The following is a 72,089-nucleotide window of genomic DNA, read 5'->3' as shown; positions in this document are numbered from 1 at the left end:
GTGTTACAGTTGTCCTACCTTTTCATTTTTCAGCTCATGAAATATTCTTCTTCTGTGGCAACATGTGATTGTTTGGAGCAATCAGTATGTGTAGGCTGGGGTATAGGTGTTGGATGTGAAGCTGATGCCCCAGAATTAGCCTGTGCTCTAGCTTCTTGGACTCTAGCTATTCTATTGAGTGAAGACGTTATGTCTACATGAATTTCTATAATCTTTACATTTAAGGCTATGATTGTTGTGACATCTTCTCTCATGCCATTCACTGTATCTGCAAGATTGCTTATCATCTAGTTGGATTGTGAAGTCAGCTTTAATACATCATTACTGCTTGATGGAGACGTAGTTGGGTCCAGCATGTTTTTTTTACTGTTGGTCTCCATTTGTTTATTTATTGACAATAAGTCTTCATGTATGTCCATGAGGGAATTGTCCGTACCACCGAAAAAGAAATACAGACCTTCTATTTTGTCAGCCACTGACTTGTTTGGATTTAGATATTCTATCATATCCTTGACAACATCATGTAATTCTGAGAATCCTTCCTGCACTGCTTCAAGTGTTTGAACCTTTGATCTGTGTATTCATCCATTTCCGATATTCTGTTAGATGTCTGTCTGCTGGTCCTTCTTGTCCTTTGTGGACTGGGTTGCGTTTAATCCTGTGTGATTCCAGCATCGTCAGTTTGGGCAACAGTCTGCGGTGAGGTAGTTTGTAAGCAGTGGCGGCTGGTGACATTGTAAAGTGGTAGGGCGGAAAAAAAGTTCAGGATGAGGGCACTATGGCGAGTTTGACCATCAAGGGGTTTGGGGGGGTTATCCCCCCTGAAAAGATGTAGAATAAAGAATGGGCAAATGGTGCATTTTCAAGCAAATTTGAGACATCAATAAAGTTAATAAGGAAATTGTGAAAGTGCAATTATGACATCAATAAATAGATTTCATATGGTAATGACGCAGGTACAGCCTGAGGCCTGATTTTATTACTGTCGCACAGCCACAGTCTCAAATTTTCATTACAATGCAGGCTACCCTACCAGTACAGTGGCAATTGTTTGCATTCCAATAGAAAGTTCATATTGAGCTACAATTTCAATGTCAGAGGACGATGGAGGACATCCGTTACACATTCATGCCTAAAACAACTGCCAATGTAATGCTACATAATTAAACCACCTATGGGCGGTATGCAAGCACAGCAGCAGTCTAAAGTTAGCTGTATTATTTTTAAACAGCATTCTAATATACTGTTGAATAGCGCTCACACTACTGTTTCGTGACGTTTTAAATATAACCCAAAACCAACCTTTACAATGCACAACTTTTCAACCTCGGAAGGTTCAGTGGTATAGTGCAGCCTGGAATCTGCCCGTTTCCTGTATACCTTATTATGAAATATGGTGACTTAAAACAGCGCTATCTACTGAGTCGATATTTTCAGTGAAACCGAAATCAGGCAACTGTTCCAGGTGAAACTTGTCTCTTTGCTCCAGCAGACAAATCCTTTAAGCTGAGCGTGCCTGTGGAACCGTGATGTACATTAAAGAAAATGGCGCGCTTTGTTCCATATCGACCTTTAGTGTCTCCTAAACCACCTTTAGACCTATGCACTGCTGAGGGCACATTAACTACGTAAAAGAAAACTGCCTCGGCAACTCATGAAGTACGACCGCAGATAAGCACATTCCTGGAAATGTAAAGTTGGAGTGTGAACGTTTTGGTTGTCCATATAGTTTACATCTTTGTCGCAAAATCCTGATTTCAATCCCAATGTGTTTAAAAAGGCAACACCACTTCCATTCGTACTACGTTTACAGATGCATGCACTTTTTAGACCTGACTACGGAAATACTTAAGCCACCACCACACCTAATTATTATTATTATTATTATTATTATTATTATTATTATTATTATTATTATGTTTGCACTTGTAAAGCGCGCTGCTACCCGGAGGTTTCCTGGCGCTGTGCAATGCTGGGGAACCCGTCCTGGCTTTCCCTGTGGGATGGTCCCTGCTGGGAGTCCCCAGGGTGGAGCCAGGCATCCCCAGCGTTGTGGAGATTAGGCAAGCTAATGCCCAGAGTTGCCGAGTGAGACCCCAGATTAGAGTAGGCACCGAAGCGAGAATTATCGAGTCCGCTGACCCAAGTCCACGACCCTGCCACGTCAGGAATTGAACCCTGGTCCCGGCCGACTTCTGCTCCCGGGTCTGCCGCCTCTAACTGGTGAGCCACACCACTCCACTCCAATGTAGCTCATCACCTGCCATGCCTCATTGCTCTCCAACGAACCAGAACCAAACGTATGTTTGTTATGCGCTGCCACCACCCACTAGTAGTCGCGGCCGGCATTACAGGCGGGTGGGGGCCGGGGGGGTGGAAATGGGGTCGTCGCGCACTGAAGGGGATGAGGGAGGAGGCAAGAGGGGTTTAAGGGGGAAAAAACAATATAAAAAAAGTAAATGTTAAACTTACAGTTCCGGAGACTCCACGACTCCCGCCGTCCTCTGTTTCAATTCCTGAAGCAGTGCACCACGTCATCAGAAAGAAAGGCTGCAGGCAGCCTCCCTCCCCTCCACCACAGCGCAGCGCTGTGATTGGTCCTGCCGCTGCCCCACCAGCGTCATTTTCTCTCTGTATGCTGCAGCATTCAGAGAGAACAGGGAGAGTGGGTGGTGTTGCTCGAGGGCAGGGGGAGTGGCTTGCCCACTGTTCCTTATACTGACTGCTTGGACGGCCTCAGGCTGCCCAAGCAGTCAGTATGAAGAACAGTGGGCAAGCCACTCCCCCCTGCCCTCGAGTAACACCGCCCACCCCCAACCAGGAACTACACCTTTCTCGCCGTGCGAGAAGGCAGAAACAAATGGTAGTTATTACGGTAATAACTACCATTTGTTTCTGCCTTCACGCATGGCGAGAAAGCAGGGGGGCGGCACCCAAACGCTCCCATGGAGGAGCCGCCACTGTTTGTAAGTCATTTAATATGATAAACAAAGTCTTGTCCTCGAGGGGAGCCATGTTGCCACATAAATCCTCATTTCCGGGCTCTTCATTTTGTGGTTGATCAGGCACAGTGGGAATTGCTAAACAAGGAAGGAGATGGAACCTGATTTAGTACAGAAACATTTATACACCTACAGCATGAGTAAAAGCATATGATGTTTCTACTATCAGGGTTACATTTGCAATGCAACATCACAGCATAGTGGACATGTATGGAGCAGCAGGTTGGCCATATTACACTTTCGATATGACATAGTTTCCTTATATGTTGTTCAACATCTGTCTCTCATTTTTGCATGGTACAATATGATGATTCAGTCAGTAAAATGGGTTGCTGGTTGACTGGGGCGTGGGTTCGGGGGAAGCAGCAACCACAATCATTGCCAGGGTGAAGCCCAGGCCAGCCTTCCATGTACCTGCGCTCAATGCTCCAGTTGGTTGGCACAGAGCATTCAGGCTTCACTTACAGGCCAAGTGTTAAGTATTTTTGCTATATTTCAGAGATCGATGATGTGAAAGACAGGTTTATGCATGTCGTAGTTTTCATTTGCATGCTCGAACTGGCATTTTGGGGCTCCAAACACAGGCATGTCTAAGACATGTTTGATGTACTACTTATGTGGAGAGCACAATCAGTGCATCCACCACACTAATTATGATAGAGTTGCAGGGCCTGGGCATTGTTTGTACCACTTTACTGGGGACCTACTTGTACAGTAAATGTGCTTATTGGCAAAGGCAAATAATACCATGTGGGTGGGGGGGCACATACCACTTTTGAACTGGTTGGCAATAGTTGTTTTGCATAGCCCTAAGAGCAGATACACAAATTGTTTAGAACCATAAGAATCCTGGAAGCTAGAAGTTTCAGGTAAAGCCATAACAAGGACACTAGGGCTACCAACTCCTGTAGGTATTTAGGTGATATCTTTGGTTGTATGGATATGCAGGTCACCTTGTTCCTTGACTATGTTCCCCACTATGGCCTCTTATGCACACAATGCAAAGATGGCTCACATGCCTGGTACACTGAGAAGACAGTGTGCATTTTTGTATCTCTCTATGATGATTTACTTTATATGCTGTTGGACAGTTTATACAAATGCATGACCTGCAAGTACAGGGCACAGAAACAAGGTTTGTCAGACAACAATGTGAGTAGTTATTGATATCAGGATTTTGTGCACATATATTGTGTGAGTGAACGTAAGTACCATCACATGTTTAGGTTCACCCATATAACAATCTCCCCATGAATGTTGCATGTGGTTGGTTTAACAGGTCCTAAACACCACTTTCTATCCTATACCGACATGGTGCATTGTATAAGTATTACAAATCGGGTCAATGTTTGGGGTTAGTTTTTCAGCTGTTGTTGCAAATCATGCAAATCTATGGGTCCATATTCGTTGTTTAACCTTGTTACTGGAGTTCCAATGTTAAATTACTGTTGTCATGACAGATTCATTTGTGCATTTTCAATTAATTTGGTAATATGTGGGAACATATATATATGGTGCATATTCACTTACTGGTAGTTTCATTGTGCCCAATCATAGCTGTATCTGGCCCTTCAAGTCCTTCAACCAGTTCCTGTCCGATTACTGATGAAACTTGCTCCTCCGTTGCTGTTAGTGGGATGTGACAATCCGGCCCCCCACCTGTTGCCATTGCACAACGACGGTTGTGTGCCATTTTTTCTTTTGCATGCCTCTTGCAGTCGTGCCACCTTTTTTTGATCTCTTCAACTGTTCGCACTGTTGGGGCTACTGCATTGATTTTATTTTGGTTTGCTCTCCATAATGCAGACTTTTTGCCTGGAGGTAGTTTGGAAGTGATAAAACGTTGGTGCTAATACTTTGTCACGTCTGCTATTAGGATGTCTTCCTATTCTGGGTTAAACTTTAATTTTCTTTTCTGTCCTCCTTCATTTGAGGCCACTTGAGATGATTCTGCTGCTGTTTCTGGCCTTTCTTCATTGTTTCTTTGTGGATCTTGGTAATTTTCTCCTCTATGTTCCATTTTGTTGAAAGCTCTGCTTCACAGTATGTGTTTTTTTTACTTTTGCGCTGCCTCGCATCTTTTTTTTTTTACCGCTTATGTGATGCGACTTTGTTCTGCGTTGCAACACTATTTTTTGCGCAGGTGTGCCTTTGAGTACGTTCGAATAGTAAATTTGGCACTGGGTTTACACGGTACACTGGCGCCGATACGGTGCCATTATTTTTGTCGCAAAACATCGGCAGGTATGATTTTAGTGAATGGACCCCATGGTATCTCTGAAGATTGCCCATGTTTGACATCTTTCCTCAGATGCTGTACTCTGAAGTGCCACAACCACCCCTACTGCCCAATGCTTCTTGCAGGTCACCTCACACTACTCACACTACTCAACCTAACTGCAAGCTCTGAAATGCAGGGGTAGTCTAGACTGATAGTTTTAATGCTGCTTGATTATGTGACGAGCATACCATCTTCTTGTAAAGTCTAGCAACCACTGGTAGCTCTTGGTGTGGATGTAACAAAGGAGCACCACTGAATTAGGTAATAGTAACACATAGTCCTTGAACGGAAAGAGATAACATTGTTTGCTTTGTGCCACAAATAAATGGTGGCCATTACATTAGATTTTCTGAGGATGCTTAGCAAATCTTCATTCAGGAAATAATTAAAATATCCCATTGAAAGTAAAACACGATGTTGTGTTGTTTGCGTGGATTTTAATTGTACCCACGGGTAAGCAAGAACCATACCAAAAAAGCCAGTGGCATTTGATACTTAAGTAATGCCCTTGATCTCTAAACATACATAGACATTAGATGCCAGATTAACAAAGATTCCATGAAAAAAGTTGAAGTTACTAAATTGGTAAGTCACATCTAAATCAATTGAGTATGTTTTAATTTTCAATCTAAGCACATGCATTTCTGCTTCTACAGAACATGTGTAAAACTTGGCAAAAAGAAACAGGTGAAAAAGTACTGCTTTCAGAGAGATATCTTGCTAATGCATGTGTAGTGTCTTCTCTTTGACTTGCACATGCATCATCTCTTGTGTTCTAATATGGAATTACCTGTAATAGAATGTTTAGCCTCAAACCTTTAGTCAGTTCTCCTGAGCGCTGAAGGATGAGGTCTCTTTGATTGGATCTTACAATAAACCACTTCTAAAAACCTACATTCAGTCTTCCTGCACATTGTGATGACCCACCTCAGCATGTCATCAATTATTTTGGAGAGATCTTGAAAGAGGGTTTACTGGAAAGTCTCCGTCCATACATAGGGTCTGGTCCAGACATGCTAAGTCAGACTTGGTCATGTGTTCTTCTAGCAAGAGGTGTCCAAGTGATGTAATTCTTTTGAAAAAAATCCAGATACAGAATTAGTTCCGTCCCATCTAATATTAAGAATAAAGCTAAGGATATGGTATGGAACAAATGGATGCAACAACAAGATGAAAGACGGGGCTGGATCATTTCTTTGAATATCAGCTGCTAGATTGCATAATCTTCATAATTGTGCAGTGACAATTTGCTAAAAAATTTGCCCAAAAATCTATATAATGTGGATATCTAGAAAATGTGGCACCCCTCGTGCTCTACTGGATCTATGCTATACACCTCGATAGATATGATTTTAGAGGAGTTCTAAACATCTCCAAAACGCATGGAACAGTCAAAGGCTCATCAGGCTCAAATACATCCAGGCTTCAAATGATTGTCTCTAACACATCCATGGTTTCTATTTAACTCATTAAAACACAGGAAATATGAAGTTTGCAAAATACAAAACTGTATGCTAAAGCGCAACATGGGGGTGATTTAAACTCATTTTAATCTGCATCTCTTAGTGTGAGAAGCACACAGAATTAATTTATTCCAGAAAATGTATAGAATACGTTTGTGCCGTCAAAGTCAGTTACAAATTGGTGTTTTGCTGCACTGAAGAAATGTACCTTTTAATTTTTTCGTACAAAATGGTCCCCTGGGCCAGCCTGGAGACTGTGTCTGATTTGGGTTAGACAGAACTCTAACCACGACAAACCTGAAAGCTGGGTTTTGGTTTCCGGCTCCATGAACTCATAGTTTTTAAAAGACTTCCTTGACAACTATGGGCACATGGCATAAAGAGATCTCAAGTCAGAATTCAACTCAAATAACTTTATTTCGATTCCACAAAGAAATCATAAAAGTATACATCATTATAAAAACACAAGCTACAATAAAAACCACGGTACATATTTACATAATGCTGATTTTCATGAACATTCACTATCGGTTTCTAATAGCAAGAGCTGATCTAATAGGGGTAGGAGAATTGATGGTACCCCTACCTAGCAAATGTTTGTGTAGGGCTGTTGGTCTTGGTGGGGAGATAGGAGGGGTACTCGGATAAAAATCATGCAGATCCCAAACGGAGATAGAGCCGTCATTATCGTGGGGCTGGGAGGATCGTAAGTAGGGGACTGTGTGCCTGTCCCTAAATTTGACTAGGACTAGGTCCCCGGGAATTTCTTTAGGTGATGACCCTAGCCAACCCACCCTTCTAACACTCAGGATGCCACCGTCTTTATTGGATGGGAGGGGTCTGTTTTTTGATAACCAAAACAGGACCTTGTGCAATAGGCCCTGATGCCTTTCAGGTCTCCCGTGGATGGGTGCAGGTACTCCTGCAAGAACAAGCACAAAGGGGGCAGCTTCTGGAGGCAAATCTATACAAGCTACTCTGTTAGGTTCTGCTCTAATAGCAGAGTATTTAGGTAACGCAGGTTTACGGGCAATTTTGCTGGCAGTTGAAGGTAGTCTCTTGGGAGGTTGTCTATCGGTTAGGACATTTTTTGTGGTATTGATCGCAGATGTATGGGCGATTTTGGAAGCGGTGTGAGGTAGGCAGTTGGGGGATTGGCTAACAGTTGGGACAGTATTAGTAGTGTGAGGCACTTTGGGAGCAATAGGGAGAGTGGAACAATTAGATCTAACAATCATTGCGGGAGAGAAAGAATTGGCTTTGATAATAGTCTCTAGGCTTGTCAACCTGTCCCCTAAGATGTTGATTTGGTCAAGCAGGGGTTCTATTACAGATCTTAACATCAATTCAAACTGGGGCAATAGTTGCAGTTGGGGGGATGCTACTTTGTCAGCCAGTGTTTCAGTGTGCATCTTGGATAAGGTAGGATTTATGGCAGGCGATGAGGAATCAGTACAGAGTCTTTGTATTTTGGCTTCTGTTTCGTGGTCATTAACCCCGTCATGCTTCCTTTTCGCATTTTGGCCTTGTGACAGTCCACTAGCTTGGCTGTTAGCCTCCTTAGGTGATAGGGGTAGGTGGCAAGGTCTGTCTACGTGGGGGTCGGTAGTAGAACCTTTTACGGGGGAAGGGGCTGTAACAGGAAGAAAGTTAGTCCCACACAAAGCATTTAATTCCTCCCAATAAGTCAGTTTTTTCGGACTGACAGAGGTTTGTAGGAGGGTCTGAGTTGGGTTAGTCCTGCAAAAGGTATTTAGTTCCTTCCAAGAAGACATTTTTTCCGAAGTGACAGGGGTTTGTGGAAGGGTTTGAGTTGGATCTAGGGGTTGACGGCAATCAACGGTATCTGTTTCGCTGATAGTGGTAAGGGTCCTATGGCTCTGAATGTGCGTGACCATTTCCTGGCCCGGGCATCGTTTTTGAATGAAAATTGGATAGGCCCCCTTAGATGTCATGATTTGTGTATTATGACTATGTTGGTGAGTCAGAAGTTCATAGGTCGTAATAGGCACTATACCTTCTCTTATGGGGATGCCAAGGGGAGTGGCCCGTCCCCGTCCTCCTCGTGCCGCTGAGGGCCGTAGAGGGCCCGCCCTTTGCCCGGGCTTAGCCAGGGCTATGTCCCGCACGCGTCCCGCGCCGCGGGAATAGGAGCGGGATTAAATCAATGGAGATGGGGGGGGCGGGAGCGCCGAGGGAAGAGGCAGCAGCTGTGAGGCACTGAGCCTGCCGGTCCTCGCAGTCCCTCGGCGTGCAATACACTTCCTTGTCCTTTCCCCTCAAGGCAGCCCGCAAATTTCAAAAAGCGCTTTCAGAGCGCAGGGATCCCACGTCCTTCTCCCCAGCAGCAGCCCACCGTGAGCGGCTCCCGCGGAGCGGGGGCCGCGAAAAGTATTTGAATTATCCAGGTGGCGGGCGGGAGCGCCGAGGGAAGAGGCAGCAGCTGTGAGGCACCGAGTCTGCTGGTCCTCGCAGTCCCTCGGCGTGCAATACACTTCCTTGTCATTTCCCCTCAAGGCAGCCCACAAAGTTCAAAAAGCGCTTTCGGAGCGCAGGGATCCCACGTCGTTCTCCCCAGCAGCAGCCCACCGCGAGCGGCACCCGCAGAGCGGGGGCCGTGAAAAGTATTTGAATTATCCAGATGGGGGGCGGGAGCGCCGAGGGAAGAGGCAGCAGCTGTGAGGTACCGAGCCTGCTGGTCTTCGCAGTCCCTCGGCGTGCAATACACTTCCTTGTCCTTTCCCCTCAAGGCAGCCCACAAAGTTCAAAAAGCGCTTTCGGAGCGCAGGGATCCCACGTCGTTCTCCCCAGCAGCAGGCCGTGAAAAGTATTTGAATTATCCAGGTGGGGGGCGGGAGCGCCGAGGGAAGAGGCAGCAGCTGTGAGGCACCGAGCCTGCTGGTCCTCGCAGTCCCTCGGCGTGCAATACACTTCCTTGTACTTTCCCCTCAAGGCAGCCCACAAAGTTCAAAAAGCGCTTTCGGAGCGCAGGGATCCTACGTCGCTCTCCCCAGCAGCAACCCACCGTGAGCGGCACCCGCGGAGCGGGGGCCGCAAAAAGTATTTGAATTATCCAGGTGGGGGGCGGGAGCGCCGAGGGAAGAGGCAGCAGCTGTGAGGCACTGAGCCTGCTGGTTCTCGCAGTCCCTCGGCGTGCAATACACTTCCTTGTCCTTTCCCCTCAAGGCAGCCCACAAAGTTCAAAAAGTGCTTTCGGAGCGCAGGGATCCCACGTCGTTCTCCCCAGCAGCAGCCCACCGTGAGCGGCACCCCCAAGTCAGAATTCACTCTTGGTTTGGAGCACATCTTACAGCTTCAGTTCCTGAGATTCCTCTGGTCTGGATGCTGAGGTTTCAGGTTTGGATTGTAAAATGAGGGAAAGTTAGTGTTTGCCGTTATCAATTTTTCCAAACCCTCAGGACAGGTCTCTGATGATTGACACTGACCACTTTAAGGAACTTTTACAGGAAAATTTCACCACAGATGCCCAGTCCACAAAGATCTAGGACTTGCTCCCAATTTATCGTCTAATTCAGGATTCCCGTACTGGAGCTAACTGGACATTAAGTACTGGTTAACAACTTCCTCTAGAGACAAAGAGCATCTTCCAAATATATATTCCTGCAAGCAAACAAACATTCTTATTGGTCCCAGGCTCAAGGGCCTATTGGTGCTATTGATTGGAACCTTTGTGATGGCAAGACTAGACGTCTGGCTCATTGAATACACTAAACTCCCACAATCCCTCATTCAAATCCTGCAAAGCCTCCATAATCAGGTTGTGAGACTGTGCCTGACTTCGAAAAGGGGTGAACACAGAAAGTGATCCTTGAAAGCTCTACAATGGCTGCAGTAGAAGTCAGGATCAAGTTTAAATCATTCTGCACTGTAGGTAAATTGCAGACAGAACTCAATAAAAAGTGGCTTTGCTTCTGTGGAGACAGTGGGATGGTACCATGGTTCTGCATCAGCAGACTGGAAAACTGAGCACTTGGCTGGTAGGAAGACTTCCTCATCAGTTTCTCCCATGACAGTGAGGCGTCGATGATGGCGTGCTTGGCACCGTGGTAGTCCTTAATATTTTCTGCTGGTGGCAGGCTGCTCTCTGAATGGTCCAGGATACCAATCTGAGACTATTAACCCCTTCGATGCTGATGACGAGCTCAGCTCGTCATCAGCCACGGGGGCGTGTGCGGATGACGAGCTGAGCTCGTCATCTAACGCGGCTTTTCGAAAAAAGCCGCGTAGGGGAAAAATCACCGCAGCAGCGATGCGGTTAAGGAAGGAGTTCATTGGTACAAATGCAAAGTATTCAGTCTCTTTCTTCTTGAAGCTGCCATACAGGAACAATATTTTTCTTTGATGGTGGGTGTGGTTAGAGTTATATTTATTCCTAACCAAGATGGTCGTCTTCCCAATTTGTGCTGCCAGAGCTCCTCTGTCACAGGGGTGTTTGATTATTTTACTGTTAAGACATTTTATTTCGTATTTTTAAAAAAAAGCTGAGAAGGAAGTATTGCAACACTTTTGTTTTCCCTACTTTGCTGTTGCTTTCTTGACCCACTCTAGTCCCTAGTTTTCATTCTTTTTTTCGGCATCAGTTTTCCCTGAAAGATTATGTTTTTATGCTATTTAGATATTTTGCTTCCCAACATCTTCAATTAAGAACTATCAAGATTGAATAGGATATGTGTGCTCTGCCCTTTCTGGCATTTTCCTCCTAATAGGATCCTTCCTGAGGAGACACATGACACTATTCACAGGTATGTTAAGACGAGGGTGGCACACTGGCTACTAGGAGTCGCCCTTTCTTCAGGCAATTGCAAAGTAAACAAGAGGGGGCTTGTCTGTATCCAGTCTGTCCCAATTCCTAACTAGATATCTAACAGAAGCCTGCATTCTATATCTGCACATCTAACAGCTCAAAGAGCATTGCCCTGGATCAAAGATTCAGACAGTGTACTCAAACGTCAGCACCCCAGAACATAGAAAGCATAAAACTCAAATTTGTCAGAAAAGTCTAGCTATATTTGTTTCAGAAAGAGTCTGAGAATGGAGCAATTACTGCTTTTCAACTGAATTGCCTGTACCTGGAAATACCATACTGAGGGACATATTTACAACAAAGGGATGGAGTCCGGCTTTAGCCTTCTTGGCTTAATGCCACACTCTGCCACTTCAAAAACTTAGGGCTGCACCATATTTACAACAATATGGTGCAGCCCTGCGTTTCCCCCTGCCCTAGCGTCAATGCAGGCACCCATGCATCACACTGCAAGGGTGTCTGCATTGAGGAGAAGATCGTGTATGTGTTGGAAGGTCTCCCTTCCTGCACATAAACAATCTTTAAATGACGTTTTGCAACTTTTATGTGTGCTGCTTAATGCATTGGTTTTTTTTGATTGTTTATGTGCAGGAAGGGTTACCTTCCTGCACATAAACAAGGTTACCTTCCTGCACATAAACAATCAATGGCAATTTCTATGTGTACTGCACAATGCAGCACACCTGGAAACAGCAAAAACGGACAGAAATAAAGTATTTCTCCTTGTTTCGCCAGTTTAAGACCAGGTTTTCCCTGGTTTTAATTTTGACGCTGCCTCCTATTTACTCCAACCTTGTAAATATGGGACAGTGTCAAAATCAATGGGTGTTGAGATGGAACGCCCACCGCAACACCCATTGCCCTCCCCTTTCTTGCTAATTACAGCATGAAAGGGTGCCTTATTTACTTACACATTAAATGGCTTAATGTTGCCTTGAAAATAAGGCGAAGCCCCTTTCGTCACCACAATGTCACTTTCAGTAACGTTGTGGTGCCGGTGGGGGCTTGTAAATAGGCCCCTGAGGCTTCCGTTGTTGATTGGATGTTAGCTTGCACCCAGTGTTCTAACCTTGCAACTTGTTTTATCTAATTGAGTACGAAGGTAACGAAAAGGGGGCAAGTAGAGCGCTAGAAAACTCCACAACTGCTAATTAAAAAAATAATGCTTTAAAGCCTATTCAAAAGACTGGCATGGATGTATCCTGAAACAGTTACTTTTCAACAGGAGGGTTCAGATGCAATCTCTATTCTCGTTCTAAAGTATTTCCTGCCCCAAGTAAAAGATAGTGTGTGCTGTAACAGACTATGAGAAGGGAGCACGTTTAGATACACATAAAGCAAAAAACTCTCCTAAGTTTCTGATCCAAAGACATTTTGTAATGTGAAATACTTCCCACAAAAACACACTTACTTAATTACACACCGCTCTGTGGCATGGCTTTTTCAACACTCCAGACTTGAAAAGATTTTAGGAAATATTTGAACTTGATAATATATACAATAAACTACAAACTTTTTTCCAGAATACAAAAAAAAATACAAGAAACTTCAGCTTTGCCTTCAAAAAGAACAGAGGAATTCTACAGGTCTCTGTCATCTCAGCAGGATACCACCCCTCTTTTTCCTTGGAGTCAGCTGGTCTCTTTGACTGAAAAGATTTTTACAACTATTTGCACTCAGAAAGGTGCTTATTGACCCTCACAATCGTTTGTTTCTGATACATTGCTCTGCCAGTAGATGTCATGTCAAGAACGGAGGCTGGCATTATGCATAAATCTTTTATTGCCAGGTTCTTGCAGCACTTTAAAGAAAACAGCACCAACAACAACAAAAATCCAAAGCTAGAATGTCCATAAGCCTACATTAATCCATTCAGAGCAGCCATCTTTCTTTTATCTGCAGCTCCTTGACAGATAAGTATTGTCTGAATGACGATTTTCTGAAGTGTGTTTTTAAAGATTTGTTTTAAGTTTTATTACTGTTTATTGCTTAAATGATTAGATCTATAGCATAGATGATGGGTTTTTTAGGTCTCGCCTAGACGAAAGCAAAAGCGAAGCTTTTGCTGTCTATGCGAGACAACTTATGTTGCCACTTTTCTGGGAATATTGTGGACATCAGACTGTTACGAGCTTTTTCTGCTGTAGTCAGGCTGTCACGAGCTTCTCCTTTGGAGATTTGACCTCGTGAGCGCGCCTTGACTGCATCTAATGGACCGTGCGCTTCCTTTAGTCAGTTTCACTTTGTTTCATTTCACTTTGAAAGTGCAGGCGTCAATGTGTCTGGTAGTTGTTCATGTGGAGTGCCTTCTGACCTCGTGAGCGCGCCTTGACTGCATCTAATGTGTGTGGCTTTTTTTTTCAACGTGGCCCTGGCGCTTGCTTCAGTCAGTTTCACTTTTAAGGTGCAGGCGTCAATGGGTCTGGTACTTGTTTTATTTCCATTTAATGCTCTTTGGAACAACAATTGTATATTACTTGTGTGTATTACCACTGGCCAGAATTTCAAAGACTTATATTCACGCAGGTGAAATAATACTATTGTGATTAGGGCCGATTTTTGGAGTCTGACCGTTCAGAGTGCAGAGTGGAGCTTCAGAGTGGAGCTTCAGACTGGAGCTTCAGAGTGGAGCTTCAGAGTGCAGATTCAGAGTGGAGCTTCAGAGTGCAGAGTGGAGCTTCAGAGTGGAGCTTCAGAGTGCAGAGTGGAGCTTCAGAGTGGAGCTTCAGAGTGCAGAGTGGAGCTTCAGAGTGGAGCTTCAGAGTGGAGCTTCAGAGTGCAGAGTGGAGCTTCAGAGTGGAGCTTCAGAGTGGAGCTTCAGAGTGGAGCTTCAGAGTGGAGCTTCAGAGTGCAGAGTGGAGCTTCAGAGTGGAGCTTCAGAGTGGAGCTTCAGAGTGCAGAGTGGAGCTTCAGAGTGCAGAGTGGAGCTTCAGAGTGGAGCTTCAGAGTGGAGCTTCAGAGTGGAGCTTCAGAGTGGAGCTTCAGAGTGGAGCTTCAGAGTGCAGAGTGGAGCTTCAGAGTGGAGCTTCAGAGTGGAGTTTCAGAGTGGAGCTTCAGAGTGGAGCTTCAGAGTGGAGCTTCAGAGTGCAGAGTGGAGCTTCCGAGTGGAGCTTTAGAGTGCAGAGTGGAGCTTCCGAGTGGAGCTTCAGAGTGGAGCTTCAGAGTGGAGCTTCAGAGTGCAGAGTGGAGCTTCAGAGTGGAGCTTCAGAGTGCAGAGTGGAGCTTCAGAGTAGAGCTTCAGAGTGGAGCTTCAGAGTGCAGAGTGGACCTTCAGAGTGGAGCTTCAGAGTGCAGAGTGGAGCTTCAGAGTAGAGCTTCAGAGTGCAGAGTGGAGCTTCAGAGTGGAGCTTCAGAGTGGAGCTTCAGAGTGGAGCTTCAGAGTGGAGCTTCAGAGTGCAGAGTGGAGCTTCAGAGTGCAGCTTCAGAGTGGAGCTTCAGAGTGGAGCTTCAGAGTGGAGCTTCAGAGTGCAGAGTAGAGCTTCAGAGTAGAGCTTCAGAGTGGAGCTTCAGAGTGGAGCTTCAGAGTGGAGCTTCAGAGTGGAGCTTCAGAGTGGAGCTTCAGAGTGCAGAGTGGAGCTTCAGAGTGGAGCTTCAGAGTGGAGCTTCAGAGTGGAGCTTCAGAGTGGAGCTTCAGAGTGCAGAGTGGAGCTTCCGAGTGGAGCTTCCGAGTGGAGCTTCCGAGTGGAGCTTCCGAGTGCAGATTCAGAGTAGAGCTTCAGAGTGCAGATTCAGAGTGCAGATTCAGAGTGGAGCTTCAGAGTGCAGAGTGGAGCTTCAGAGTGGAGCTTCAGAGTGGAGCTTCAGAGTGGAGCTTCAGAGTGGAGAGTAGAGCTTCAGAGTGGAGCTTCAGAGTGGAGCTTCAGAGTGGAGCTTCAGAGTGGAGCTTCCGAGTGGAGCTTCCGAGTGGAGCTTCCGAATGGAGCTTCCGAGTGGAGCTTCCGAGTGCAGCTTCAGAGTGGAGCTTCAGAGTGGAGCTTCAGAGTGGAGCTTCAGAGTGGAGCTTCAGAGTGGAGCTTCAGAGTGCAGAGTGGAGCTTCAGAGTGGAGCTTCAGAGTGGAGCTTCAGAGTGCAGAGTAGAGCTTCAGAGTGGAGCTTCAGAGTGGAGCTTCAGAGTGGAGCTTCAGAGTACAGAGTAGAGCTTCAGAGTGGAGCTTCAGAGTGGAGCTTCAGAGTGGAGCTTCAGAGTGGAGCTTCAGAGTGCAGAGTAGAGCTTCAGAGTGGAGCTTCAGAGTGGAGCTTCAGAGTGGAGCTTCCGAGTGGAGCTTCCGAGTGGAGCTTCCGAGTGGAGCTTCAGAGTGGAGCTTCAGAGTGGAGCTTCAGAGTGCAGAGTAGAGCTTCAGAGTGGAGCTTCAGAGTGGAGCTTCAGAGTGGAGCTTCAGAGTGGAGCTTCAGAGTGGAGCTTCCGAGTGGAGCTTCCGAGTGGAGCTTCAGAGTGGAGCTTCAGAGTGGAGCTTCAGAGTGCAGAGTGGAGCTTCAGAGTGGAGCTTCAGAGTGCAGAGTGGAGCTTCAGAGTGGAGCTTCAGAGTGGAGCTTCAGAGTGCAGAGTGAAGCTTCAGAGTGGAGCTTCAGAGTGCAGAGTGGAGCTTCAGAGTGGAGCTTCAGAGTGGAGCTTCAGAGTGGAGCTTCAGAGTGGAGCTTCAGAGTGCAGAGTGGAGCTTCAGAGTGGAGCTTCAGAGTGCAGAGTGGAGCTTCAGAGTAGAGCTTCAGAGTGCAGAGTGGAGCTTCAGAGTGGAGCTTCAGAGTGGAGCTTCAGAGTGGAGCTTCAGAGTGGAGCTTCAGAGTGCAGAGTAGAGCTTCAGAGTGGAGCTTCAGAGTGCAGAGTGGAGCTTCAGAGTGGAGCTTCAGAGTGGAGCTTCAGAGTGGAGCTTCAGAGTGGAGCTTCAGAGTGGAGCTTCAGAGTGCAGAGTGGAGCTTCAGAGTGGAGCTTCAGAGTGGAGCTTCAGAGTGGAGCTTCAGAGTGCAGCTTCAGAGTGGAGCTTCAGAGTGGAGCTTCAGAGTGGAGCTTCAGAGAGGAGCTTCAGAGTGCAGAGTGGAGCTTCAGAGTGGAGCTTCAGAGTGCAGAGTGGAGCTTCAGAGTGGAGATTCAGAGTGGAGCTTCAGAGTGGAGATTCAGAGTGGAGCTTCAGAGTGGAGATTCAGAGTGCAGAGTGGAGCTTCAGAGTGGAGCTTCAGAGTGCAGAGTGGAGCTTCAGAGTGGAGCTTCAGAGTGCAGAGTGGAGCTTCAGAGTGGAGCTTCAGAGTGGAGCTTCAGAGTGGAGATTCAGAGTGCAGAGTGGAGCTTCAGAGTGGAGCTTCAGAGTGCAGAGTGGAGCTTCAGAGTGGAGCTTCAGAGTGCAGAGTGGAGCTTCAGAGTGGAGCTTCAGAGTGGAGCTTCAGAGCGGAGCTTCAGAGCGGAGCTTCAGAGCGGAGCTTCAGAGCGGAGCTTCAGAGTGCAGAGTGGAGCTTCAGAGTGGAGCTTCAGAGTGGAGCTTCAGAGTGGAGCTTCAGAGTGGAGCTTCAGACTGGAGCTTCAGAGTGGAGCTTCAGAGTGCAGAGTGGAGCTTCAGAGTGGAGCTTCAGAGTGCAGAGTGGAGCTTCAGAGTGGAGCTTCAGAGTGGAGCTTCAGAGTGGAGCTTCCGAGTGGAGCTTAGAGTGCAGAGTGGAGCTTCCGAGTGGAGCTTCAGAGTGGAGCTTCAGAGTGGAGCTTCAGAGTGCAGAGTGGAGCTTCAGAGTGGAGCTTCAGAGTGCAGAGTGGAGCTTCAGAGTAGAGCTTCAGAGTGGAGCTTCAGAGTGCAGAGTGGACCTTCAGAGTGGAGCTTCAGAGTGCAGAGTGGAGCTTCAGAGTAGAGCTTCAGAGTGCAGAGTGGAGCTTCAGAGTGGAGCTTCAGAGTGGAGCTTCAGAGTGGAGCTTCAGAGTGCAGAGTGGAGCTTCAGAGTGGAGCTTCAGAGTGGAGCTTCAGAGTGGAGCTTCAGAGTGGAGCTTCAGAGTGGAGCTTCAGAGTGCAGAGTAGAGCTTCAGAGTAGAGCTTCAGAGTGGAGCTTCAGAGTGGAGCTTCAGAGTGGAGCTTCAGAGTGGAGCTTCAGAGTGGAGCTTCAGAGTGGAGCTTCAGAGTGCAGAGTGGAGCTTCAGAGTGGAGCTTCAGAGTGGAGCTTCAGAGTGGAGCTTCAGAGTGCAGAGTGGAGCTTCCGAGTGGAGCTTCCGAGTGGAGCTTCCGAGTGGAGCTTCCGAGTGGAGCTTCCGAGTGGAGCTTCCGAGTGCAGATTCAGAGTAGAGCTTCAGAGTGCAGATTCAGAGTGCAGATTCAGAGTGGAGCTTCAGAGTGCAGAGTGGAGCTTCAGAGTGGAGCTTCAGAGTGGAGCTTCAGAGTGGAGCTTCAGAGTGGAGCTTCAGAGTGGAGAGTAGAGCTTCAGAGTGGAGCTTCAGAGTGGAGCTTCAGAGTGGAGCTTCAGAGTGGAGCTTCCGAGTGGAGCTTCCGAGTGGAGCTTCCGAATGGAGCTTCCGAGTGGAGCTTCCGAGTGCAGCTTCAGAGTGGAGCTTCAGAGTGGAGCTTCAGAGTGGAGCTTCAGAGTGGAGCTTCAGAGTGGAGCTTCAGAGTGCAGAGTGGAGCTTCAGAGTGGAGCTTCAGAGTGGAGCTTCAGAGTGGAGCTTCAGAGTGCAGAGTAGAGCTTCAGAGTGGAGCTTCAGAGTGGAGCTTCAGAGTGGAGCTTCAGAGTACAGAGTAGAGCTTCAGAGTGGAGCTTCAGAGTGGAGCTTCAGAGTGGAGCTTCAGAGTGGAGCTTCAGAGTGCAGAGTAGAGCTTCAGAGTGGAGCTTCAGAGTGGAGCTTCAGAGTGGAGCTTCCGAGTGGAGCTTCCGAGTGGAGCTTCCGAGTGGAGCTTCAGAGTGGAGCTTCAGAGTGGAGCTTCAGAGTGCAGAGTAGAGCTTCAGAGTGGAGCTTCAGAGTGGAGCTTCAGAGTGGAGCTTCAGAGTGGAGCTTCAGAGTGGAGTTTCCGAGTGGAGCTTCCGAGTGGAGCTTCCGAGTGGAGCTTCAGAGTGGAGCTTCAGAGTGGAGCTTCAGAGTGCAGAGTGGAGCTTCAGAGTGGAGCTTCAGAGTGCAGAGTGGAGCTTCAGAGTGGAGCTTCAGAGTGGAGCTTCAGAGTGCAGAGTGAAGCTTCAGAGTGGAGCTTCAGAGTGCAGAGTGGAGCTTCAGAGTGGAGCTTCAGAGTGGAGCTTCAGAGTGGAGCTTCAGAGTGGAGCTTCAGAGTGCAGAGTGGAGCTTCAGAGTGGAGCTTCAGAGTGCAGAGTGGAGCTTCAGAGTAGAGCTTCAGAGTGCAGAGTGGAGCTTCAGAGTGGAGCTTCAGAGTGGAGCTTCAGAGTGGAGCTTCAGAGTGGAGCTTCAGAGTGCAGAGTAGAGCTTCAGAGTGGAGCTTCAGAGTGCAGAGTGGAGCTTCAGAGTGGAGCTTCAGAGTGGAGCTTCAGAGTGGAGCTTCAGAGTGGAGCTTCAGAGTGGAGCTTCAGAGTGCAGAGTGGAGCTTCAGAGTGGAGCTTCAGAGTGGAGCTTCAGAGTGGAGCTTCAGAGTGCAGCTTCAGAGTGGAGCTTCAGAGTGGAGCTTCAGAGTGGAGCTTCAGAGAGGAGCTTCAGAGTGCAGAGTGGAGCTTCAGAGTGGAGCTTCAGAGTGCAGAGTGGAGCTTCAGAGTGGAGATTCAGAGTGGAGCTTCAGAGTGGAGATTCAGAGTGGAGCTTCAGAGTGGAGATTCAGAGTGCAGAGTGGAGCTTCAGAGTGGAGCTTCAGAGTGCAGAGTGGAGCTTCAGAGTGGAGCTTCAGAGTGCAGAGTGGAGCTTCAGAGTGGAGCTTCAGAGTGGAGCTTCAGAGTGGAGATTCAGAGTGCAGAGTGGAGCTTCAGAGTGGAGCTTCAGAGTGCAGAGTGGAGCTTCAGAGTGGAGCTTCAGAGTGCAGAGTGGAGCTTCAGAGTGGAGCTTCAGAGTGGAGCTTCAGAGCGGAGCTTCAGAGCGGAGCTTCAGAGCGGAGCTTCAGAGTGCAGAGTGGAGCTTCAGAGTGGAGCTTCAGAGTGGAGCTTCAGAGTGGAGCTTCAGAGTGGAGCTTCAGAGTGGAGCTTCAGAGTGCAGAGTGGAGCTTCAGAGTGGAGCTTCAGAGTGGAGAGTGGAGCTTCAGAGTGGAGCTTCAGAGTGGAGCTTCAGAGTGAAGCTTCAGAGTGCATATTCAGAGTGGAGCTTCAGAATGCAGAGTGGAGCTTCAGAGTGCAGATTCAGAGTGGAGCTTCAGAGTGCAGAGTGGAGCTTCAGAGTGCAGATTCAGAGTGGAGCTTCAGAGTGCAGAGTGGAGCTTCAGAGTGCAGATTCAAAGTGGAGCTTCAGAGTGCAGAGTGGAGCTTCAGAGTGCAGATTCAGAGTGGAGCTTTAGAGCTTCAGAGTGGAGCTTCAGAGTGGAGATTCAGAGTGGAGCTTCAGAGTGCAGAGTGGAGCTTCAGAGTGCAGAGTGGAGCTTCAGAGTGCAGAGTGGAGCTTCAGAATGCAGAGTGGAGCTTCAGAGTGTCAAGAGCAATGCCAATAGCTCTAACTTTAACAAAGGCAAAACCATTGCATTGTAAATGCTTGTTATTTTACCGAATCACATGCTCATGCTGCTGCCTGGTTTGTCTACATGCACACAGGCAGAATCACTCGGTACAAAATGGCTCCTGTTCACTCGTCAGTACGGTCTTGCGCCGCCCCACCTTCCCCCTGCCAAATACATTCATTCCAAATACTGCTTATTTTCATATCAGACTGACTTCTCACATCTGGGATAGCAGGGGCACCTTCCACAGTGATTAGTGCTTCACAAAAAATAATTCTCGGCTAGCGCTCAGAAGCCTTGAAGCTTTGATTGAATGACACTGCAGTTTGATGCCCCACTCGTTTTTTGATGCTATGCGTTCCAGACACTGATTTTATTAAGACTCACTTGGAGCTCTAAACTGTCACTTGATCTTTCTTTGGGTCATTTCGTTTGCCCGGAAGGACTAACATATCTGTGAAACCCTCTTCTTTTATAGTTTGAGCATCGTCTTCGTTTGGCAGGATAACATTATACATTTGAAAATACAAATATCCGGGAAGAGCAGAGAGCAAATCTCCGCGATGTTGGGCATTCTCCTATCATAAAGGAAGCGTGTTGGTGGGACCTGTGGCATCTAACGCATCATTTAACCCTATATGCGTGGGCACCTACCACAATAATGTATAGGATGAGTTTGTTCCGTTCCCGTTTTTAATTTGATGTAAAACTCAAATCACTGCACACTCTCTACTACACACTCTCTACTACACACTCTCTACTACAGTCACTACTCTCTACTACACACTCCCTACTACAGTCACTACTCTCTACTACACATTCTGCTACACACTCTCTACTACAGTCACTACTCTCTGCTACGCACTCTACTCTCTACTACACTCTACTACACACTCTCTACTACACACTCTACTACACACTCTCTACTACAGTCACTACTCTCTGCTACGCACTCTACTCTCTACTACACACTCTACTACACACTCTCTACTACACACTCTACTACACACTCTCTACTACAGTCGCTACTCTCTACTACACACTGTACTACACACTCTACTACAGTCACTACTCTCTACTACACACTACTACACACTCTCTACTACAGTTACTACTCTGTACTACACACTCACTACACACTCACTACTACAGCCACTACTCTCTTCGACACACTCTATACTAGACACTCTCTACTACACACTATCTACTACAGTCACTACTCTCTACTACACACTGTACTACACACTCTACTACAGTCACTACTCTCTACTACACACTACTACACACTCTCTACTACAGTCACTACTCTCTACTACACACTCTACTACACACTCACTACACACTCACTACTACAGCCACTACTCTCTTCGACACACTCTATACTAGACACTCTCTACTACACACTATCTACTACAGTCACTACTTACTACACTCTCTACTACACACTCTACTACACACTCTACTACACACTCTACTACACACTCTACTACACACTCTACATTACACACTCTACATTACACACTCTACATTACACACTCTACATTACACACTCTACATTACACACTCTCTACTACACACTCTCTACTACACACTCTACACTACACACTCTACACTACACACTCTACTACACTCTACTACACACTCTGCTACACACATGCTCTACTACACACTCTACTACACACCCTCTACTACTCTCTACTACTCTACTACACATGCTCTACTACTCTACTACACACTCACTACTTTCTACTACACTCTACTACAGACTCTCCACTCTCTACTCCACACTCTCTACTTCAATCTCTCTACTTCAATCTCTCTACCTCAATCTCTCTAATTCAATCTCTCTACCTCAATCTCTCTACTTCAATCTCTCTACTTCAATCTCTCTATTTCAATCTCTCTACTTCACATTCTGTATTACACACTCTCTACTACACACTCACTACTCTCTACTACACACTCTCTACTACACACTCTACTACACTCCCTACTACACATTCTCCTACACACTCTACTACACACTCTACTACACACTCACCACTCTACTACACACTCACCACTCTACTACACACTCACTAGTCTCTACTGCTCACTCTCTACTACACACTCTCTACTACACACTCTCTACTACACACTCTCTACTACACACTCACTACTACACACTCTCTACTCTCTACTACACACTCACTACTCTCTACTACACACTCACTACTCTCTACTACACACTCTACTACTCACTTACTACTCTCTACTCACTCTCTACTACTCACTACTACTCTCTCTACTACTCACTACTACTCTCTCTACTACTCTCTCTACTACTCACTCTCTACTGCTCATGACAATGCCATTTATTTATCTGTTTCCAAAACCAACACATAAATAAAACATTTGTCATTTACAATGCCAAAAGCGCTAACTTTTGCAAAGGCGAGACCGTTGCATTGTAAATGCTTGTTTATTAAGCTTGTGGTTGAATATGTATGTTAAGTCTTTTTTGTGATTATTCATTATCCTTCACATCGAAGGCGACAGCCTTGTTGAGTATAAAAATGAAAGACCTCCCATCAATTATCACACTGACTGAAATGAACAAAATAGGCTAATCCCTAAACGAATGCCCTCTGTTAATGAGTAAGCATGGAACTACAAAGATGGGGGATGTTTCTTCACTAGACCTCTGCTGTGATTATTGTCTTACCAACATCATGGGTAGCAGAGCAGGCGTGCTTGGAAAGGATTGGCAACAACGACCTTAGTTTGATAATTATTTAGTCAGCACTGCTTTTTTTTTTAAATGATTAAGAAATTCAATTAACTTGGTCTTATTGTTATTTGAATAACTAAACTTTGGATTTATTAAAATTCATTTTACATTTTCACAATTCATATTCATTAGACAGCATAACCAAAACGTTGTATAGACTTGTTTAGCCTTATACATACATAAACATTCTTTCACTAACAAAACATATACAGTGTACCAATCACTAGTTTCCAGCCGCAGCAGTTTGCTACTATATTTCAGTTGTTGAAACTCCAAAACTATTGACATAAAAAGGGTTGTAGCAACAAATTATTTTACCCAAAGCCTAGGCACCCAATGTTCATTTCAGGGTTGGCTGAACTAATTTGCGAAATCAACCAACTCCCTAATGCATAAAGGTCGGCGCATTTCGAAACCCTTGATTTTGGGTTCTCCTCTTGACCAAAACTGGGTACAACTACAATAAATACACAAAGACCTAGGACGAAAAACAGAGTAAGAGGAAGACACACTTGATGAGTCAGATGGCCAAGAAGGATCGCTTAAAGAATGGCCAGACTCAAAATAGGTGGAGTTTACGCCTCACTACTCTAACCAGCTTATGAGATAAAAAAGCCCAGTGGTGGATTAAGTTAGAAGTTATGGGTGGCGAGACGGCAAATGAGGAAAATAAATAAATAAATAAATAAATACACAAAGAACACTTACATACTTTGGGCAATGATTCTATGGCTTTCATTGTTTTTTTACAAAATTGACCTCTCTTCTGGTTTTTGTTCCAACAGGTTTCAGTGTAGTTGAGGAAAAACACGGTAAATATTGATTGAAAAAAACAGACAGAAACTCACGGTTAAAATCAGTCCTTTCGACTGCATGTTTTTATAAGACGAGTAATGTTGTTAGTCTTGTGACTTACAGATTCTTGTATACAACTGCTTCGAATCAGAGTCCGGCGCTGATGGCACAGGTAAGAGAGGTGGGGCGGGAGGGAGTCTACAGATGACAGGATAGGTAAAATTAAATTTAAATAAAATAAAACCACTTACCTTGCGCTCGCCACATTGCCGAGTCAGCGATGGGGTGAGCGCAAGGTAAGTGGTTTTATTGAATTTTTTTATTTAATTCTACCTATCTCGTAATCTGTCAACTCCCCCCACTCTGCCCTGTCCCACCCACTGCTCTTACCTGTGCCGGCCGTGCCTGTTCAGAGCATTGTATTTGCAGAAACTTGTGGCATTACCAAACTCAGAAGATGTATATCTTCGAAATTGCTCTAGCTGGTAAAAAAAGTGTTGTCCAATGAATATGAGTTGTGAAAATGTAGAATTCATTTGAATGAATCAAAAGTTTAGTTAATCAAGAAAAAATAAGGTCACGTTAATTCAATTTCTTGATCATTTTGAAAAAAAGCAGTTTCAACTAAATAATTATGAGCTAAGGTACTATCAGCCTGATTCATGTAGCTAAATTGCACTCGCAGAGGGCCAGATTCTCAGAATCTGGCCCTTTGCGCGCGCAATTTTTGCATTTGGTATTCATGATACCAAATGCAAAAATCGCTATTTAAGAATTCGCATATTTGCGTAGAATGGCATTTAAGGAATCTCTAATAGAGATTCCTTAAATGCTATTCATGACACACAACAAAATAGCGATATTGGACATTTGGGGCTGCTATTTACCGACAGGTCAGACCTGTCGGTAAATAGCAAAAACTCAGAAAAATGCTTTTAAAAGCATTTTTCAAAGTTGCATGTAGCACACACACATGTCCTTTGGACATGTGTGTGCGCAACACCTGTCCAAAAGTGCATTTTAGGGGTGCTACAGGGCGTCCTTTGGACACCCCTGTCACCCTTAAAATCGCTATCTCAGTTGCGAGTAGCAAATTGCTACTCGCAAATCCCCATTCATTCCAATGGGCCTCTTGGCCCATAGGAATGAATGGGGAGTATTTGCGAGTAGCAAATTGCTACTCGCAAATAAAGAACATGTAGGAATCGCTATTTAAGTAGCAATTCCTACATGAATGCCGTTTTGCGTGTCCTCAATAGCGAATCGCTATGATTCGCTATTAGGGACACGCAAAACGGCCCGTACATGAATCAGGCTGTTGTTGTTGTATATTGAATGTGGTCTAACCTTGCTGATTGAATAGGCCTAAAACATGTCTTTAGACTGGAAAGGATTAGCCGCAGCTCCATTACATGAGATTGTTACTGTGTAAAAATGGGGCAGACTACATATCAGGATGTCCTCACCAAACAGTTTTGGCCTGCAAGAAATTATTCCATAAACTACCATTCTTGCTTGATTATAACTTTCCGTCACTAACCATAAGCATAACCATGGTGCAAGAGTGCCTGCGTTGTGGGGTTGATTTATTTTTTGCTGGAAGGGACACTTTCCTGCACAAAATCAATCAATTCAGGCAATTTCGTTTTTATATGTGTGCTGCAGAATGCACAAGGAGAAATTTAAACATTTCTCCTCGTTGCACCTCCCTAACGCTGCTCCAGTGGTGGCGTTAGGTTCTGATGCATTCCCAGGTTTACGATTTCCATGGGTGTTGAGTGAGAACACCCACTGCAATGCCCATGGAACGCCACTTGTATGCAGTCTTCTGCAGCAAAGGGGCAAAGATTTATAAAGCCATGAAAATCCATGTAAAGTGGCTTTACATGGCCTTATAAATATCATGTGGCACATTGCACCATCGGAACGTTAAAAAAGTGACGTTCTGGTGGCACGAATGTGCAGCAATGTAGGCAGAATCCTATGGATTCCCCAGGTCTGGGGCAACCTGCAGCATGGGGATGAAGAGGGTATCCTTATGGTCGCGGGTCATCATGCCCAGGTTACCCAGGCTGCCGACCAGGTCATGAGCATGGTGGTAGGTCTTCTGCCATGCAAACTTCTGACACTGCTGTGCCACAGCTATAACCCCCTAAATGGGTGGATTGGTCCCCGAAACCCATGACGGAGAGGGTTGTAAGGGTGTCAGTATGTGTGCAGTTGTACCACCCTTTATATGTATATAGGTCTTATGCATCCAATGTGAAGTGTGGACCTTTTGCTACTGTGATTCAGTAGTCTGACTTAGAGCAAGGGAAGGGAACCTTTGAAGATGATGATGGCATCTTGGCCCTGGCTTCATCTTGAGAGTTTAATTCTAAATGATGATGACATCCTGGCCATGGCTCCGTCCTGCGAGTTTAATTCTAAAATCAACACTGCAAAATGTACAGCATGTGCAGAGGGCAGATGGGTGTCCCCAGGCCTCTGGCACCCCCAGGGCAGCACAGTGTCCATGGGCACCTGCCACTAAGTGTTGAAATGACTGCATTCAAGGCAATATGGCCGAACAAAACATCAGCCTGGAAATAACTCTGCGGTAAAGCCACAACCCACCGCCTGCCATCCATTACATTGTCATCAGGATTCATGGCTTGGGGTGACGAAAATGTTATCTGAAACTGGGACCTACTTTTTCCCTATTAAGTGAAAAGTTGAAAGGTGGAAAAGTCATCTCTTTGCTGACACTGAATGTGCATTAATTAATCCACTCCTTTTTTTTTCATTCAAACCCGTTGGTTGAGTTTATCTCTTTGAAACTCTCGCCTAAATATCACGCCAACACACTGGGGATAGAATTGTGTGTATAATGGCGGACGGTCTTGCTGGATAGAGTATTAACACACAGGAGACTACACCTTGGACAGGCCCTGCTATTGGAAACCGTTACCAAAAGCAATTACATGATCAATGCTTGTTTAACTAGCGTTAGGCTTGCTTGTCTGGCCCGTCAGACTGTCGCTGTGTTGTCCCCCTGTGTTTGGCAGCATTCCCTGCCTTCCATTATTGAACACAATATTGTTGCTGGATGGGGGTGGGGGATAGAACATGCACTATTCTTCTAATTACATGGCTACGTGGAACATTAATAAAACATGACAATAACTCGTATCCAATGGATGCACAGAGGAGGCACAAACAGATAAAACCCACCAGCTCTTCTGCAGCCGGGTCCCACCCCTCCACTTCCACTCCCTTACTGAAAGTTTCACAAAACAATGTTTGGGTTTTCTGCAAACGTGCATAATGGGCAGACAAATGCCATTAAAAAGACAATCGTTTTTAGTGATTAAAAATAATCCGCAGCAAAAAATAAAAATGTCCTGAGCGACTCGCTCCGTTCTCATTTATCATAGTTTTGCCACGAGAAGGCCCCATAATTTCATTTTTTCCTGACTTCTATTAAAGAGATCGATACTGGCGATTCCAAGGAGTCTGGGCCTATGGGAAGATGGAGCGGGTCTGTAATCACAGCTGAGCGGATTGGCTGTCATTAGCAGAAAGATTGATCCGAGAAGACAGTCGAGCACGCAGGGAAAGTGCTTACATATTTTTCCTTGGGACCGTGGCTGAATTGCACTGCCCAGTGACCTTTCACCTTATAGATAATTAGATATGGATAATAGATTCCCATATTAGAAAAAAAAAGATGGGGTTGACGTTATTCAATACACGCTGCTTTACAAAAACAGCACCAGGGTTCTGAGTAATGATTTTTGTTTGCTGCAGGAAACGTAATGAGTTGTGACGGGACGCAGTCATTTTCCAACATGCATCTTAATCAAAATTGTTAAATGAGATATATCTGCGCAGCCACCTAGGGCCCGAGAAAGCACAAACTTTGGCCTTTTGCCACAATTCGGGATGGCCTCGAGATGAAACGCGTCTGCTCCTCAAATTTGTGCCTGGGAGGTTACCCACAGCGGAGGATGCGTGCAAGCTTCACAGTCCTGTGAACGACGTTTGCAACATCCCATTGGCTGCTAAGACAAAACTACAAAATGGGTTCTCCCAAATATTTCTGTCTTCCTGCCCATCGGTCTTCCATCCTTCCTTTCTCCTTTGCTAGCTTCCTACCTTCTCTTTTCTCTTGCCTTCTTTCCTTCAGTTTCTGACTAGATATCTTTATAGCTACATTTGATTCCTTGCTCTCTCTCTCTCTCTTTATTTTTTTCTCTTTGTTTGTTGGTTTCTTTCTTTCTTTCCTTCTCTTTTTCTCTATGCTTTGCTTCAATCATTTCCCAAAGTGCGGCATTCAAAACAGGTTGCTTAATCTTTAAGTCTCATACTGTCGAAGCCCTAAATTCATCAACCCCCTATTATCTAGGTATATCCCGTCCCGCAACCTGAGCGCAGCACACCTCCAGCTATTAAACATCTCTACTTTCAAGCTAAAACGCCAGGGAGGATGCAGGTTTGCATCCTTGGCTCCAAAATTGTGGAACTCCTTTCCATTGGAGATACCATCTTGTAGCAACCTTCAGAGTTTCAGGGAGATGTTCAAGACATGGCTGTTTTGGCAGGCACATGAGTAAACCGAACCCTGGTCCGACACATGATAGAGCCAGCGCCATGAAACCATCCGGTGTACATTCGCTTTAGAAATACTTTTTAACATAACATAACATCATCCTTCCTCACTTTCTCTGTATCTCGGACATATTTGTAGTTCCTTCCTTCCTTCCTTCCTTCCTCCCTCCCTCCCTCCCTCCCTTCATTCCTTCCTTCCTTCCTTATATTTTTCTATTGCTTTTCCTCTATAGTGGGCTACCTCTAGGGATTCCAAGATGTGATATTGGTCCTCTTCCTAAAACTTGACCACTTCAAGGCTGAATACATTCTGTTTGTCTCGAAAACAACAAAGGAGTGTTTAAGTGTAACTTAAAAAACCCATAAACCCAAAAACAAAATGAAAAGGTGACAGTGACAGTGACAGTTTTAGCATGCCTGTTCCTAATGGTCAGGAGGCGTCCACCCTGTGGCCAGGGATGACTATGTCCAATAGGGCAAGGCACACAGCCTTTTGTTTAGAAGGACCCTAACTCACCACTAGTTGGTGACATGCTTCATCATCGGGTCCCCGCTGGGGTGACCGAATGTCGCCCCAGCGTGCTACAACGCCTGAGTTACAGCAGAGCGGGTTTGGTGGTGAGTGTACTAGTGATTAAACTCAAATGTGTGTGCAGAGAGAGTGAGTGCAAAATTAAAAAATACAGGGTTGAAGCCCAAACAAAATATTTACTGCAGGCCAACCCGTATTAGGGTTAAAAACGTGAATGTCGGACAACCAATGGTACTGTATTAGGTGGCCTGTGTCCTTAATTACAACAACTGTGCCTTGCCCTGTTGGACATAGTCATCCCTGGCCACAGGGTGGACGCCTCCTGACCATTAGGAACAGGCATGCTAAATACACAGAATTACCTGAGCAAGGTTGGGGTCCAGGAATAAACTGTCACTGTCACTGTCACCTTTTCATTTTGTTTTTGGGTTTATGGGTTTTTTAAGTTACACTTAAACACTCCTTTGTTGTTTTCGATATAACCTCAGGGGCACAGGAGTGTTGACTCGAGCCCTACCTCTCCCGTTGATACATATACATTCTGTTTGTCCTCTGCTGCACTGCCCGAGTTGGCTTCCTATCCGTTCATATAGTAACACTGTCTTTCAGTTAACATTACTATTACTCCTGTACGTCTCCACCTCGTCTCCTCCACCAGCCCCGGCAGGTACATCAGTAAATTTTACAGACCCTATGATTCCCAGCTGTTCCCAAGATAGAACCTTTCTCACCCTCTTGTCTTCCTTCAACCACAGAACAAGCAAACTTTATTTTCCAATTGGTTTACAGCAACTCTAAAATATCATGGTAGGAAAAGGTACAAGTCGGACCAACTTGATTATATTGCCTGCCAATTGTGCATCTAAGGTGGATAGAACTGGGTGATTGGTTCCAGTCTCAACAAGACTCTAAAAGACATGATTATGGGCCTACCTGAGCCCCCATGAGGTGCCGACAGGGAGATGCCACAAGAGGACGTTGGATTTAACCCTTTTGAAAGTTGGTATGGCCAACCTGTCAGAGACCTCTCAGTCTGGCAAAGGAGGGGTGAGAGCAAGCTCTTAAAAAGCCTCCCCCCAAAAACAAAAAGTGGTTAGTTACCTGCTAGCTCTCAGGAACCCGATGGCCAAGTGCTGGAAGAAAGCTTCTGAGAACTTGGAGATCACCAAGAAAGCCATGAAACAGTGATATGACCAGGCATCCTTCCTGGTGGAGTTTCAGCCCGGCCAGAAAGTGTGGGTGATGGAGCCGTTGGAAAGGCCCTTTAGAGGTGATTGAGAGAAAGGGGGGACCACTTACCTGGTGAACCTCATGAATCTCAGAACCCCACAGCAATAACCTCAAACCTCACTATGAGAGGTCTCAGGTCAGGTAACCATGCTGTTGGTGATAGATGATGGGAAGGTAGAGGAGGGTAAACCTCTCCCCGATCTCCTGTCAGCCAAAGAAAAAGATGGGTGGTGTCAACCTCTCCCTTACCCTGACCCCAGAATAGCAGAGGGGCTGTGCCAGTTGCTGGGACAGTTTGCCTCATGGTTTTCCCTCACTCCTTGGCTTTCACTTTTGTGTACCCACAACATTGATACTGGGGACAGCCTGCATGTCAAATACAAAATATACAGACTGTCTGACAAAGTGAGGACCAGCATCAAAGTGGAGGTCTCCAAGAATCTGGGAAAGGCTGAGCACTCCAGTAGCCCCTAAACTAGACCAATGGTGCTGGTACCCAAGGCTACCCGACCTGGTGCCACCCCAGAACTTAAGTTTTGGGTGCATTACATGGGATTTAACTCAGTCACCGTGTTCACCTCATCCCCAGCACTGATGACCTCATAGATTAGTAAGAAGCTGCCAGGTTTCTGAGTACCTTTGACTTGACTTCTGGATAATGGCAGATTATATTAACTGAGGGGATTAAAGAGAGGTCAGCATTCTCTACCCCAGAGAGCCATTTCCAATTCAAAGTGATGCCATTTGGATTGAAGATTGCCCTGCCAACTACCAGAGGTTGGTGAAATAGCTCTTAGCTGGGATGGAGGCCTTCGGTGCTCCTTACCTAGATTACATAGCTGTCTGTCAAGGCCAGTGAAGTGCCAGATAGGGTAGGGATCTGTGGTGTATTTGGAATACCTTGTGCATGGTGGTGAGGTGCAGCACCTCCAGGCCAAAATAGAGATTATCAAGGCCTGGGAGCCCTCAAAAACCAAACTGAAGTGAGGGGCCTTCCTGGACCTCAGTGGTTACTACAGGAGGTTTGTCAAGGTATGTGGCACCATTGTTGCCCCCTTCACTGACCTGACTTCCAAGAAGCAGCCCAAGAAGTTGATCTGAACAGAAGCCTATCAGAAAGCATTTGACAGTTTCAAACAGGCCATGTGCACAGCCCTTATGCTCAATGCCCCTGACTTTTCCAAGACTTCTACAAACAGATGCCTCAGGGTATTTTATATGGGTAGTCTTTTCACAGCAGAATGAGGAGGGCTGAGACCAACCTGTAGCTTTCATCTCTTGGTGGTTGCTTTTCAGGACCCAGAGGTGGAGTGCTTTTGCAAGGGATGTATTTGCTGTGGACTGGGCACTGAAGAAGCAGAGACCATACCTGTTTGGGACTCACTTCAGGGTTCACACAGATCACAGGCCCCTCAGATTGCTCATACAGATGAAGGGTGAGAATCTAAAACTATTTAAGTGGTCCACTCCCTATAGGGAATGTACTTCAAGGTGCAACATCTTTCTGGGTCAGACCACTCCAACGCTGATGGGCTGACCAGGTTTTCTTTCCCCTTTAGTGGTGAGAACTCCCAGGAGGTTGGGTAGTTCTCCAAACTTTCTGTTGTTTGGGGGGGACATGTTCGAACTGTGAGCCTTAAATTTGACCTTTTTATGATAGCTATTGTGCATGTGTCTCCATAGATAACCTCTACTTTTATTGCCAAGAAGTAATTGAAAAATAGACTATGTATTGTCCCCCTGCGTCCCCCCCCCCAAGTTTTGTATGAGCTCGCAGCTATAAAGTAGCACCGACGCCCAATAATAGATTTTTAGGTTAGGGAGAGCCAGACCCCTAAGCTGGCAAACGTATGTACTATTGCCTTAAACCAGTGATTTGTGAATTCAAGACAAATTGTTCTACACAGGTACAAAATTGTGGGGAAATACACCATTTTAACTGCGTTCACTCTACCAATGATAGACAGATGGAGATTATCTAGGTGACATAAGTCTTTCTGTATTGACCCCAACATTGGTTTTAGATTTATGTCTACCATATTCTCAAGGTTAGAGGAGATGGCGACTCCCAGGTAAGTAGCTTTTTCCACCACCGGGGATTGTCCATCCTGCTTCTTTTGTTTAAAACGATTTGTGTCTTCCCTTGATTAACTCATTCACCATCAGGATTCAAGCAAGCCGGGCCGAAGACGGCTGAAATGCCAGAAACCGGTCCCCGGTAGCTTGTCTCCTTTCTGGTGAAGAATTGGCTTGGTAGTTTAGTCTGCCCTGTTCCCATGATGCACTGGGCCAGGGACAGACTGATTTGCATATAGCCAGGTTCTGAGCTGGGATGGTGCAGTGAGATAAATAACAGTGATGGATCAAGCCCTGATCTTTGGACTGGGTAAGAGTGGTCTGCTTAATTCAGACACTCTGTTCATCACCACCCCCTTTTCTGAATCGTTTTTGGCCACTATAGGTGTGGCAGGGTATACTCAGACATGAGTCCCTTTCTCACTGCACCATCAGGATTCAAGCAAGCCGGGCCGAAGACGGCTGAAATGCCAGAAACCGGTCCCCGGTAGCTTGTCTCCTTTCTGGTGAAGAATTGGCTTGGTAGTTTAGTCTGCCCTGTTCCCATGATGCACTGGGCCAGGGACAGACTGATTTGCATATAGCCAGGTTCTGAGCTGGGATGGTGCAGTGAGATAAATAACGGTGATGGATCAAGCCCTGATCTTTGGACTGGGTAAGAGTGGTCTGCTTAATTCAGACACTCTGTTCATCACCACCCCCTTTTCTGAATCGTTTTTGGCCACTATAGGTGTGGCAGGGTATACTCAGACATGAGTCCCTTTCTCACTGCACCATCAGGATTCAAGCAAGCCGGGCCGAAGACGGCTGAAATGCCAGAAACCGGTCCCCGGTAGCTTGTCTCCTTTCTGGTGAAGAATTGGCTTGGTAGTTTAGTCTGCCCTGTTCCCATGATGCACTGGGCCAGGGACAGACTGATTTGCATATAGCCAGGTTCTGAGCTGGGATGGTGCAGTGAGATAAATGACGGTGATGGATCAAGCCCTGATCTTTGGACTGGGTAAGAGTGGTCTGCTTAATTCAGACACTCTGTTCATCACCACCCACTTTTCTGAATCGTTTTTGGCCACTATAGGTGTGGCAGGGTATACTCAGACATGAGTCCCTTTCTCACTGCACCATCAGGATTCAAGCAAGCCGGGCCGAAGACGGCTGAAATGCCAGAAACCGGTCCCCGGTAGCTTGTCTCCTTTCTGGTGAAGAATTGGCTTGGTAGTTTAGTCTGCCCTGTTCCCATGATGCACTGGGCCAGGGACAGACTGATTTGCATATAGCCAGGTTCTGAGCTGGGATGGTGCAGTGAGATAAATAACGGTGATGGATCAAGCCCTGATCTTTGGACTGGGCAAGAGTGGTCTGCTTAATTCAGACACTCTGTTCATCACCACCCCCTTTTTTGAATCATTTTTGGCCACTATAGGTGTGGCAGGGTATACTCAGACATGAGTCCCTTTATCACTGCACCATCAGGATTCAAGCAAGCCGGGCCGAAGACGACCGAAATGCCAGAAACCGGTCCCCGGTAGCTTGTCTCCTTTCTGGTGAAGAATTGGCTTGGTAGTTTAGTCTGCCCTGTTCCCATGATGCACTGGGCCAGGGACAGACTGATTTGCATATAGCCAGGTTCTGAGCTGGGATGGTGCAGTGAGATAAATAACGGTGATGGATCAAGCCCTGATCTTTGGACTGGGTAAGAGTGGTCTGCTTAATTCAGACACTCTGTTCATCACCACCCCCTTTTTTGAATCGTTTTTGGCCACTATAGGTGTGGCAGGGTATACTCAGACATGAGTCCCTTTATCACTGCACCATCAGGATTCAAGCAAGCCGGGCCGAAGACGGCTGAAATGCCAGAAACCGGTCCCCGGTAGCTTGTCTCCTTTCTGGTGAACAATTGGCTTGGTAGTTTAGTCTGCCCTGTTCCCATGATGCACTGGGCCAGGGACAGACTCATTTGCATATAGCCAGGTTCTGAGCTGGGATGGTGCAGTGAGATAAATAACGGTGATGGATCAAGCCCTGATCTTTGGACTGGGTAAGAGTGGTCTGCTTAATTCAGACACTCTGTTCATCACCACCCCCTTTTCTGAATCGTTTTTGGCCACTATAGGTGTGGCAGGGTATACTCAGACATGAGTCCCTTTCTCACTGCACCATCAGGATTCAAGCAAGCCGGGCCGAAGATGGCTGAAATGCCAGAAACCGGTCCCCGGTAGCTTGTCTCCTTTCTGGTGAAGAATTGGCTTGGTAGTTTAGTCTGCCCTGTTCCCATGATGCACTGGGCCAGGGACAGACTGATTTGCATATAGCCAGGTTCTGAGCTGGGATGGTGCAGTGAGATAAATAACGGTGATGGATCAAGCCCTGATCTTTGGACTGGGTAAGAGTGGTCTGCTTAATTCAGACACTCTGTTCATCACCACCCCCTTTTCTGAATCGTTTTTGGCCACTATAGGTGTGGCAGGGTATACTCAGACATGAGTCCCTTTCTCACTGCACCATCAGGATTCAAGCAAGCTGGGCCGAAGACGGCTGAAATGCCAGAAACCGGTTCCCGGTAGCTTGTCTCCTTTCTGGTGAAGAATTGGCTTGGTAGTTTAGTCTGCCCTGTTCCCATGATGCACTGGGCCAGGGACAGACTGATTTGCATATAGCCAGGTTCTGAGCTGGGATGGTGCAGTGAGATAAATAACGGTGATGGATCAAGCCCTGATCTTTGGACTGGGTAAGAGTGGTCTGCTTAATTCAGACACTCTGTTCATCACCACCCCCTTTTCTGAATCATTCCCTTGATTAATAGCATAGCCGGAAACTAGACCAAAGGTGCTGGCTTCATTCTCAATAGCGGACATAGCAGTGTTAGGATCAGCCATTACAATAGCTATGTCGTCGGCATATGCCAGTGTTTTGGTTGGATATTCTTGTGCCACAATAGGTGGTATTTCCCTATTCCTTTCAAGCCTACGGATAAAGGGATCAATATAAATAGCAAAAAGCAATGGCAAGCATGGGCAGCCATGTTGTGTTCCTCGGGAGATTGTTATTTCTTTAGTTAAGCTTCCGTTCACCGATACCACTGCCCTGTGGTTAATATATAATTTTTGTACTGCCTGAATAAAGCCTTCCTTGAACGCAACCTTAACCATAGTAGCCCATAAAAATTGCCAGGAGACCCTATCAAAAGCCTTCTCAGCATCGAGAAGGATCAATGCCATAGGGTCTCCTGCAACCTCAGTGTCACCAAATATGGTAATTACTCTCTGTATGTGATTGATAGTAGACTTCCCAGGCACAAAACCATTTTGACACTTAGCAATCACTTTATGCACAATAGGGGCAACCCTATTAGCCAGCATCTTTGAATACATTTTTGAGTCTCCATTGATAAGAGTGATAGGGGGTAGGAACCAAACTGCTGTGGAGGTTTATTGTTTTTAGTAAATATTATTTTGGCCCTGGACCAGCAGTTTGGAGGTTGGCCGCCTTTAAAAATGTGAGTAAATAGCTCTAATAGTGTGCTTTTAATTTGCTCTAGAAAAGTTAAGTAAAATTCAGAAGGGATGCTATCCAATCCGGTAGCTTTCCCCTTTTGGAGGTTTTGGATGGTGGTTAAAAATTCTTCTGAGTTAGGGGGCTGCTCCAGCATAGACTGATCCTCCTCCAATTTTCCATACCTGCCACTTACTAGGTATCTTTCCCCCTTAGCTGTACCCCCGTCCTTCCTCCGTCAAATTTAAAACACTCTACAGTGGGATGGGTGTTAATATTTGTTGTAAAAACCCAATAAAGATATTTAATTAAAAACTGTCAGCCTTACGGTGGTCTTCCTCCAAACGTTTTGCCTTTGCCCTCCACATTTTGCTGACATTCGTTTTTGTTGGCTTTAGGGCTCTGTGCACATTATCACTGCTAACAGTGCTAAAGTGCTTGTTCTCAATCACTAAAACCTGGTAAAATTGACTTACAACTTATTGGCATATTTAATTTACTCATAACCCCCTTGCAAAGTGGGATACAAAATACCCTGGGCCTGTAAACTAATTGCTACTAGTGTGCCTGCAGCCCTTTTTTGTGCCACCCACTTAAGTAGCACCTTAAAACACGTAACAGGCCAGCCATTGCAACCTAAATGCAATTTTAAACTGCCAACTTGACTTGGCAAAATAAACTGCTTGCCAGGCATGAAACCCCTAACGTAGGACCTAGGTAGTCCTTAGGGTGGGGTGCATTGTAATTAAAAGGTTGGACATGTACCTTTAAGTTTTATATGTCCTGCTAGTAAAAAAACTCCTAAATTCGTTTTTTACTATTGTGAGGCCTACCTGTCCCATAGGATAACATTGGGCTGCCATATTAAATTTAATAAGTGCTAACTTTTGATTGGGAACAGGTGAGCCTTTCATGTTTGGTGTCTGAAAAGTTGTAATTCAAAATCCTCTTGAATAGTAAAGTTGGTTTTTAAATCACAATTTTGAAAATGCTTCTTTTCGAAATTTGGCATTTCCTGGCCTTACTATTTGTGTCTGCAGTCTTTCCTAGGTCACATGCCTGCATGTAGTTGGCAGTTGAACCTTGTTAACTCCTCCCAGAAAGCCACAGAATAGAGGTTTTAGGTGTGCCTGAATAGCCCATTACTAGCATGATAAGTGGGTGGGCTGGGCAACACCCCACTTGCAACTGAATAGGCTCTACTCTGCCTTCACATAAAGGACTGGTCACCCCTGCATTGTTCATACAGCCAGCATTGGAGCCAGGGGAAGCAGGAAACTTCAAGCACTTCAAAGGGCATTCTTTAGAAACTTCTCCTACTTCAAAGAAGGCACTATCAGACTGCGTACTTTTAGGCACTAACCCGTAAGATCCAGCCAAGCAGGCACAATGCATGTAGTGTGTCTCACCACGTCCCCTCAGCGCTCTCTGAGATTACCTGAATATAAGGTCAACCCAAGGACCACTGAAGCAAATGGGGAAAGGGATAAAATAATAAACCTGGCCAAAACGCTGCTCATGCGTAGTCACACTCGCAACCTCTTGCTCAGCTCTTTTTTCCGGAGTAGAATGGCCTGGATAAAATATGAATCCTGGCAAAACGCTGGTCATGCGTTGTCAGACTCACAACCTCTTGCTCGGCTCCTTTTTCCAGAGTAGAATGACCTGTAGTTGTGTAGTGTTTTTGCGTACTCTGCAGGAAAAATAACTCTTATTAGCATTCATTATTTTTGAGCAACAAATCACAACAGTCACTTACCATCATTCACTCTGCTTATTAGTTGTTTTTACTCTACCTCTTCAGTGTAGCCAGGACTCTGGAAACATGTGGTAATCTGGAATTAAAGTCTGAACAAGACATTTCAAATCTCTACTACTAATCAGTTCACCTCCAGACGCGCCTTAGTCTGACATTTTTAGAGGCAATTATTCAAAGAGCCAATTGCCCAAAAACAATGGCACGCAAAACACTTAGAGGCTTATTGCTAGTACGGGGGTTCTGGGACCGCCGTACTTGTGGTGGTGGTCCGACCACCATGGTGGGTTCGCTCGCCATATTATGAGTGTGGCTGTGGGTCCACCACGAGACCACTGTCTACACTGAGATCAGCTGTGGCGGCGGCGTCTGCAAATGGCCTGAATATTTTGGGGGTGCTGATACAGGCATCGCAGAGCATATTACGACCTGCGTATCCACCGCCCTTTTCATGGTGGGGAGCCTGCCATGAAAAGGGTGGTGGACATGCAGGTAAGGGGCCCCTAACATGCCCCCGCTGAATCTGGGCCTGGGGGTTTGTATGAGGTGACACAAGTTTTACCCCCCCTAGAATTGCACCCTCTTTTCAGCATGGTGTGTCATGCACAACATGGTGCATGCCACAAGTGCAGGAATGTACAGTAGGCACTCTCACGGCGGGGGTCTCCTTGTTATGCTCTCAAATGAGCCACCATGACACCATCACCGCACCGCACGCCTGCCCTGGATTCAAGTCGTAGTCAGGCAGATGGGCTCACCACAGGTTGGCGTCTTCCTGGGGCTGCTGACGTGACAATCCCATTTGATGCACGCCAAACTCAAAATAAGGCCCTAATTCACATTCGATCATCATAAACTCACCCTTGTCAGTTTTACTACATCTTACCAATTGGAATTGTTGCTTGCCGTGCCCCTTTTTGCATTCACTAGATTCCAGTTCTCTGTTGTCGAACTATTACTGGGTTAGGCCTTATGAGTGAAGCAGTTGGGCAGTTACTGGCGTATGTCTTATGGTATAAGCCGTTGCGCTGTTAACTAGTTATAGAGTTTCTATGCGCATCTCTAATGCAGTATAGGAATAGTCTTTGATGCCCAATTACTTCAGCCTTTGATGCGCAATTGCACTGTTGTTAGATTAGGCTTGGACTGATGCGCGTATTGCTGTGGGTAAGTTGTATCTTATGTCTTGTCTTCTTGTTGTTTTCTTTCAGGAAATATTGCTGCTGCTGAGAAGCCTAGAACTGTTGCACGCGGAGCTCTGGTTTTGAACAAGCTCAGAGGAAGGTTATCCGTCAAGCACCGATTGCCTAGCAAAGGCGAGGTGCTTGGGGGGTTTCTATACCCTGATGATCCAAATAGCCACCGAGATTTGTAAATTCTCGCAAGGCCTCAATGGAAATTTCTGGATGGATTCTAAATGTCTTTAGGGTTACTATACTGACTGTTTGTGACACACTTCCTATAAAGTGCATGTGTGGCAGGTGTTATCTGCTCAACTTAGTCCAGAGTTTTTGCATGTACAATTATTGGGACAGAAACATAACATGATAGATGGCAGGCACACCCGGCTATCAATCTGAATCTACTTTCCTAATAAACACTTCCAGGTGTTTTAAACACAGTTTGCACCTCCACACTCACATCACTAGTGTCCAGGGTTTGTTTTTTGGGAACAATGGGTGTCTTGTTTTGTGCAACCATGACAGCACCATGTATAAAAGGGGACCTTCGACCCACTCTTCAGTTCACTTTCCTGACCTATGGAAGGACTCTCAAAGGGCCGCCTGCTGCTGTGGCCTGCTCTATACTCCACAAGACTGCTTTGCTGCACCTGGAAAGACTGTTTTGATGCCAGAAACCTGCCTTGAACCCTCAGAGGCCTGCCTTACTGCTTGAGCCTTGCTTCATTACTTCACCCCAGGGCTACTAGAGTGACTCCAAGGACTAGTTGGCTAACCTCCTGATCAGGGCATTAGGGACAGAAAAGGCTCCAACTATCTTGAACCCGCACCGTGATCCAGCCTCAGTGATTAATAACGCCCCAAGTGGTGCTCCTCCAGACCTGGACACTTGGTGGTGGTAATAAAAATGCCCAAATATCCAAAATCCAAAACTTGGGACATAATTTTTTTTTAGCTAAAACCTGGTATGAGAACCAAAAGAAGGCAGGGACCAAGCTGCTTGTGTATCTGCCCAAGGTGCATTAATGGTTGGTCTGACTTCGCTGCAACTCCCACTACACTCTTCTCCGCACCAGGAAATTCTGTCCATCATCTCCTTGGTGAAGGGGTATCCGGCATGGTCGAACTCTAGTCGGCTACTGCCTCCAGCCTCATCCCACTGTAGATTTTTGATTTCAAAAAAGAGACTAACGGCCTGATTATGAGATTGGCGGCCACCACCCCGCTCTCACACCACCAAACCTCACGACCAGCCGCCCACCATATTACGAGTTAACTCGTGGTCTGGCGGTCGGTCCTTTGGCGTTCCCACAGTGGTGCCTATTAAAAAGGCACTGCAGTGGGAGCGCCATAGCCTATTTTTGCACTGTATAGGCTGTGCTGTCCATGCCGTGGAGGAAAAGGGGTGCATGCAGACAGGGGGCACATTCCTTGAGAGGATTTAGCCTTATGGCTAGAGCTGATGACCTCGAAGCTGAGGAACCGGGAGTTTGAGTCTCTACAACAATGCTTAAAATCCTTTGATTCTGGGCAAATCACTTAATCTCCCCATTCCCTAAAAAAATGAATTTGTAAAGAAACTGGTGCTAATGTAAAGTGTTCTGATACCTGATATCTTCGAGTCTAGTTTGCGCTATATAAAACTAAAAAAATAATAATAATAGTGTGCTCCCTGCATGCATCCAAAGGCCCTGAAACAACCGCGGACCCTGTAGGGCCCCTCAGTTTCCTCACAACCACAGTTTTGTTGCTGTGAAGAAACTCGTAATATGCTTAGCAGTTCCGCAGCAGCAGCACTGCCAGCATATTGCTGGGCCAGAGTGTTGTGCCACAGCCGAGGGATCATGGATTCCCGGCGGTTGCAGCGGTCCTGTGGCGGTGGGACCACCACACTTGCAATGTCGGACAGCAAGTTCGGCATTTCCTGCCATGCCACCGCAAGTATGGCGGTCCAACGGACCGTCAAACTCGTTATCAGATCCTAAGTCTGAATGTAGAAATTTTCATTGTGACTTCATCTAGTGGTTCCCCAATGGTGATTCCTCCTCCTCAGACACTGCCTACTGCTCTGTCCCATTGAACTTTACCTTCTCAGAGCATTTTCTTCAAAAGATTAGTCCAAAGGTAAGCGCCGACCAGGCCTAATCCACTTCTTGTATCCGATTCGTGCTCCATCACAGTTAGACATAACTTTTAACTTTGAACGGGTCCCGTTGGACTAGATGTCCGTGGTTGACGCTTTGTCCTTTTAAGCACTAGATTTAACTATAAAAATTCATTACATTATTTCGGTTCTACTGATTGGATTTTTGTTCTTTTGGTGTCAAATAATTTATGAAAATGTGCTCTATTTTTCAAAATTGGTGTGGGAATTTTCTCGTGTTGTGTTTTCACTTTGTTACTGTGTACTGCAGAAATACTTTACACATTGCCTCTAAGCTAAGCCTGAATGCTTTTTGTACCAAGCTACCAAGGGTTAAGCACAGGTTAATTTAGTGACTATTCTGTTTCACCATAAGTTTCAAAGTAAATCTTAAGCAAGTGAATATACCAACAAGTTGTGGGCACAAGACACAACAACAACTCAGCTTGTTTTTCGAGCAAATTGTGGGCACAGAGCACAACAAAACATGTCATTATTATTGTAAAATACCTAGAGATATATATTTAATCAAGGGACAATATCATAGAATTATATACAAGCTCGAGAAATAATGAAGATGTTCATCCAATATAGTCACACTCATCCATTCAAACATACATTCCTCATCATACTCAATATCAATATAATTTGAAAATACAGAAAATGTTGAAATCATTGATAATGCAGAATTGAACCCAATGTTCAAATTTGTAGATAGTGCCAGTTACTGTACATAAGATAGCCATGAGACATAGTTCTGAAGGGCTGTGATGTTCCGCATATTCTGTTTTACCTTGTCAGGGATTGTGGCTGTTGCTTGACGAGGGTTCACACCCCTGTTGTGCCAACAACTTAATTTCTCACACTGGAGATGTCATCAAAGACATTTGTGCCCCCCCCCCCCCATTGGCACAATAACACCATTAACTTTTCCTGAACCTTCTACACGGATTACGAGCTTTCTCTCTCAGAGAGCTTTTGTGTGGCCAACAAAACAATGTGACTTTCTAGAAACTGAGTTCTCATTTTAGCTTCTGGAGCACCTTCCACAAGCTCTGTTAGAAAATTATAAGAGAAAAAATGTTTTCTGTACAGCATGGTTCATCAAAGTCAAGCAAAGGATCAACATTTGCTACTGGATAAAATGACCTTTGAACACACCACAATTGCTAAAATCTGTATGGTAGCACCAGCAAATGATTTATACTGTGACTAAAATTGCTTAACTGCTCCTCATGTGTGTTCGGTTTTATTTTGTTCAGAAACAGGCTTTCAGAAATTACTTTATGACAAAAGTTATTGTTACTTGATATAACTATAACTGGTGAATTTCAGTGGTTTTGTTTGTTTAAAACAGTATGATAGAAGAACTGACATTATCACCTAACTATAATGTCCACTGAACCTTTGTTTTTTCCAGTGAATATATGTGTGTGTGCATGTGTGTGTATGTGTTTGTGTTCTGAATGGCACATACATGTGGAGTTAAGAACAGTAAAAACAGTACATCTATAAGAATAGTAAATCTATACTTACCTCTATATACTTACCTTCAGGATATTGGTATAGTTGATATTCTGATTACAATTTCAGGAGGTCGATATTTACATTTTCTAATGTAGTAGAAACTTAGGGCCTGGTTAAGATCTTAGCAGGAGGGTTACTCCATCACATCGGTGATGGATATCTCATCCACCGAAATCTAAATTCAATAGGATATAATGGGATTTATATTTTGACGGACGAGATTTCTGTCACCGTTGTGACGGAGTAACGCATCCTGCAATATCTAAATCAAGCCCTTAACCCCTTGCATGCTGATGACGGAGCGGTTCCGTCATCAGCTACGGGTGAGCTGTGCTGATGACGGAACCGTTCCGTCATGACCCCGCCCGCGCAAGGCGGAGTCAGCATGGGCGGGGAATTCCCGCCGCACGCAAGGGGTTAAACTTCTTAAATTGTTCCACAAATGTGTATATGCTCTATTACCTCCCCCCACTACAGCTCTTTAAATTGCTTCCTCTTTTCAACTGCTTCGCCACAGGCTGACAGACCAACTTACTTTAGATGCTTGCTAGTGTATATTGGCTGTCAGCCTATGTGCACAGAGATACTCTTTATATTGCTGTAAGAGAACGGAAGACAAGAGAAGGAGTTGGTGTTTAAGGGTGCAATAAAGTGCATCAAATTCATTACACTCTTGTAAAATACCACAAAGGCGCTGCACTGATACGTAGCACTACTGTTAGGGTTAGGAAACCGCAGTGCAGTCATAGGTTTAGGGTTTCTAAAAGTTTTAGGATTAGGGTAAGGTTTACAGTTAGGCCTGAGTTTAGCATTGGATATATGGCAAGATTAAGTTTTAGGGTTAAGCTTAGATTAGCCATAGGGTTATGGTCAGATTAAGAGTCAGAGCTATGTTTATGTTTATGGTTAAATTGGGGGGTGATAGTTAGGGTAAAGTGTGGGCAAGTATATTGTGAAGCACTGGGGTTTCATGAGCGTAAGGTTCATGGTGAGATTTGGGTTTATTTTTAGGATATGGTTTAAGATAAGGCATAGGGTTAGGGGTAGTGCAAGGAGTATTAAAGAAGTTATGATTAGAGTAGCTATACAGTTATGTAGTCTTGGCATTATGGTCTCTAACTAGTAAATATATGCATAGTTGATTGTACGGTGCTGTAATATACAACTTCATGAAAGGAAATAGGTTGCACTCAAGAAACTCAAATATGCAGAACAAAGTTCCTATAATAATCAATACATTGACATATTTGCTTAATACTTACATAGTGTAATTCTAGAAATCTTAGAAACATTTCCTGGGAAGAGGGCACAGAAAAGGTGATATTTTCTTTTCTTGTAAAAATGAGGTAGTTGACTGTGGGGAAGATAATCAAAAGGTGTGTTAGTTCCATAGCCAGACTCTTGGACAAAAAAGAGCTTCTTTCAAGCTACAGACTGCTGGGAGGATCTAGGGAACATCTTTGTCAGGTAAGTACTGGGAACATAAAGGCATATAGTGATCAATTGATTTGTTTAGAGATTTCCCCATGGATGTGTTTACAATTAGGGAAAATATTCTATTCCAGAAAGCTATTCAGTCACTGACAGAAAGAAACATGTAATCATATGATGCATGGCAATATTGATTTCCAGGTCTTCTTCATAGCTTTCGGTATGGTTCAGGGCGACCGGGAAAGGTGACGTGGTGTGAGAACATTTTGATATTTCTCGCTAGTACTGAGCAATCTTTGAGGTTGGTTGGCAAGTAGATGGAGACTGTCTTAAAACGTGTTAAGGTAGTGCTTCAATGTGAGACCACGATTTTTAAAAAAAATTTAAAAGATACGTTTATTGAAAGTATGTTAAAAAGGAGACATCAAAGTATCAAGTAGCATACCATCAAAAAGCAAATGCGAAAAGTATCATTAATAGCATATAGGCAGGTAGTCATACAAGAAAAGAAAATCCATGGCAAGAATAAAAGTATGAAAACGGGTTCAAAAGTTGATAGGCATACAACTAGAACAAGATTACATTGAACCAAGTAAATATTAGAATAATTACCAAAACCAGAAAATTCAAGGGGGTTGATCAATTTATTGAATACATGGTACTGGAGCGAAGGATCTTTTAGTTCTATTACCCAGCAATTGTGTGACAGGAGGCCATGAATGTAATCTTTTTTGTTTAAGAGACATGGGAAAGACAAAGATTGTGTCAAGTCTGTGGTTGTGACATACAGAGTACCACCAAGCTAAATACGAACGTTTGGAAGAATCTTTTCAATTTGTTGTTATCTACTGAAAAGCTGCAGCCAATAATAGATCAATGATTTGTGTTTGTGTTTTTGTTTTATTCCAACTAGTGGAGAGGCTACCTAGAAAATTATTTGCAAATGTAAGGGGAATGTTAGTACCAAAAATAGTATTAATTTGTGACCAGACTGATTTCCTTAACTACATAACCTGTGGGCATGAAAAAAGTAAGTGTTGAAGATCTGCCTGTGGAAATGAGCAAGACCAACAATTACCAGGGGTACCTGAATGTATTCTATGCAAGGAAACTGGTGTTAACAATAATCTGTTACAGATTAAAAAAGAGTTTGTGTAGCGCTAGATTGTCTGGAAGGCTTTCTAATTTTCTTCCAAATCTTATACCAAACAGAAATGGGCCAATGTGTACCCAGGTCAGTCTCCCAAAAAATCTCAGTCTTTGTTTTGGCTCTTGATGAAAATGAGGATAATAAGCAGGTGTAAAGAGTAGAGGCCTTAGGCATTCTACAAAGGATGCTCGACCAAGTATAGTCTGGTGGTGAAGAGGGGTGAGGCAAGGATTTAAAATATGAGTGAGAATCTAGTATAGCTGAGCGTAAGGCTAAAAATGTATGTGGAAATGAGGGAGGTAAATGAAAAAGAGAACATGCCTTTGAAGACGTGAGAAAAGTGTCATTATGAAATAGTGAATGTACCCATAAAATGCCTCTATCTATTCAGGTTTTCCAATAAATCGTTTTTTTCTTAATGCAGATGAAGTTATTATGCCATATGGTGGAGTTGAGAAATGTATCTAAATCGTGCGGCTCAAAAAGAAGAAGTTTATTCAAACTGTTACAAGAATGTTTAATAATTGGTGTACATATGTTTTGTGGTTTTCGTGTGAAAGATAAGTGTTGGACCCGGCCCTTTGGGCAGGTTCACCCCCAGACTTTTTGATTTTTCCTAGCCTGTTTCTGGAACCTGGTGGTGGTGATTTTAGGCCTCTGCGCACTTTTTCACTGTGGTACAGTGTAAAGTGCTTGAGCTCTCTGTGAATGAGTGGTGAGTGACCTGCCCTCCCATAGGAATGAATGGGGAATATGTATGCCCATGGTAGTTCCTGATGTGTGGGGAGTGCAGGGGCAAGTTTGGTATGAGCGAACTCGTGAGAATGAATGCTGCAAAATGATATATGCGGCATGACTGTGTCTAGTCTAGAAGTACTACTTTTGGAAGTTGGCATATTTGTGTAAGTTGTTGCTGGCATGTGATTGGCTGGTGAGCCTGGCCCAGAGTGCCTGGGCCTGCTTGTGGATTAACTGTCTGGTTTGAGGATGACAGGGGCTGGAGAGCCCAAATGGTTGTCTGAGTCAGCCCGTGGATGAAAAGCAGCATCTGCTGCCAGGGAAGTGGGAGGAGATGGCACCTGATAGTGAAGGGCTGTGCCTGCCTAACTACAAAGCTGGCTCCACCTCCCGCTGGGCGACTGTCACCTCTGTCCCTGATACTGAGGGGACTTCCCTATAACCAGTTCCAGCTTGTTCTCACACTGCCTGCTTCAAAGGACTTCAAAGACTTTTGGCTGTGTAAGAAGGGGCTGTGCCCCCTTCCAAAATGTTCTTGTTTCTGACTTGAATCTACCAGGGGCGGGTGATGCCCAGCCCCTGGATGCCTGGAGGACTTCTGGGGAGACCCCTCTGCCTTGCCTGGGCTGAGGGGGGGACTTTACTGGACTTTCTGCCCCCCTAAGCACCTTGAAGTGATTCTTCTTTGCTATAGCGCTGGGAGCGCTGGATTTGTCCTTCATAGCGCTGAGAGCGCTTTATTTCCTGCCCATGGCGCTTTGGTTGCACTTCTAGTGCTGGAGCGCTTTGTGTGCCTCTATAGCGCTTGGAAGCGCGTTGCTGCTGGAGGCCGGCGGCGGATCGGCTTGGAGCCCACTCCGCTTATTTTGCCGACTTGGATTTGCCCAGTTGTTTATTTGATTGGCGAGTGCCCACCTCGCGATTTCTGCCCGCCTGCCTGCCTAGCGAGGGCCGCCGCGCTGCCCGCGGTGACCCGGAAGTACCTGGCCGGCCGGCCAATCCCATCGCGGCCGGCCAGAAGTCCCACCCCCGCAGCTCGGGGAAGAAGAAAGGAGAAGGCGCGGGAGATGGCGGCCGTTCGCGGGGCTCCTCTCGGCTGAGGGAGCCCCGAGGAGACGAGGCGGCCGGTTGGCAGGGCTCCCGTGTGCCGAGGGAGCCCTGCAGAGAGAGAGAAGCTTGACCGCCCCCGCCGCGAGGCCTCCGTGCTGCAGGAAGAGCCCAACCTTCCCCCTCGAGGGAAGCGCTGCTGCCGGGCGAGGTGAAGAAGACGCGCTGCCCCCCACGTCCAGGAAGCCGGTGAGTGGAAGCCCGCTGGGAGGGGAAGTGCGAGGTCGCCTACCTTGCTGGTGCAGTGTGCGGAGCCGCCCCGCTCTGCAGAGGGCTCTGGGGTGGCTACGGCTGGTGCGTGGGACAAGCATAGCAGGAAGGACCTGCAGGGTGGCCCCGGTTGGCAGTGGGTCGCCCCCACACGTTTTGCGAGCCCAGAGAGGCTCGTAGGGGCATAATTGACTTTGGTGCATCTAGGGCGGCCCCGGATGGCAGTGGGTCGCCCCACCGTTGGCTCGAGCCCACGAGGCTCCCCAGGGGCATTTGCAGTTTAGAGCCCTGACAGGCTCCAACGTGGGGGCATCATTGCGCAGAGAGCCTGTGTGGCTTGGAGGGGGGCGTCGGGGCATATTGCCGGTGCCCGCCCACTCCTGCCTGCGTGTAGAGTGTTTTTAGAGCCTGTTTGGCTCCAGCGTTGGGACATTTCTAGTGAGAGGGGGCGTCGGGGCACATTGCCAGTGCCCGCCCCCGCCTGCCTGCGAGGGATGTATTCAGAGCCTGTGTGGCTCCAGCGTCTGGGGCATGTGCGATATGCCCAGAGCCTGTGTGGCTCCAGCAGTGGCGCAGTTGGCGCCTAAGGGCCAGTGAGGGCCCTGGCGCAGTTTGGTTGTTCCCAGCTGCCCAGCACTTTGTGGGCAGCTGCCACGTTTAGGCTGCATGGCTGCGCGCTCTGACATTGGACTCAGGGCATCCTTGCCCCACAAGGCCAGTTGGCCTAGGGACTGCCACAGGTGGTGGCTTATGTAAGTTATGCGCAATGTGATTCCTATGTTTTTAATAGTGATTGCCTACTGTGTGTTTTTGCGCTATTGTGTTGTTCTGGCACCTCTGAATGTTTTTAGGCATCATGTGTCTTTCTTTCCATGCGCTGCACCTCTGAATGTTTAGTCATCATGTGTCTTCTTGCGCTGCACCCCTGAATGTATTCTATTGCATCATGTGCTTTATTCTTAACACCTCTGAATGTTTTAGGCATCATGTGTTTCTCTATATTACTCCTCTGAATGTGGTTCATGCATCATGGGTAATGTGTTCTGGTATACCCCTAAGTGTATTTTATTCTTAGGTGGTTGTCCTTTTTAGTACAGGTGGTCCTAGTAAGGTCCTGGTTCCTGTTACCAGCGGATGCTGGTTGTGATCTTTGTGATTACCATTTTATGTGTATTATTTCTTATTCTATAAGTGCTATATCTGAATCTGACAGTGGCCCATGTGGCCCTGTCTTGTAAATAATCCCTTATGAATGTTGCTGTGCCAGTTGGCACAATGTACATGTGTGATTTTATCTGATGTGTTTTTACAATACAAAAGTTATTTTTATAATAACCTTGTGTGGAGTCTCTTTTGTGGTGTGCCTAGTATGTTGTTGCTGTTGTGCGCTGGCGCAAATGCTTTACACATTACCTCCGAGTTTAGCCTTACTGCTTGTGCCAAGCTACCAAGGGGGTGAGCAGAGGTTATCTTGGCGTGTGACTTCCTTGCCCTGACTAGAATGGTGGTTTCTGCCTGGCTTTGGCGTCAGCCTTAGCCTACCAGAAATAGCCAGTTCTAACAATAAGTATTCTTGGAAAGAAAATGGGGAGAGGAAGGAACCCCTAAATCAATCCAAAGAGGCAGATCAGGAGCGGGGACAGACAACGAAATATGTCTTAGTAAGAAGGCCTTATGATACTTGGGAAAATCAGAGAAACAAACACCCCCTTCAGATTTCGGACGCAATAGCTTTAATAAGGACATTCTAGGTTTTTTATTCAGCCATAGAACGGAAGTACGGATGGTGTTCATTTTGGGGAAGCATTTTGTAGAAATGGGCACTGGAATATTAGAGAGAAGATAAAGGATGATAGGTGTTAGCATCATTTTAATAGTGTCTAGATGTCCCCACCATGAAAGATATGAAGGATGCCATTTGGATGTGAGGGAGATAAGCTTCTCAATACATTTATTAGAATTGAAAGGAATTTATGATTTAATGGAGGAGGTGAACCATATACCAAGATATTTTATGTGAAGTGGGTTCCAAGTAAAATTAGAAATTGAAAAATCTTCTTTAAAAGTATATTTAGTTAAGGGTAACATTTCACACTTGTCATTATTTAATCTGTAGCCTTAGACTGAGGAATATGATTGGACTTCATTTAAAAAGGCCTGCAGGGAATCTTGAGGTTGGGAGAGGAATAAAAGATTATCATCAGCATATGCAGCTAATTTAACCTGTAAAGAGTTTGAGGTGTATCCCGTAATCGATTGATTTTCTCTTATTTTGGACAAGAAGGGTTATAGGGCTAGGTTAAAAAGGATAGGGGATCAAGGACAGCCTTGTCTCAATCCTCTGTGAAGAGTAAAGTACGGGGAGGTGAGACCGTTAGCAAAGATTGCAGTGTTCGAGTAGAGCAGAGAAATCAAGGGGGTGGTTTTCGACCAAAACCAAACCATTTTACTGTCTGAAAAATGAAAGGCCAATATACTCTATCAAAAGCCTTTTCAGCATCAAGGGCAATGGCAGTGAGGGATTTTGAAAGATTTGGTGACTTGGAAATAATGTAAAAAAACAGACGGGTATTGTCATTGATAGATCGTCCTTTGACAAAGCCCGCTTGTTCCTTACCTAAGAGTTGAGGGAGATGAGATCCCACTCGAAGAGCTAACGATTTTGTAATCTATGTTAACTAGGGAAATGGGTCAGAAGTTTTTGCAATAATGTAGATCTTTTCCTTCCTTTGGGATAAGACAAATCAAAGCTTCCAGAAAAGTGCCTGAGGAATTACCAGAAGAAAGGAAAGAGTAGATTAAAGCATGTAATTTAGGTACGATTACTTGGGCAAAATGCTAAAAGAATTCAACAGTAAAGTCGTCCGGACAGGGTGCCTTATCTTTCTTGAGGGTTTTAAGTGCAGTGAGTAAATCAGTCTGAGTCAAATGAGATTCTAGGAGATCTCGATGTAAAAAGACGGGGATGGGCGCTTTTGAATTGAGATGAGGTAAAGGGAAATGTCGTTGTCGTGGGAATGAACTCTGGTGTATAGAGTTGTTCATAGAACCAAACAAATTCTTGCATAATAACAGCGTCTTTGTATTTAGAAGTATTGGTGTCTGTTATTATGGATTCTATATGGAGTTTATTCTGCTTGGTCTTAAGATAGTTGGCTAACAATTTACCAGCTTTATTTTGTCCTCCATAGAGTTTGGCGCTAGTCTTTAAAAGAAATAAAGAGGCATTGTCAGTCGTATTTTTGTTTAACTGAATCTTGGTATTAATCATATCAGTTAAGCATTGTTTCGATTTAGAGGTGTAATAAGTATGCTCTAATTTTTTTATCTTAGAGAGGATTTCCATGTTTAAAGCCCGGGCCATTTTCCGTTTGTTAGAGGTATATCGAATAATGAAGTCAGGAGCACATACTTTAAAGGCATCCCAAATTATATAAAAGGGTATATTGCTGTTGCTATTTAAAAGGAAATATTAGTTGAAAAAAGAAATAAAGGAATTATTAAAGAGAGGGTCTAAGAGCAAGGAGTTATTAAAGCGCCATCTCCTGGAATGGTCAGAATGGGGCAGGATCTCTAACTGGATGGAAACAGGGACATGATCGGAGATAAGTATGGGGCCTATATCTGCAGATATTAGAGATTGGGAGACATTGTGTGATGTGAAAATATAGTCAATTCTTGATTGGGTCTGATGAGGTGAAGTTTAAAAAGTAAACTCTTGCAGAGATGGATTACATAGTCTCCAGGTGTCAGTTAGATGTAGGTGCTTTATAGTTTGTGTGAAAGATTTATGTGCTTTGGATGGAATGAAAGAAACTTTAGATTTCCGACCTAGAAAAGGGTCAAATACTTGGTTAAAGTCCCCAGCAAGGATTACATTGTTAGCATTGTTATAAGAAATCAGTTGGTGTACATGGGACCAAAAAGGGGCTTCACCAGAAGTAGGGGCATAAACATTAACAAGAGAGAGCGAAATACTATCAATCTCCAATTTGGTGAACAACCGTCTGTCCTGATTATCCCTCTCTTGTGAAATAAGGGAAATATTCAATGATTTGTGAACTAGAGAAATAACACAATTTCTTTTGCCATCGCCAGGTGAGAAAAAGACTTCAACCCAATTTTTCTTAAGCTCGAAAGATTCAGACTCTGTAAGATTGGTTTCTTGCAATAAAACAATTTTAGCATCCAGTTCAGATAAGTAAGAAAATACCAGTTGTCTCTTAATAGGGGAGTTTAATTTTATTTATGTAATTTATAAAGTGCGCAAATACCCGTGGGTGTCTTGGCGCTATGGACTGGACTGAGGGGGCTGACCCGACAGATTATTGATTAAAGAGCCAGGTCTTTAGTTGTTTCCTGAAGGTGAGTAGGGATGGGCTTGTCTTGAATATAGAGGAAGGACCTGTCGCCCCAAGATGCTTTTTTTGTACGGGGTACGATGAGAAGATTAGCTGTGGAGTAACTTAGAAGTCTGGGGGGGTTGTATGGGCAGAGGGATTTTTTTAGGTAGTCTGGCCCGCTGGTGTGAACAGCCTTGTAGGCGATGCATAGAGCCTTGAACTTGGCTCTTCTTCTGATGGGCAACCAGTGCAGCTGTCGAACCACATTAGAGATAGGTCTGAATTTGGGAGTACCTATCAGAAGTCTGGCTGCAGCATTTTGCACCAGTTGGAACTTATTAAGAACTCTTTCTTGTGCATTGATGAAAAGGCCATTACAATAGTCTACTTTGGACATGACTAGGGTGCTAACAAGGGTCTTAACGGCGGTAGTTGGAAGGTATGGGAGAAATTTCTTTATCATTTTGATTGTGTAGAAGGATGCGGAAACAACTGCATTTGCATGATGCATGGATGACAGCATAGTGTTGATGATTCCTAGATTTCTCACCTTTGAGACTGGTGACGGAGGGGATCCCAAATTCGCTGGCCACCAGAGAAAGGACCAAGCGGGGAGAGATTGCCAAAGATCATCACCTCTGTCTTGTTGGAGTTTAACTTGAGGCAGTTGTTTGCCATCCATGTGCTGATAGCAAGCATTCCCTGCTGGAAGTTGGCTGCCACCTTAGCCCCGTCATTGTGAACTGCCAACACCAGTTGGGTTTCATCCGCGTACGATGTTAGGCCCAGGTTATAGGATTTGATGACCCTCGCTAGGTCCAACACGTAGATGTTAAACAGCGTGGGGCTTAGCAAGAATCCCTGTGGCACACCGCAAGGGAGGGTGAATGGGAGGGAAGTTGAAGATGTCATGCGTGACTGATTGTGAACGATTGGCGAGGAAGGATGCGAGGAGGCCCTTGGTCGTATGAGAATTTTCCAAGGCAGCGACACAGTCAATCAGAGTTGCATGGTTGACCGTGTCAAACGCCGCAGAGAGATCCAGCAGGGCGAGGACCACAGTCCCGCCTCCATCAAGAATCTTTCTAACTTCGTCCGAAGTTTTAATGAGGGCGGTCTCAGTGTCGTGTCCCTTTCTGAAGCCAAACGGGTATCGCCTAGTAAGTGGTTTTCATCGATGTAGTGTGCTAATTGGGTGTTCATAACTTTTTCAGAGATTTCTGCTGCCAGAGGGAGACATGCGATAGGTCTGTACCTTGTAGTGTCAGTGGAGTCAAGATTGATCTTTTTTATTAGGGGCTTAATGACCGCCTTTTTCTAAATAGGACTGTATATGCCTGTTTTGAACATTAAGTTAAATATATTGGCTAAGTTGGAGCCTATGATATGAGGGATACATTTAAAGGTGGCAGAGGGACATGGGTCATCAGGGGATCCTGATTTAATTGAGGAGAGAAGATGAGAGATCTGATTAGGGGAGACTTGACTGAATTCCTCTAGTGATGGGGAGTGGTGAGTGTTAATAGGGTTGGAATTCCAGGGGGCACAGGATCTTGTGGATTCGCTAGGAGCTGCTTTGCTTGTGTTAGTTGAGTTGTGGGAAGTAAAATTATCGTAGATGGTGCTGACTTTTTCTTGGAAGAAGTCAGCTAGCGAGTTGCATAGTCACTGGGAGGCAGTGATGGGAAGGGTAGATCTTTAACATTCCATGTAATGATTTTTAAAGCCATAAATCAAGGAAGCAAAATGAGTAGTAAAATGAACCAGCCTTAATGCAAATACAATTAAAAGACAAATAAGATACAATTAGATGTAAGTTACCCATGAAATTTAAAAAAGTGAGGAAGGAAGGAAGAAGGAGGAAAAAAAGGTCACTCGATGAGAATATGAGAGATGATATAGATATGGAAAGTGAAAAGAGATGAGAATAAAAGAGGTCTCGTAGGTAAAGGAGAAAAGGAGTGCAGGCAAAGAAAGTACAGCTGAGGAAATAACAAAAATGACAATAATAAAAGAGGGAAAAGGAGAAAGAAGCAAGAAGATGAAGAGAGAGAAGTAGTGAGAGAGCCAATAAAGAAACCACAAATGGCCTACTTACAAATAATCTGAAACACATGTAAGGTGGGGGGAGAAGAGGCCACATGAAAGAATGACGTATCCAGATTTCAAGCGGGGAACGGGAGGGGACGAGAACTGATGAGCAATACAACATAGGAGGAAGTACAATGAGGAAACAAATCCTGCAAGGAAGAAAAAAGAGGTTAATGAACATTCAAAACAAGCAACAAGGAGGAGGATTGTCTTCAATCAATTAAACATGAATAAAGTCATTACCAGTACATATGAAAAGTTTAGAACTCAGGCAAAATAAGAGAAAAACAACTATTTACAACTTTATAGGGTCCTCATACGTAGTAGTCTTAATGTTGATGGTCACCTTGAAGAGGCATGGGTGATAAAGGCCATAGCGCGCCCCAAGAGACCCAAGTTCTGATCTCATTGCCAAAAAGTCTCTGCGTCTATCAGCGGTGGGCTTTGATTAGTCCTGAGAAAGAAACAAAGGATTGCCTGCCCATGTAAAACTGTTGACTGCTCTGGCAGCTAAGAGAATTTTGAGCAGGTCAATATACTCTAGAAAATATAAGATGACTCCTCCCGGTTTTCTCGCGGTGAATGAAGACGTTGTAGAAGCAGGGCCCAGACGATGAGCTCGTTGTATGTTGAGCTGAATATCCTGTTGCAAATTAAGGACCTTGGGAAGAAAAGATTTGAAGAAATTGATGGGTTCTGAATCCTCTGAGCCTTCTGGTAGTCCATATATGCAAAGGTTGTTTCGCCTGTTTCTGTTTTCCAAGTTTTTGACTTGCTTTTGGAGCGTCGACACTTGAGAGTGAAGAGCGTCCATTTTGCTGCCGACAGAAGTTAAAGATTCAATGTTTTGCTCCACTGTGGTAACTCAGTCCTCCATGATTGACCTTCTGTCAGTTAGAACGTTTAGTTTAGAGTTAGTCTCCTCAACAAATGGACAAAGAGCTCTAATTTCCTCTAGTAGTAAGTCCAAAGAAACTGAAAATAATGGCTTGGGGGAGAAGAAGGGTCTTTCTTTAGGTGTTTGCTTGGCGTTTTGTTCGTGCCAGAGGGAGCTGCAATGGTGGAAGCTGTGGTGCCTTTAGGCGGTGTATTCGTTGAGTTTTCCATTGAGGCACAATACAAGTGGGATTTAGAGCAAGTTGATAGGTTGCGTAACAGAGGCGATGAATAGGATCAAACTTTAATTAGTTTGTCCCTGCATCCAGATCAGGGAAAAGCAAAGTATACCAGTTTCTAAGAAAAGAAAAGAAAAAATCTGTGCTTCGCATAAACAGTCTTAAAGTACTATAGATACCTCAAGAATTTGAAATTCTACAAGCAATGGGAATAAAAAAAATGCTGAAGTAAAGGTGTATGTTAGCGAACCGCTACTGGAGAAACATAAGAGGTGAAGCCACTGTACAACATTCAAAGTAGCTTCCTGTAAGCACCGGTGTTTGGTTCCCACATCAGTAGCTACAGTTAATCACAAGCAAAAGGGTGAGCAATCAGTGAACCTTATTAGCGATGTCTTACAACAAATTCAGGTACAGCCGGGACGGTGTCATAACAGCAGGGAGATGCATTAAGAGGAACGTAACCACAGCCTCAAACTTCAGTGTAAAACTCCCTCATATGCTGAGGAGAATCGGCAGGAGGCGGCACCCAATTTGTTCCAAGCAGGAAATAGAATTTGAATACTGGGCACCCCAGAGCTGTTCAATGTGCTACAGAACGCCAAAGAAAGCATATGCCTGATACGGAATTTATCTTCATTAATATATACAAATTTAAACTTTCAGTGGAAGCCAGAAGAAAATATTGTATTCCGCATTTTGATGGCAGCAAGTTATTCTAGTTAACTGTACGTCTTGGTATGGTCATAATAAAATAAGCCCCATTGGGTGAAATGCGCGGTAAAATTCTTCACAGAGTGCGAGTTAAAATGGCGGCCAGCTCTGTGACGAAGCCGCTCTGCTGCACAAATAAAGGAGAAACACCGCTTACATTTTGCTGCAGCGGTTCAAAAACTCCTCGTTGTGTGCAGCTTCGTTTCTGACGATTAGACAATCATTTTGGAGTCCGTGCAGGGGGTGAGTATCACGCCTTCTCTGCCGTCCCGGGAGAGTCAGGGACCAGCCGCCATTTTCCTTGGGCGCTAGCCACGCCCCCACCTTGAGACCACAAATGTAATCTGATAATTGAGAGTGAAATAATAACCATTTAAATCTATATTTGCGTTTGTATTGATATTGATAATTATGCCTCAAAATAACTGTCATAGAGCTACTTCCTCTTCCCATATTACTAACTTCAGACTCCTTTTCCCTTCTTGCTCATTTTTTTTTCTGCAACTGTGCATTAAGCAGTGACTTTCAGGTCTTCTGCAAGGGGACAACATTTACCAATCAAATATAAAGAATATTCTGCAAGCAATTCGTTTGCACACAAATAATGCAGTTTATCCTGTTTGACGTAACACAAAAGGAAATAAAATGTAATTTCTTATAGTCACATTTTGGATGCATATTAGATCATTGCTCTTTACTGTAACTCTTTTGTTCATGTACTTTACTATGGCTATGCATTCCCACTTCAGGCAAGGCATGAGAAGGGAAATTGACCTGAAAACGTTTTTCCAAAGCAAACTAGAACATTTATTCAATAACATGGAAAATCAATATCATTTTATTTCTAAAACCTAGGAACCAATGCCAAGCTGTCTCTTAAGGCAGCTTGATAAGAATTCATGTTCCTATTTACCTTTGTTATAAAAAAATGTATACAAGAATTGATTCGATTATATTTATTCCAGTTTATTTTGCATTTTGAACATTCAGTTCAACAGTTCATATTATGTCCATGCTTCATCCTCCCTTTAAAAATGTGTCCTGTTTTTCTTTAAATGAGTTTAACTTTGTTGTCTTCCATTTTCTGGAACAGTAGTTCTAACTTAATGATGAAAAACTTTCAAGACCTAATCAGATGCACAGTCTATTTTTTTATGGAACCATCTGTGTGTGAACCAAAAACAGTGAGTGTTGTAAATTAAATGCTTTGCCATCATTTTATTTACTTGCTTAGTTGTTGTTTTTCGAGTTTATTTATCTGGACAATATCAGCTGTATAAAATGCTGCAGTCTTCACAATGCATATGCCAGGGAATAGAGTTTACCAGAATACCGAAGTAGGATTCTCAATGGCACTAAATATTGTGGACACAGAATATCGAAGGACAAAATATAATCTGTTAAGTAAGTGTAGATGTTCTATACCTAACTCAGCATATATATATATACCTTAACACTAAATATATTTGTATATATGTCAAGGACTCTTTCAAGGTCTAGTGGCAGGTTGGACAAATGAATAATATATTGGGTACAGAGCTGCCCAAGATCACACAGGGAGTCAGAGGAGAAAACAGATCCAAATGGGAAGCTCTATACAAGGGAACTAAGTGGGCAATGCTCATAAAGGACCTGCACTCAAGAGACTAAAACTCAGGATGAACGTGCATGACATATAAATCACAACATTAACAGTAAAGATAATGTGGGAGAAAGCACTCGGTACTGTACACAGTAATACTAAAAGTCAATAAGTTCCTCATCCTCTATTGATGTCGTAGAGTCATAGATACTATGCAAATATCCACATATAGGATATACATGCAAAGGCCGGGTCTATGGAGCAATAACTATTGTGATGTTAAAAAACGAACTCAAAGACAATACTCACTGTGGATAAGAAACACCACCTAGGTTGTCAGCTATGCCCACAGATCCTAGCAATCAAATAGGAACACACAAGGCAACAACGCCAAGGGTGTAGAACAAAATGCAAAGCCACAATAGACATGAAGCTAACAAGGAGGCTTGCAGAACAGGAATGAAGGGAAACAAAGGCACACTTAGCAGAAAACAAGAAACAACCACACAAGGATACTAGAAGCTAAGACAGCAGGAATCGGAAGGTAGCAAACTAGAAATTGGAACAAAGGGAAAGGGAAAGGGAAGGAAAGCAGGCACAGAGAAAAATGTAAATGCAGAAAGCGAGAGAGTTCAAGGGTGCACTAAAATAGTGCTGGCTCAGAATTTAAGGGAGCACTACACACAGTACTAGTTCAGAAACAAGGATTAACTACAGCTAAGGAATAGGACTGGGTGGAGTTTGCAGAGGTCCGCTAGGTGGAACTCCGCATAGTGACCCAAAAACTCCTCCAAGCTATGTGGAGTTCTGTGAGTGGCGGAGTTTGTTATCTCACGCCGTTGGCACTGATTTTTAGTGCTGGGCATTTTTCCTGCACTGTAAAATCTGCCCGTACGGCATCACGCGCAGTGCATAAGGGCACTGCTTCTTTCTGCTGCTTGAGTAGAACTTTCTCAACATGAGTGGTAGAAACCCTCTGCGACCGCATGCGTTAAGAAATCTCCCTGGGAAGTGGTTTAGCATTGGTTTTTCCTAGCTCCCACTCACCAACTTACAGTTGGCAAGCGAGGAAAAAACACCGCTCTGGGGAGTTCCGCGGAGTGTGAAAAAAACTCAGCAAATTCCACGTAGGGAGCTGAGTTCACCGCCCAGGCCTACTAAGAAATCAGTAATCAAGGAGCAAGGATAGCAAAATAAGGACTAGCAGATGCTCAGGAACCTGTGAAATAAAAGGCCTGTCTAACAAGAACGCCATTACAATAACCATTGCTGTACTGAAGGGAACAGAGGCTTAAAAGAGCTTACTGTGATTACATGCCTCAGGTGTGAGCAAGCTAGTACTTGCAAGTCCCAAATGTATGCTGGATTCCACCACCCATACTTGGCCTGTAGGGGTGGAGATGAAGCAGTGATCAGGGATTTCAAGGTTTGGGAGGTTTTAGCAGGAGCAGACTGGCTTCCACAAAACCCGGCATGGATCGGGGGGAATGGATAGGAATTTCCAAATAGTGTCCAAGAGCTTGGAAATCAATATATGCATACAGTGGAAGGTCCAGAAGCTTATTAGAACATTAGAAAGTCCCACAGTTAGGCTTTTTGGTGGCGGGTATGAGAGCACAAGGAGCGAATCATGACATTATCTTCAACATGTATAGATGTGGATTTAAGAAGGGTCAACCTATACTTCCTCCATAAGCACTTACCTTTCGATATTTTGCCGTTTGATATTCTGTCCACGATTTTATTGTATCATGATAGTCTTAGACTCAATTGTCCATAGCACAGTCGGGAATAAGCTATTCATAAACCTCCATATCAGGCATTTTACTGGTAATTAGTATACATTGGGGAGTAATGCATGCAAAGACAGGCCCTGGACTGAGCAGAGGTGGCTTGCATTTCACACCACTGTAATGTGCAAGAAAGACAGAGACCTGTAGGACACAACGTTTTGATGCATTGGCTGCCTTTTTTTGTATTTCCTGGCACAATGTATTCGCCCACTGACAGGAGCAGTCCTTTTCATATTGGTAACCTCATGCTATTCCTGAAATCAAAATGGTAGTTAAAGGACATCACAAGGGAGGGAGCTGTAGCTGCATGAACTCAAGGTCAGCACAGGTCAGGGCCCTACCAGCAGCTAGCACTGGCAGATGGGCAAACAGCAGAAACTTGTTAATAGTTTTCTTCAGTGAGTGGTAGGAGTATTAATCTAGGACTGTGGTAGCGAGGGGATTAAGAGAGGAAACAGTAGACAGAAGAATGTCAGTCATGAAGAATTTTAAACATACATAATTTAAGCCTAGTTTCACAGACTCCTTTATGCAGACCTTCCAATATCTGATTCCATTCAACAGCTGTAAAAGAAGTTGATAAACGGATTTGCCATTTAAGCTGAAGATTATGAGAGGATTTGCAAAAAGAGATGAAACGTAAAGGTTTTATAAAGACCAGAAGTCACTCATTTATGCTTTCCCCACACATTCAAATAAGATCATTTTTGAAGATGTTTGAAGCAACCAAGGGAGCAACCCCAAATGTCTCTTTAAACATTTTTGAAGTTGAATATATTTAGAAGAATGGTGTATAGGAAGATTATATTCCTCCCTCAATTGTAAGAAGGATTTGAATCCGCCATTGTGAAGAAGCTGATCTGGGGAATGGATTCCCGCTGTTTGACACAGAGGCCAAGATAACATATGACCATTAATATGTATACCTGAATTATTCCACAAGGGAGCCTTGACTAAGTATGGGCGAATTTTGCGAATCAGTGGTCCGCGAATTTGCACGAAATTCCCCAAAAATCTGCAAATTTGAAGAATTTCCCCACAAAATCGCGGATTTTTTTGTGATTTGCACCATACTTAACTGGAGTACTTTCTACTGGTTAATCAGTAAGTGCTACTTTGTTGGGTAAATGTATAGTGCTTTTCCTACACTACAGCTGCGTAGGGCCAGAAGAGTTGCCTCCAGTGACCATGTGTGTGTAACTTTGCCATTGCACCAAAGGGCGCAGGGGTCCCTCGAGTGAGCTGTTCATCATAGTATGTAAAGGGTGGGAAGACGGTGCACACCGCTAGTGTGTGGGAGGGGCAAACGGGGGGGGGGGCTTCTTTGCGAGTTCCTATGCCTCTTGTGTGTATAAAAGGTAAGACACCGATCAGAGCAGCAGATGAGGAGAAGGAAGCTCCTGGTCACGGGGATTGCGCCCGTGAAAGTCAAGGATGCAAAGGCCTCCAACAAGCATCATAGCTAATTTTCGACGGTAGATATTGGGAGAAAGCACACCTGCCCAGCCTCGCGAAAGCGCACTATTTTATGGGGCGGATTAAGGAGCTACTGAATTTGACCTTCAACTTGGGCACCTGCTTTATCTATATCTGTAAGTGCTTCCTGTTCACGTTTAATTTTCTTGACAGGAGCATCGTGCCAGAATGAATCCTGCGCTGCATATTTGTCCAAGATGACGCCACAGTTTTGTGCGATACCTCTACTCAACTGGAGTACTTTCTACTGGCTAACCAGTAAGTGCTACCTCATTGGGAAATGTATAGTGCTTTTCCTGCACTACAGCTGCGTAGGGCCAGAAGAGTTGCCTCTAGTGACCATGTGTGTGTAACTTTGCCATTGCGCCGAAGGGCGCCGGGGTCCCTCGAGTGCGCTGTCCATCATAGTGTTTAAAGGTCGGGAAGACGGTACACACCGCTAGTGTGTTGGGGGGCAAACGGGCGGGGCTTCTATGCGAGTTCACATGCCTCTTGTGTGTATAAAAGGTCAGGCACAGATCAGAGCAGCAGATGGGGAGAAAGAAGCTCCTGGTTACAGGAACTGCACGGGGATTGCGTCCGTGAAAGTCAAGGATGCAAAGGCCTCCATCAAGCATCATAGCTAATTTTCAACTGTAGATATGGGGAGAAAGCACACCTGCCCAGCCTTGACAAAGCGCATGATTTTTTGGGGCTGATTAAGGAGTTACTGAATTTGACCTTCAACTCGGTACCTGCTTTATCCATATCTGTAAATGCTTCCTGTTCACGTTTAATTTTTGTGTCAGTAGCCTCGTTGTCTATTTGTAACTATTCTCTGACCCTGCTTCGAGGGTCAGAGCAGGGTCAGAGAATAGTTAAAAGTAGGCAACGAGGCGCCGCTCAGGAACAATTACAGGGTTACAGCAGGTGCCTGAGTTGAAGTTAATTTCTTTGTAACCATTTTGTAAATGGTTACAAAGAAACTAGCTTCAACTTGTGCACCTGCTGTAAACCTGTAAGTGCTTCCTGAACAAAATTCATCCCGGTCGCGGATTCGCGGATTTTACCGCGATTTCGCGAGATCTGCGGTTTGCGAAATTGCGGAAAATCCGCAAATTCCGCGAGCTGAACAAATTTGTGGCCCATACTTAGCCTTGACATGAATATGTGCATTTGAAACTAATAAACAATGCCCTCTTTGCCAAGATTTATGCATAGCTGATAAAATTGTGTTTTTAGGATCAGAACGACTAGTGCCACTGCCAAACAAGAGAGAGAGACCTGAATCAATGGAGAAGAGATTACGCTCTATTTAACCCCATTGCGGAATATCTTTTAGTCCTGGCAAGAAATAAGAGAATTGAGAGATGTGTAGTGCAAGGGAATAGTGTTCAATGGATGGGAGACCCATTCCTCCATATAATTGGTGGGCTTTTAATTTTGCCATTGCAAGACGAGGCCTAGTTGAAGGTCTTAATTTTGGAATCTAATGATCGAAGCGTAGATAAAGGAGTCTGAAGAGGGAGCATGCCTAAAACATAGATGAAACGCGGAAGAGTGGCCATTTTGATAGCTTGGACTCTACCCCAAAGAGAGAGCCCTAAAATTTAACATTTGTCAAAATCACATTGCATTTGAAAAAGCAGAGGGGTTAAATTGTCAGTAACCATGTTTTCCAAGGCCTTATTGACTAAAATTCCTAGATACTTGAGGCGTGAAGACTGCCAATGAAAAGGAAAGCCGTATATAGCTGCCTTTGTAGTTCCATCAGAGATGAGTAAGGCCTCTCTCTTGTCCCAATTAATTTTATAACCTGAAAAAGAAGAGAAGTCGTCAATGATTTGAAGAAGGGATGGAAGAAAATGGGGAAGATTTGTAAGAGTAAGTAGAATATAATCTGCATATAAGTAGATTTTAGAGTGTCCAATTGGAAGGGGAACACCTGTCATTTCAGCAAATTGGAGAATTGTGGCAGCTAATGGCTCCATAGCGAAAAAAGAAAAAGAAGGGGGGATATTGGGCATCCCTGGTGCGTACCTCTCCGAATCGGAAACATATTTTTAAAAAACGCAATTCACCTGAGCAGATGGATTGTCATACAACAAGCGTACTTTGGTTATAAATTGATCACTTAACCCAAATCGTTGTATTATTGTAAAAAGGCATTCCCATTCAATGCATCAAGTGAGATGGCTAATGCATCCTCTGAGAGGTGTTTAGCGGACCACAATGTGTGGGTTAACGTACGGAGATGATTTTGAGAGGCACGCCCCGGACAAAGCCTATTAGGGTGTGGTGTATTAGGGAAGGTAGAACTCTACGGAGGTGTGAAGCTAGGATGCTGGCTAATATTTTGATATCACAATCAATTTAATAATGAGATGGGATGATAGCTACTACATAACAGGGGATCTTTACCAGGTTTGGGTAGCACAGCAATAACTTCCTTGTTAGAAAGAGGTCCCAATGAAGATTCACTATGTGCTTCCTGAAATGCAGCATTTAATGTATCAATATCATTGTGTCCTGTCCAGCAGTAAAATTCAGCAGGGAATCCATCTTCACCAGGAGCATTGTGGTAAGGTAGGGCAGTAATGGCTTTAGAAATCACATCCCTAGTGATTTTGCCTTCACGCAGGGCCCTACCCTCATCAGAGAGACGAGGAAGGTTCACCCCTGTGAGGAAGGAAAACGTCTTATCTAGATCTATTTGATTGCCTGGAGTATAAAGGGATTGGTAAAAAGAAGCACATTTATTGACAATCTCTTGAGGTCTCGTGAGTATGTCGCCGTGCGGTGTTCTAATAGCCGGAATGGCCATGGCTGCCTCCCTTTGATGCAATTGTGCAGCTAACAATCTCCCTGCCTTCTCCCCCTGCTCGTAATGTCACCCCATCAGTCTGTGTAGAGCATACTCAGCTTTAGAGGTAAAAAGACTGTTTAAAGCCATATATGCTGGCTCTAATGATTTGCGGTTCTGAGAGGTTGGGGTAGATGTGTATAGGTAAGAGAAAGATTGAATATCACTTTCTAGCTCGATTTGTCGCGCAGCATTCTGCTTATTAGCGATTGCTGCATCACGCATTAACTGACCCCTGATAGTGGCTTTAGCCGCAGCCCAGACAGTCCTACTAGAAGTTACAGAGTCTTTGTTAATGTAAAGATAATCTTGGAGATTGGATTGCAGTTGAAGTTTACCCTTGGTTAAGTATATATATAAATATAAGTGACAGGTATAAATAAAAATACCCAACCAGATTTAATGAACTTTTTTATTTGGTCCGTATGATAATTGTATTATAAACAAAGAGAGTGTGGGCATTTTTTGTTTTTTATTACACTTTTATGATTAGGCATTTGGAAATTAACTGCCGTATATTGGTAGAATATTAATAGTAGTAGTCTAGAAAGACTAGAATGTTAAGCTGAGAGGATGCTCAAAACACATGCTGTTTGGCATGTAATTGCTTCTCAGAAATGTCCCCTTTACTTCAAAAGCTGTTAGGACGATTTCAGCATATAAGCTCAGCTGTGCACTGTTAACATTAAATGAAAGAAGTATGCTGTCCTTTAGTATTTTGCATACAATATTATGAAAAAGCCTCATGAAGAGTCGATGTAGGACTATCAGAGATACGTGAGAGGCTGGGCGCGTAATGTATCACAGAAATTTCCCCCACACACTGTACTTCAAAATGTATTAAAACAATATCAGCATATAAGCATAACAGGTTATAGTTGTCAACAGTGAGGGAAGTATTCTGCCCTTTATTACATTGAAGACAATATCAGATAAGGCCACTTGAAAATTTAGTATAAGGTTGACAGAATGATCGAATCATTTGGCACTTAGCGTGTAATGCATCATTAAAATTTCTCCTCACATTCAAATAGTGATCACAAGCAGATGTCTAGAAAAGAAAACACTATAAGCAAACAGTAATTAGGAGCTCCAACCACTGAATCTGTAACGCTGAGGTGGCATGGATAATATCTTCCAGTAACAGTAATAATATAAATGACGCCAGATTAAATTATCACAGTTCACTTGAAAGCACTGAAGGCTCCGACCTCCAGACGTTTGACACTGAGGTAAGAATGAAAGTAGTTCAAAGCAATAACAGTGATATAAGGAGGGCCAGTTCTGTCAATCACATCCTGGAAAAGATATAACTCCCAGAAGCGCTTAAAATAAGTTGCTGCTCTAAATACATCGCCAAAAAGAACAAGTTGTAGAGCATGAAACGCAATTATGAAATCTTGAGAATAAGCCCCTCTCAAATGCGCAGAGAATAATGTTCCTGTTTTAAATATTGTTCTTGAATGTCCATTCATAAAGGCTTCCAAGGCGAAAGCAGAGAGTCTTTCATGTCAAGAAATGAGAAGCTCTCACTGTCTGAGAAGAACCGGAGTCAAAAGAATGTCATCACCTCAGCTCCGGTATGTGCGACGGCAAAAGCCCTGCGTCAGGTAAGGGAAACATCATTTTCAACGAAGGCTTTTCTACGCGTGACGTTTACTACGAGGCACTTACCTCGCAAATGTCTTTTCCACGCGTATGCCTTCAACGACAGTCTTTGCCACGCATATACGTTCTGGCTAGATGGATTGGGGGGTTGGCGGGGTTCGGCTGGGGGAGGGGCTGGGGGGGGCCTGGGGGGGTCTCCCCCCCAGAAATAAAAAAAGGAGCGGGTTAATTAAATTAAAAAAAACCGCACTTCAGTACCAACGAGGATGCCAGACACGGCGTCCGAGTGTCAGTTTACTGCCCTGAGCTCGGCTCCCTTTCCCAGTGCTTACGATAATTAGACAAAGAAAAACCTAAATTAATTGAGCAGGCGTCGACGGCTTCCTCCAGAGCGGGTTAATTACATTTAAAAAAAAAACGCACTTCAGTAGCACTGAGGTAAAAGGAAAGTGCCTCCCCCAAAGACGTGCCGTTACGGCAGTCCTTTTTTAATTTTGGCAGACGTGTTTTCACGCTTGTTTCGATGGTGGATGGAAGGTACGGGCTGCTGGTGAAAGACAGGAAGGTGTCAGGTAAGAAAATAATCTTTAGCATTTGTGTTTGCGTGGTATGATCCTTCGTTGCAAATTCCAGCGTGGTAAAGCCACTTGCGAACTAAAATTCGCGTGGTATTGCCATGCGTGGAACTTGTATTCGTGGTAACATCATATATTCGTCAGGTAACAGACGGCGCGCATCAGTCATGCGAGGGCCCGGGGAGTCTAATTGCGCAACAGGGCCCAGTGCGCGTCTGTCAGGCAAATACCTCGGTACCTAAAATGAACTCAAAAAGAGCTTACATTGTCACGAAAACCAAGTCAACAACTGCCGCCACACTAAGCTATTCAAATACGTTACTTCAGCAGTTCTGCTTACCCCGAAGAGAGCAGCGCCTCCGTCGAAGGTTCCACCGGTAGCGGAGCACCTCTCTTAGGCGGCCATCTTGCTGCGTGGCCAGACCACGCCCCCCAACTGCACCAATTATTCAGCATTCAGATTATTAGTGAGAAGCACAGATACCTTTTAGTTATAGAGCATGCTCTTTAAGAACAAGATCTTTGTTGAGGAATTTCAGTTGGGTGTTCAGTTTCATATTTCTTGTTTGAGATAGTGAACATGTTCTTAAAATGAACACTAACATTTGAATGGTTGCACAAATTCTTTGGACACTAGAGCTTTGCATGAAAAGTGGTGGCTGTTCACAGCCATAATCCCCGATCACTGGACTCCATTAGTCTTGCCTCCATGTTTTATCAGTTTGAAGAGTCCAGCAACTCAGTGCCCAAATTTTGTAGGTACACTGGACCATTGACTAAGTATGTTAGTACTGTGATGAAGACATGTTTGGCAAATGCAGAGACTTGTGAAGCGAAGACACTATGTCTATTTATCTATCTATCTATCTATCTATCTATCTATCTATCTATCTATCTATCTATCTATTTAGCTATCTATCTATCTGTTTGTCTGTCTCATTGAAAAAAACAAAGGATACAAAACCATAGAAATTCAGCAGTTATGGGTACATGAGCTTAATGTAACTTATCCCCTCACAAGGCACTGCTTAGGACCTCACATATCACATCATACATTAAATGGTCAGTGGCATCACTGATGACATTACTGAATGTTTCTGTTATCTACTAAGGTAAACCATAAGTTAAATTACTATTCTTTCTGTACTACTGGTGAGTGATATTGTTTCTAACACATGTCATCTGAATGGCTTTGTGACTGTCCGTATCAGTGTGTGAGAGACTGTGTGAGTAGCTGTATGGCTGTGTGAGTGGCTGTATGGATGAATAAGTGAGAGTGTAAGTAGCTGTAGAGGTGAATAAATGGGTGTGTGAGTAGCTGCCTGGGTGAGTAAGTGGCTGTGTGAGAGGCTGTATTGGTGAGTGACTGGGTGTATAAGTGGCTGTTTGGGTGAGTGAGTGAGTGAGTGAGTGAGTGAGTGAGTGAGTGAGTGAGTGACTGTGTGAATGATTGTATGGGTGGGTGAGTGCCTGTCTGAGTGGCTGTGTGATGGCTGTATGGGTGAGTAAGTGGGTGGATAAGTGGCTATATGGGTGAGTAAGTGGCTGAGTGGGTGTTTGGTTTACTGAGTGTGTGTATGGCTTTATTGGAGACTGAGTGTCTGTGTGTGTGGCATCTTGGGGGAGTGGTCATCTGAGTGCTTGTAGGGCTGAGTGAATAGTATTTAAGTGGTTGTGAGAGTGTGTGAGTGGGTGTATGAGTAGTTGTATTGGTATGTAAATAGGTCTGCTGGGATGCTGTATGGGCATCCGACTGGCTGTCTCGGTGATTGTATGATCAATCAATCAATCATGTGTTTGTTGAGTGCGACTACTCACCCGTAAAGGTCTCAAGGCACTGGGGAGGAGGAGAAGTGCAGGATCCAGTCCGTCAAGGAGGAGGTCTATCGAAGAGCCATGTTTTGAGGTTTCTCATGAAGATTGGGAGTGATGTCATCTGTCTGGGGTGGAGCGGTAGGGCGTTCCAAGCTCTGGCCATGAGGAAGGAGAAGGAGCAGCCTCCTGATCTGGACTTGGTGCGGGGGACCACGGCGTAGTAGAGCTGGGCTGATCGTAGGGTCCTTTGGGGTGCATGTAATTCGAGTCCACTGTTCAGGTATGCTGGTCCGGTGTTGTGGAGGGCTTTGTGTGCATGTGAGAATCTTGAAGGTGATCCTAGCCTCAATGGGGAGCCAGTGGGGTGTGCGCAGGTGCTCGGAGATGTGGCAGTGTCTTGGCAGGTTGAGGATTAGTCTTGCAGTGGAGTTCTGGATGTTTTGTAGCTTTCGGGTGAGGTTTTTGTTTATTCCGGTGTAGAGTGTGTGGCCCGGATTAGGTGGGGAGCCCAGGGAGACGTCACGGAATCCTTCCCTGTTGAGAGAGGCGTGAGACAGGGCTGTGTCCTGGCCCCCACCCTATTCTCTCTCTACATCAATGGCATAGTTGACTTTTTGAAGCAATTTCCGACGGATGCTCCACTACTAGATGGGAAGCGAGTTCCAGTACTAATGTTTGCAGATGACACCTTGCTGGTCTCGCGGACCCCTAGCGGTTTACAAAAGACAATAAACGCTTTTGGTGACTTCTGCCGGATTCGGGGCTTGGAAAGAAACTCATCAAAGACTAAATTTATGAATTTGAATCCCACTAAGAAGTTCAAGGGGAAAATGGTTTACAATGGGGCTTTTTTGGAAGAAGTGGATGCTTTTACCTACCTCGGCATCTCTCTAAATGCTAATATGAACTGGAGATCACATATGGACTCTACAGTGCTAAAATTTAACCAGCTGGCAGGGGCAATAGCCCAAAAGCACAAATCTTCATTCACAAAACCAATTCAGCCCATAATGGAGATTTATGGTATGAAAGTGTTGGGTGCATGTCTTTATGGAGCAGAATTATGGGGTTTCACCAATCTGAACACTCTAGTAGTTGCAGAAAATAAATTCCTGCGGCGCATAATTGGTGTCCCACAGAGTACCCCCACAACCCCCCTCCACTATGATCTTGGGAGGAAAAGGATCGAGGACATGGTCAGACTGCGTCCCCTCCTATATTGGAGGCGCATCAAAACTACTCCTGAGTTGAGCCATTACGCAGCTGCCCTTTTGGATGTTGACAAATCTGATACTTTCCATAAAGTACTTTGGCTTAAAGAAGTGAGGAAATTACTCCAAAAATTGCACCTTGAGCACTTATGGTCTGCAGTAGACCCAGATGATTTTCCCTCAAAGATTACATTGAAAAAACTGTACTGGGACATGATAAACAATGCTGCATTGACTTCCAACCAACAATCTGCCTTGACATCCCAGTTTTTGGAAGTTAAAACGATCCCAAAATTTGAACAGTACTGGGACTTGATCTCCAAGCCTCTAGATAGGAAACTGTATTTTTAGTTTAGAATTGGCTCTTTACCTTTAAATGCTTTCACGGTCAAATGGTCTCCTGATAATGTAAATACTTGTTTTTATTGTAAAACACATGTAGAGGATATCCCACATTTTCTATTTGTATGCCCCTTATATGCTGCCCCAAGGAATAGATGGTTGAAGCCTGCATGCAGAAATTTGGGCACAAGGAAATATTTAGAGGCCTTAAGGATTCTGAAATCAAATTGTGCCCCTAATCTTGCAATTGCTGTAGCTAAATACATGGGGTGGGCATGGATAATACGCACGCGCACCTTAAAACTCCTATGAACTATTTGATCACCAAATCCTATTTTTTAAACTTTGTGCTGTGTCGCTATTATAAAAATGATTATTTTTTTTTGTGTTATTCGCCAACTGTTATGGCTGGATTTTCTGATTAGATGGGATCAGCCCCTAGGGGCCCCTCCAACCCAGCCAGAACGTAATCACATCCCTCCTCAGGACCAACTATCCAGGCACCTGGGTACCTACCTGAGGATGGGGAACTCGCAATATACAAGCTCATATTATTAAAAACACCACTAAATCTATAGGGATACTAAGAATACTCACTGATTACTAAGGATAACTTATAGTCTCGCGGCCACTCAGACCCAGACTAATCTACCCTGGGGCAGATATGACACACAATCCGGTGCGTCTACACACGTGGGTCTGCAGCCCCAGTGCTCTTCCTTATTTCCAAACGGTTCGCAATCCGGCAAACCTCCACGCCAGTCTCCCCCCTGACGCTCTCACTTACGCAAGCCACAATCCTGTGGGTATCCACGCTGGTCATCCACCCCAGCGCTCTCACTAACGCCGTATATCAACGACGACCACATTCCTATGAACACCTTCAGATATATATATATATATATGTCTCTTCACTAAGGGTCTGCTACTACAATAATATTATGGGATAGCCGAATTACTTAGTGTCAACAATTCCCTAGCTCAAGGGCTCCCTGTTCTCTCTATTCATTCAGACTTACCGGATCAGGGGCAGCATCTGTTCTGGCTGTAACATCTGACTAGGAGAAAAAGGTTACCTATGCTTTGGAACAGAAGACGCTGTTTATAGGATTATGGGAGGGTGTACTAACTTAGTTCCTTAGTTGCAGGTCTCCTCCCTCCCTCACTATTACTTACCTGATCAGGGGTAGCATCTGTTCAAACATTAATACTACTAGGAAAGGGGATTACCCTCACTGTATGGGGACAAAGATATACACACTATGTGATTGAGTTATTCCTTGATTTAAGCGCTCCTACTCCCTTCTGATCCATCAGTGGCTCAACGGCAACTGGCTAGAAGCCAGGTTAGCTTTATCATAAAAAAAACTCATGCACACTATTAATGGGGATGTTTATTGTAACAATAATAAAGTATACATATACAAAACTATGGGGTCTCTATAACTAGCAGTAACTTTAACACACCGCTGAAAGAAAAGAATAAGACATACAATTTATCTGCAGGGTAACAGGAACACACCGCTGAAAGGGAAAAGATTAGACATACAATAGCCTAGGGAATAAGAACAAGGTTAAAGTGTAAGTGTAAGTGTAACTAATTCAGACTACCTCACCTATTAGAAGGAAGATTTCTCTCTCTGCCTCTGGTGGGATTAGGGCTCTCTCTGCCTCTGGTGGGATTAGGGCTCTCTCTGTCTCTCCCTCCTTCACCACATCACCACGCCTCTGGTTCAGTTGCTCCAGCTGACAGCCTTCTTTGATGCCCTCTGCACTGCTCTCTCTCTCCTCATCTTCAGCAATCGTCTGCCTTCTTTCTCCATTCAAGAACTGCACTCTATTCTGCAGCTCCAGCAGACATTCTCTCTCTCTCTCCAAGCTGTTCTGAGCTCCAAGCTGAACTGAGCTCCCAGCTGTTCTGAGCTCCAAGCTGTTCTGAGCACCACGCTGAACTGAACTCCAAGCTGAACTGACCACTCCTCCTCTCCTGTAGCTCACTAATATGGATTCCTCTCCCCTCATGGAAATTTCCACCGGAGGGCTGCCTCCTACCGAATTCCTGTGCCAGATCCCAGGCTTCCACGCAACCGCAGTGGCCATCTGCTTGTTACGTCTGGGCCCAAGAGAAAAACACATTTCTCGGATAAGAAGCAGTCCTAACTGGATTTTCCTCTAGCACACAACAGCCTTAACTATAAACATTACCTTTACCCTGAAAAGCCTCTCAGCTTCATCAAGATGGAGTCCCTCTAGCTCTAGGCCTGTAGGCCTGAAAGGGATGAAATGCCCCTTAGCTCTGCCAGAATACCTACATAAACCATACCAATGTGTCAAGTATGTCAAAGCCAATAGGCAATAGACAGGTTAAAGTCAAGAATAAAGGCATATTAAGCAGCTATCCTCTTCTAGGTCTGGAAGAAAGGGCTTAAAAGGGCCAACACAGGCTAAGAATACCTATACTAGATGTGAGCAAGACTAAGGTCTATATCACTGCTAAATACAGCCAAAAACTCTGCCATAACATTCCACCCTTAGATCCTTATCTTGCGAACATCAATAAACAACAACATCCATATAAACAAACATCAACACAATCTATCAACAAACCAAAAACTAAAAAACTCTCTAAAAAGAATGACAACTTAAGGAAATTCCACCTGAAACTCAATTGTAGGGAATACAAACCTAACAACCAACTGAAAACAAATCAAAGCACCCTTGACTTGAATGCTGAAACATATCTGAGATTGGATCTGATAACAACAGAAACTAACCAAAGCATCCTCAAACTAAATGTGCCTCAACTTCTAGTGATAACTGGTGAAATCTAGTGATGTAAGGACTTATGTGTTGAATGAAAACAGCAAGGGGCCTAAATGGGGCCTACCTACTTCGGACAACTTAAGAACTAAATGTGTTTCAACTTCTAATAAAAAAACAACAAAGGGCCTAAATGAGGCCTACCTACTATGGTCAACTTAAGCCAATGATGACACATGAAATCTATTGGTGTAGGGACTTAAATGTGTAATAAAAACAACAATGGGCCTAAATGAGGCCTACCTACTATGGTCAACTTAAGCTAATGATGGCTCATGAAATTTAGTGGCGTAGGGGCTTTTTTGTGGGATGAAAATAACAATGGGCCTAAATGAGGCCTACCTACTATGGTCAACTTAAGGAAACATTTTGGTGAAATCTGAGAAATAGACATGACAAATTATTTTCAAGGTCTGGGCAAACATTAATACATAATCATACTAAAAGACACACCTCCCAGGACAACCTAAAGTCTATGGTAACCACCCTTTGATCAATCAAGGTGAAAATGTAATAACAGTAAAAAACAACCCCATTTCTACAAGATAGCTGGTGTATATATATAACACCTAGTTTCTTCACACTGTGGAACACATGTGTGCACCACCATTCAAAAAAAAAGTCCTTCATTGGCAAAAACTGTTTTGAAGAAAACAGGAAAACTATAATAGGTGACATGTTTGTGTTTTTTTTTTTTAAAGTGGGGCCTGCTCATAGTGAGTGCAAAGAAAAAACATGGGAATAATGCAGGCCAAGGAATTACGTAACCAAATCCTTTTGCGATTCTGTCACAAATTAAAAAAAAAAGTGTAATAGTTTGTCATCCAAAAAAAAAAAAAAATCCAATGTCAATATGGGTCATCAGTGTAGGTCACCACCCTGCATCTTCGGTATCCGGACACTTCCTCCGATGCGGCCATCCACCACCC

The sequence above is a fragment of the Lissotriton vulgaris genome, chromosome 8 (assembly GCF_964263255.1).
Source record: "Lissotriton vulgaris chromosome 8, aLisVul1.2, whole genome shotgun sequence".
Classification (NCBI taxonomy): Eukaryota; Metazoa; Chordata; class Amphibia; order Caudata; family Salamandridae; genus Lissotriton; species Lissotriton vulgaris.
This window is presented reverse-complemented; position numbering follows the sequence as displayed.